Raw genomic sequence first — 71,511 nt, 5'->3', positions numbered from 1 at the left:
TAGAGGATGGCACACTGGAAGATAGCTCCTGTCCCCTAACTTCAGATCTGCAAATCCATATTCCTCAGTAAATGAAATGCAGCATTTAGCAATGGTTTTCAACCAGTGATCTGCAGCTCCCTGAGGGTCCACAGACTATGTTTAAGATTTCCAAAGGGGTTTGCACCTCCATTTGAAATTTTGTAGGGGTCCACAAATGTAAAAAGGTTGAAAACCATTGGTAGATGATATTAGGGTAGTATTTCTTCAAATACTTTGTAAGCCCTCTAGTGGGGTTCATCATGGTCTATGTTTTAGGAGCAGCCAGAAACCAGTCAGAGCAGTAGTCTGTATGTAACTAGCTCTGATATGTGTGTGTACATTAGTAAACAGAGTTACTTGGGATGCACTGTGTCTGTGATTTCTTCATATTGTTTTTATTGTGTAAAGAGCAAAAAAAGACAATACTAAGGCAGTGCATGCAAATGGAGAACAGAATAGAAATTACTTTTAGGTACTTGCTCACAAGCTTAGTAACCATGTGTAAAACTATAATAATTGTTTTGAAAATCCTCATTAGCATAAATAATTATTTTTCATTTTTTCCCCAGTGAAAATCACCTGAGTTTCAAGTTTTTCCAAAAATGAACTGTCAGAAAACTTTTTTTTTTTAAAGTGGCAGATTAAAAACTACCATCGATGAGGTCAGTTCTCTGTTCCTTCATCCTCCATGAAACGGAAGTTCATTTTCTGAAGGTAAAGCAAACAATTTTTAGAGCAGTGCTCTTTTAGTAAAAGCAAGTTACGGTAGCCCCATATTGGGTGAAATGTACATGTACATTGGCCAAACCGGACAGTCCCTCCGCAAAAGAATAAATGGACACAAATCGGACATCAGGAATGGTAACATACACAAGCCAGTAAGTGAACACTTCAATCTCCCTGGTCATTCTATTACAGATTTAAAAAAGTCACTGTCATTGAACAAAAAAACTTCAGAAACAGACTCCAAAGAGAAACAGCAGAACTAAAATTCATTTGCAAATTCAACACCATTAATCTGGGCTTGAATAGGGATTGGGAGTGGCTGGCTCACTACAGAAGCAGCTTTTCCTCTCCTGGAATTGACACCTCCTCATCTATTATTGGGAGTGGACTACATCCACCCTGATTGAATTGGCCCTGTCAACACTGGTTCTCCACTTGTGAAGTAACTCCCTGCTCTCCATGTGTCAGTATATAATGCCTGCATCTGTAGCTTTCACTCTATGCATCCGAAGAAGTGAGGTTTTTACTCACGAAAGCTTATGCCCAAATAAATCTGTTAGTCTTTAAGGTGCCACCAGACTCCTTGTTGTGTTTATATTGGGTGAAAGTGATCCATAATAAGTAGGGCTGTCAAGTATTAAAAAAAATTAACCGTGATTAATCATGCAATTAAAAAAAATCACAATTAATTGTAGTTATCCAAAAATATTTAATAAAGGGTATTCTATTAGCGTTGGTTTTCTATATTTTCAACTATATTGACTTCAGTTGCAGCAAAGAATGCAACTTTAAGAGTGCTCACTTTATATTTATTTTTGATTACAAGTATTTGCACTGTAAAAAACAAAAGAAATAATATTTTTCAATTCACCTAATACAAGTACTGTAGTGCAATTCCTTTATTATGAAGGTTGAACTTACAAATGTATAATTAGCTACCCAAAAACTGCATTAAAAAAATAAAACAATGTAAAATTTTGGAGCCTGCAAGCTTACTCAGTCCTATTTCTTGCTCAGCCAATCTTGTATATATTTTACAGGAGATAATGCTGCCTGCTTCTTGTTCACAATATCATCTGAAAGTGAGAACAGGCATTCTCATGACACTGTTGTAGCCAGCGTCACAAGATATTTATGTGCCAGATGCGCTAAAGATTCATATGTCCCTTCATGCTTCAACCACCATTCCAGAAGACATGCGTCCATGCTCATGACGGGTTCTGCTCGATAACAATCCAAAGCAGTGTGGCCCAACCCATGTTCATTTTCATTATCTGAGTCAGATGCCACCAGCAGAAGGTTGATTTTCTTTTTTGGTGGTTCGGGTGCTGTAGTTTCTGCATTGTAGTGTTGCTCTTTTAAGACTTCAGAAAGCATGCTCCACCCCTTCTCCGAGATTTTAAAAGGCACTTCAGATTCTTAAACCTTGGGTCTAGTGCTGTAGCTATCTTTAGAAATCTCAATTTGGTACCTTCTTTGCGTTTTGTCAAATCGGCAGTGAAAGTGTTCTTAAAATGAACAACATGCGCTCTCATCATCCAAGACTACTATAACATGAAATATATGGCAGAATGTGGGTAAAACAGAGCAGAGAACATACAATTCTCTCCCAAGAAGTTCACTCACAAATTTAATGAATGCATTTTTTTTAAATGAGCATCATCAGCATGGAAGCATGTCCTCTGGAATGATGGCCGAAGCATGAAGGGGCATACCAATGTTTAGCAGGTATGGCACCTAAATACCTTGCAATGCCAGCTACAAAACTGCCATGTAAATGCCTGTTCTCACTTTCTGGTGACTTTGTAAATAAGAGGGCAGCATTATCTCCTGGAAATGTAAACAAGTGTTTGTCTTAGTGATTGACTGAACAAGAAGTAGGACTGAGTAGACTTGCAGGCTCTAATTTTTTTTTATTTTGATTTTGAGTGCAGTTATGTAACAACAGCCAAAAAAAAAAAAAAAAAAAAAAAAACACACAACATTTGTAAATTGCACTTTCACAACAAGGTTTGCACTACAGTACTTGTAGGAGGTGAATTGAAAAATACTATTTCTTTTGTTTATCATTTTTATAGTGCAAATATTTGTAATAACAAATATACATTTTGTATTCTGTGTTGTAATTGAAATCAATATATATGAAAATGTAGAAACATCCAAAATATTTAATAAATTTCACTTGGTATTCTGTTGCTCAACAGTGCAATTAACTGAGATTAATTTTTTTCAGTTAATCACATGCATTAACTGTGATTAAGCGACAGCCCTAATAATAAGTAGTAGAGTATGCAGAAAAAACACAAACATGGCAAAACCACTCTTTGGGAAGGTTGGTGACCCTGGAGAAGATTGGAAGAGTGACTTCATGCCCCAGCCTGTGAGTTAGTGACCTTCCTAGTAGTTGTGCACAATCCAGTGTGGAAGAGAGGTTGTGGAGCCAGCCTGTGGAAGGAGCAGAGCACCCAAGTTCATAATTACATGTATTCAGTGGCTATAAACTTCTACACGGAGGCGCACAGTGTGTGGCTCTGATTCTTGCCTAGAGGCTGGAATACCAGCCATGGAGCAACCCTATGCCTTCCTGCAGGCGGAGCTGGGTTCCAATTCAAAACCTCCGCAATGTTCCTTGCGCAAGGCAAAATTTTCCCAGGAGCAGGTGTGAAGTTCACTTTACAGGAAAATCTGAGCTCATCAGGTGCTGTTGCTCTGCTACTCGTCCTTTAGCAAACCCCAGACCAACCTCACAGAGTTCAAGCCCATGACAGTTGAACCCAGCAGAAAGATTCACTAAACCGGAGAACTGCTACTGACACAGTTTGCACTGCTTTATTGATCATGCATCCTACACACACTATCATTCATTCTCTTACCTTGGCTTTTACTAGCTATTTGTCTCTCTTCACCCCACATCTCACAAAGGGAGAAAAGATTCTCTTTTTACTTGACAACAAAAATTGTCTATTTGTCAAAACGATCACAACATTAGTACAACGGATTTAATCTGGAAAAGCAATTGGGCAGGGGTGTGTCTCCTACGAGATGTTTCCCCTCAAGCCTCCTGTTCATCTCTAGGAGCTAAGTCAGTGTGTTCTGTGCCTGCATCCCAAGGCCATGGACTGTGAGCGGGCAGTCTGAAAACAATTCACAAACCTAGAGGCAAAGAGAGAGATGAGAATGTTGGGGGCAAGGGGCAAGAGTTAAAAAGAGATCTAGAGAATCGGAAAAGGTAAGAGATGACAGACCTCTTCTTTTGACCCAGATGGGGGAGGGGGAGGTAACTTAAAGAAATAGATTCTTTGCAGAGGTCCACAATAACAGATACAACTCACTTTTTGACAGGAGTTAAATAATCATTTCCTGTGATTTCTATCATGAACACAAGGTTTTGGGGTTTGACTTGAACTATCTTCTCACCTGAGGCTTACAAAATCAAACTCAATCTACGGCTTTAGATAGTAAATGATTATTTTTGTTCTGCAGCCAGGAAGTTTCAACTTTGTTACTCCGAACAATGAAATGGCCTCAGGAAGTCAGGTTCACCCTATCAGAAACAAGTAGGTTCAGCTAGTGACACCACCCTGCTTCAAACACTGAATTCATAGGTATAGAACTCCATACGAGATGTATGAGATATCGGACAGAAAATTCTTTGTTCTACTTGTGATGGATCATAAAGTTCTCACATGCAAACAGAAGCATCCTGTAGGAAGATTTAGATTTCAAAGGCTAATTTCTGAAGAAGGTGTTTGAGAAGGTAAGTTTTATAAACAGCAGAAGTGAAAATAACAAATGTGTTGTATGGTATTGAGTTAATTGCATGTTCAAAGTTCTTAATGTCAGAGCAAAGATGTGCTTTTCTGCGAAGTATCAGAGATAAATGTTAAACAAGACCATGCCAACAGGAGATAACGTATTAGTACAATTTTTATACAGCTCAGAAATCAGCATACAGAATTTATGCACAAAATTTCCTATATCTAGCAAAGCAGATGGAAATTCTGTGGTGCTGCTGTCCTCACCTCTGAACAGTTGACAGTGGGAAATAAACACAACCTAATTTTAATACATAGATAAACAGAACCACCTTTCCCAAGATGCAGTCAGTCTGCAAAAAGGAACGTTATAAACTCCTATATTGCTTCTGTTTTGTAGTGTATGGTTCTTTTCATTCAACGCCTGCATTTTCCTAATGTTCACTTCTCATATGAGATCCAACACCTAATTTAAATGCACATTTCAGCCTGCCTGTATTTATGTTTAGGTTAATAAAAAGGAAGCCTGTGTTTGGCTTTTATTACTAACTTGGGGATAAATTCTGCTTTATATTGAACGGAATCTTATTCCCCATTTATTTCCACCTGATTTGATCTCCCATTAATTTCAGTGGGTCTCCCCCATTGAATTCAATGGGAATTCTTGTGAAGTAAACTACTACTCAGTAAGAGTGCAGAACTTAATTTTTGATAGTTATGGCCCAGATTTTAATACCCTAACTCATGCCATACCTGAATCTTGCCTATATAACCACTGATAACATTTGTAGCTGTGCAAACTAAAATCATGACTTGGGCTGGCCAGTCTTTATGAAAGATGCGGACAAATTGGAGAGAGCCCAGAGGAGAGCAACAAGAACGATAAAAGAATTAGAAACTCTATAAGGAAAGGTTAAAAAAAACTGGGCATGGTTAGTCTTGAGAAAAGAAGATGGAGGGGGGAACCTGATAATCTTCAAATATGTTAAGGGCTATAAAGAGGATGGTGATCAATTGTTCTCCATGTCCACTGAAGGCAAGACATGAAGTAATGGGTTTAATCGATAGCAAGGGAAATTTAAGTTAGGAAAAACTTTTTAACTAATATCTATAAGAATAGTTAAACACTGGAATAGCTTCCCAAGGGAGGCTATGGAATCCCGATCACTGAAGCTTTTAAGAACAGATTAGAAAAAGACCTGTCAAGGATGGTCTAGGTATACTTGATCTTGCCTTAGGATACAAGGGCAGACTAAATGACATTTTGAGGTCAACTTCCAACCCTACATTTCTATGATTCTATTATTCCTTCTCAAGAAAACTGTTTCTCAGGAAGGCATAACTTATTTGGCTTGGATGATAAACAAAGGTTAGTCCAATTCAAATGCCCTACTAAATGCCTTTGGGCTGGCTATGTAAACCAAATGGAATATATATTCACACCCAAATGACAACCTATATTATGTGAAAGCTAAGATTTCTAATAGCCATATAACACTAACAACACAAACACTGAATATAACAGAAACAAAACCTCCAAGGAGAATGTCACACAAAATGAATGTTCCTCACAGGACACATCTTCAGTGCCATAAACATAGCTCAGCTATCCAACCCTAATTAGAAATTGCTACCTGAACTCCAACCAATGGCTACTTGTAAGTATATTTTGTAAACAATTCTTCTCTGTGTGCAAAATTTCCTCTATTTCTTTGCACATACAAAAGATCCTATTGATGTCAATAGGAGTCTCTTGGTTTCCGTAGAAGTTGTTTAGGGCCTCATTCTCCACTGGTGGAAAGGAGCTTATTTTTTTCCCCTTCTTTTAACTATTGATTAGAGTGTTGGTTGTCAAGCTGTGGGACACAGCCTCCAGGAAGGTCCTGGAGAAGTCCAGGTTGATCACAATCACCCTCTTATTTCTTTATGACTTGTTGGGAGAAGAGTCTCAAAACTTTTTTCTTTTGTAACATGGGGGCACAGCATAAAAGAAGTTGAGAACCACTGGCGTAGGGAATACCAAAGTGATTGTGCTGCTACAGTTTGTCTGAATATTTTGTCTTACTAGTGATACCTAAGATGATCGTTATTATTTTTATTATTTGTATTCCACTATTGCTTAGAAGCCCACCAGTGATTAGGGCCCTAGTGTGCTAAGCACACACACATAATGAAAAGACAATCCTTGCCCCAAAGAGTTTACACGACTAACTGAGACACTAGAGAAAACAAAAAAAAGTCATCTTATTCTGCACATTTGACACACTGTATGCCATCCACTGCACTGTTTCCCTTTTCTAGTTAATTTCCTGTTTGTGAGGGGCCAGAGCAATCAGGAAAGAAACATATTTGAAAATAGGAAAACATTGCAAAAAGAACAAGAACAGTAAGGGCAACTTTTGGCCAATTAAGACTAAAACTACTGACAACTCATTTTTCTGAGCTGATTAGATTTCAAGGTGATGGGGTGGTACTCAAGACTTTTTTTAAATTGCTGGTGTAAACATGCCATTAAAAGTAGTCATATTTATTTCTATAACAGCTAACTTTATTGTGAGATTTAATATTTGAAATGCTTCCTGGAAGTATGGGAAATGTTAAGAACACAGCATAATAAAATATACTTTTCATGTCACCCACTATATGCACTTCTAGCCAGGGGTGTCGCATGAGTAACTTAAGATAAAAGTTACTCATAATGTAAAAGATGATTGCTAGAATAAATGGTAAATTCATTCTAAAAGGGTTAAAACATCACTTGATGAATACAAAACCTTCACCTTGTAGGTCTGACTATTATTGGAATTAAACCCCAAATCAACAGCGTAGTATCTTTTGCAATGCAACGTATGAACTGCCTTACTTCATTGTGTTGCAATGTGCTTTATCTTTGATTTCTTGCTCACTGACAGGCAGGGATAAAAGCAGACTCTAGTTACTCTAGAGTCCTGCAGCTTTGATTATTTTTATTATTATTATATGGGAAGGCTCATCATTTTGGGCTTTAGGGCACTGAAGTCAGCCTTTTGAAGAAACTTTCAAAGATTTAACACCTCTTTGCTTGGCTGGGTTTCCAGTCACCTCTAGCCTATACATCCCCTCCCTAGTTAAAATTTAAAACCTAAATGAAAAGTTATGTTATTTAAGATCTTGTCTAACTGACTCACTTCATTGCATGTGGTTAAAATTAATCACAGGCTTGCTTTGTGTTGCCCGAAGTGAATTGCAACATAAATTGTCTGAAGTTAATTAATTTCAGTACCAACAGCTATGAAAAGGCAATTAAGGATGAAGAACAGTGTGCCTTTGCCATATCTGCATGGTTTCTCCTGGCTAGTTCGGTTCGTAACTTTAAGACAAGTTACTCGCTGGGAAGTCAGATACAAGAAACCCCAGATAAAGCAGGTATAAAAACATCCTTAAGTTCAATTTCTAGCAAGTCAGAAACATTGGATATTTTCCTGACAAACCTTGGGGAGAAACAAAATGAATATTTGAAAGACCAGACACCTGAGAGAATGAACCAAAAAAATAGAATTGTTGCCACAGAGGATGTTCTGGAAAAAACAGATGATGGTCAGAGACTGCAGCAGGGAGATAAAGACCTAAATGATTTCCTGAAAAATCTAACAGAGGAGATTAAAGACACGTTCAGTAAACATCCAACAGCTGGTAATCATGACAGACCTTTTTAGCTCTGTCTGCCACCCCATCCAAGTCGAAGGCCAGTCTTTACGGTTTGACTACCATTTCAAGCCCCAAAGTCAGCCTGCTCCTTCAGGATTTTGACATTTCATTCAACTGGTGGTCAGTAAGTAACACGTCTTGTTGCTTTAGGCATTGCATTATATAGCAACATGGACTAAAAATCTGGTCCCATTACAGTCTGGACTGATGCCACACATTACAAAATGTCCGGCCAAAATTCAGCACTTTTGTCCTGAAGGTGTTAAATTACAGAAAACTGAGCCCATTTTGATGGGCCATCTCAACCGCTAGGATCTTTTGGGTCCAAAACCCATTGTAGAGTGTCAATAAAAAGCTTACATAAAATACACTTAAATCTCCAAGGGAAGTTGTGTTGGATAAATGTTTGTAAGATGTACATTTTAAAAGGTTCCTCTCTGAAAGGTCTTAGAGATGCCACATCATATTTGATCAGTTTACAGATAAAGGCTGATGGGATCTAAAATTTAAGCTGTTTTTTTCCTCCTCCCTCAGAGCTCATCACCAGTCATAAGGTTCTGCAGGTCAGATTATAACCTCAAGTCACACCTGCACAAACCCATTGAAAACTAGCTTGGTTATGCATGTTCGGATAAGACACAACATGTCTGCTGCATCTCTGTAAAATGGGGATAATGATGTTTACCCGCCTTTGAAAAGTGCTGAAATGGATTCACCGACACTCAGTGGGCATTGCACCCTACAATGCCATTATCACACAGATACTTTTCAGAGTGGAACTGCTCTTTAATACAATAGACTAACCACTCACAAAGCAAATGAACCATTCATTTAAAATTATTTAAATAGGTACATACAAGGACATTTACTATAACATAATGTGGCAAGAGATGTTGGGATCCTGACTCTTTTAGGTCCCTTAGAAAATCCCAACTCAGAATACCTCTTGCTAGTTTAAAATAATCCAATAGATACATGAAACACAAACCCCATTGTCCATGCTTTATGTCTTGTTGCTCCCAGAGTATACAACATACATATGTGACTAACAGCTGCTCACCTTACTTTGAAATCCCTGTTCAAAGATATTCCCAGTGTGGGAGTCCTTTCATGAGAGAACATAAGGAAAAGTATCTGTTGTGCGTTGGTTAGAAATTAACAATATTAAAGAATCCATGTATGGAAAACTCATTGAGAGACACATTTAGGTTTTCAGATAACATTGAAAATATGAGACTAATGTTATTTAAAAGTCTCTGTGCACATGCCCTGGTAGTTTCTGCTTTCACTATGGTTTAGATTATGCCTTTAGTAACAGCCCTGAACAAAGGATGGTGTGTAAACTGTACCACCCTATTAGTTGGCCCTGGAGACTTCCTTCTGAGTCACAATTTCCTCTTTACTTCCCCCTTGCTCCAGGTGCAGGGGTAGTTATTTGTTACCCAGCAGTAAGCCACAATACCCATGCACCAGCTCAGATGTGCTGGCCAGTGAGCAGAAATGGGGTGTGGAACAAAGGTTCCACCATTACCCACGCCTCCATAACCACCTATGCCAGGAAGAGAGTATATGCAGTACCTGCTTATTCCTGTGTGTGCAGGCCCAAGGTCTGGGTAGCTTATTAAGGGTGTGTAAAGGGGATTCTTGCTGTGCAGGCATGTCATCCAACTGACACCTTAGTCCTGATTAGGAGAGCTCATTTCTATTACCTTAGCAGCTTTATCTTTAAAAAAAACTCTGCTCACCTAGGACAAATAAGGAAGTTGTTTTTATTTTAAAGGGAGCTCCTCCCCCTCCCCCTCCCCCCTTGGCCTGGGGAGATAAATCTGCTAATGTAGCTTGGAGGAGTTATGGAGATAACCATAGGGTCAAGTATCAAGGGGTAGCTGTGTTAGTCTGTACCCACAAAAACTTATGCCCAAATAAATGTTAGTCTTTAAGGTGCCACCAGACTCCTTGTTGTTTTTGGAGAAAAACATATTTGTTCATGTTTGAAATTTAACTTTTCAGATATCTTATATAAATATACTGCCTATAAATATACTGTTGTAAGAACAGAATTGTTTTTCTAGAATGTCTTTAATCCTCTATAGGATACTGAAATTCCTAGAAAAATGAACTGGACACTACCGGAACTGTACAGGTAAACACAACAGCTGTTATATACTCAGTAGCTCTCTCAATCTCTTGGATATTCTTCCCATTCTTACTAGGAAAGGTCAGGCTAGTAGTCAGAGATGCTCTGCGTGTGAAATTTGAGTGTGCCTTTGTGACATCTTAGTTACCCAAATGCACTTGCTTTCTCTACTAGGGCAGCAGATCTATTGCATCCTAAGAATTGTTATAAGTAGGTATGCTCTCTCTGCCCTATTACTATGCTACAATATGCCTTTCACTACAAATATATTAGATATGATTTTTTGCATAATGCTCCTGGGACTGATTTTGAATCAAATGTGGGATCTATCACCACCCCTCTGATACTTGATCACCACCCACTGTTTCCATTACCCAGAACGTGCTAATGAGTTGCCAGAAAACATCAGTCTTATTTTTATCCCCTACAAAACTTGTGATATTCAATGGCTTTGCGGTGCATTCACCCCTGGAGCCAACAGCAGGTAATTTTTCAATCATTCTTAACATGCTGAGTCTGTGCAATACAATACAATATAAGTCAGTCACAATCAAGTGCTATATTCTATAGGACTTACAAATCTGGGAGGGGGGGGGGAGTCAAACACTGATCAGAAGGTAAATCGTGGACACATACCTGGAACTTTCAATTGTCACTTTGCCCCCACTCAAGTTTCAGAGGAAGGATAGAGGAGTACCGGAGCAAATGGAATTCAGGAGACCTGGATTCTAATAGTGGCTCAGACACTGATCATTATTTGTAATCGTGGGCAAGTCAAATCCCTCTGAGGCTCTACTTTCCTGTCCTGTAAAATAGGGATAACTTGCCTACCTCTTAATTTGCAGGATGGGGGAAGAGGGCAGAGGAGGGGCAAAGGAGGAAAACAGTAACCTCTTGGTTAATATTGTAGTGATTTGAAAACAAATTACTTATGTATTAAGCATATCCTGCATCTTAAAAATAATAAGCCCACTTCATGGTTTCTGGGGCCTCTTTGTGCGGTCACAAATAGACTACAAAGAAGCTGCACGCCCCACGCTGGGATACCCATAGTGGAAGAAGGTCCTCTGTATCGCCCACACAAGAACCTCAGTTCAGAGGGTTTGCAGCAGGGTGGATTTAAACTCCCCCTCCCCATACACCACACAATGATTTTTTTTAAATAATTAAAACACACACTTTTTTAATTTAAATTGGATTTTTTTGATAAAATGCTTTTTGAGGAAAAAAAACCTTTATACAGTTTTAATTAAGAGGAAATATCTTTGAGCTATAATGTATCATGGAAGAGGGATTATAAACTCTATAGTATGAGACAATATATTCATGTAATGTTTAAAAAAAGTTTTGTAAATGAGTTCTAATAGTTCATGGATTAGGGACCCCATTTTATGGGGTTCTAGGGGCTTCTGTATAGATTAGGTTATTCTATCTATCCACTGGGACTCAGCGCTAAGTCTAGAAGTCAGGCTGTAAAAGACCCAGTTTAGGTCTCATCTATCTCTGAATTGTGAAGAATATGGATTAAGGTTACAACAACCAACAAGAAAGCACTTTTATATAGAAATCCGTGATTAAATTGAGTCTTCCTGCCTAGCGATTTAAATCAAATTCACCCTGGTTTTCTGGGATATGTCAAAGGTGGAAGTGGGTGTGGTTAAAGTAAACTCTTGAGGCCTGCATATCACCTGTAAAATGAAATAGAACATCCAAGGGGGGCTTGTTTACCCAGGTTATTAAGCTCTTCAGATACAAGAAATTATATAAGGTATTATTATGACATCATAATGCTAGTTGAACATGCACTAAACATCCATGACACAACTTCTTAGCCACCTATAGCAAAAGTATTACAACAATCTGTGATTCCACTGAAGAGGTTTTGCTTTTCTGCAGCTTCTAATTGTTAAAAAAAAAAAAAAAAAAAAAAAAGTATGCATTGAAACACCAGTTACAAAATTTAACTAGAACTCACACAAGCTAGATGGTTGGTATATTTTATTGTAGAGTCCATTGTTCCTGAAATAGGTCTCGGAAGTTTGAATAATATGTTATGACTACTATCCAGTGGCTTTGTTGTGACTATTTATCTTGCATTTATGTGATGAGGTCAGTTTCAACTGCTGATCCCCACTTTTCCTTAAGTTAGGAGGAAATACTAAGAAGTTTTAGAACTGGAAAAATGGACTAGATACAGGCTGATAACTCAAAAAAAAATAGATTTGGAGGTCACCCCTATTTCTACTATGTATGGCAATGGCAGGATTGAGAGTTTGATACAGTACCCCATGAGGAATTATTGGTTAAAATGAAAAACATGGGGATCGATATGAAAATCCAGAGGTGGATAAGGAATTGGTTAATGGGGAGAATGCAGCGGGTCGTATTAAAGGGTGAATTGTCGGGTTGGAGGGAGGTTACTAGTGGAGTGCCTCAAGGTTCGGTTTTGGGACCCATTTTATTTAATCTATTTATAACTGACCTCGGGACCGATTGCAAGAGTGGGCTGATAAAGTTTGCGGATGATACGAAGGTGGGAGGAGTTGCAAACTCGGAGGAGGATAGGGATATTCTGCAGGGAGACTTGAATGAGCTTGTGAATTGGAGTATCAGAAATAGGATGAAATTTAATAGTGAAAAGTGTAAGGTGATGCACTTGGGGATGAATAACAACAATTTTAGTTACAAGATGGGGACGCATTGGTTAGAAGTAACGGAAGAGGAGAAGGACCTAGGGGTCCTTGTGGACCGCAGGATGACTATGAATCGACAATGTGACGTGGCGGTGAAAAAAGCCAATGCGGTCTTGGGATGTATTAGGCGAGGTATATCTAGTAGGGATAGGGAGGTCCTGCTTCCGTTGTATAAGGCGCTGGTGAGACCTCATTTGGAGTACTGTGTGCAGTTCTGGTCTCCAATGTTTAAAAAAGATGAACTCAAACTGGAACGGGTGCAGAGAAGGGCGACTAAGATGATCAGAGGAATGGAAAACCTGTCGTATGAAAAGAGATTAGAGGAGCTTGGGTTGTTTAGTCTGACAAAGCGAAGGCTGAGGGGGGATATGATTGCTATCTTCAAATATATCAGAGGGGTTAATACAAGGGAGGGAGAGGAATTATTCCAGTTTAGTACTAATGTGGACACGAGAACAAATGGATACAAACTGGCCGGGGGGAAGTTCAGGCTTGAAATTAGACGAAGGTTTCTGACCGTCAGAGGGGTGAAATATTGGAACGGCCTTCCGAGGGAAATGGTGGGGGCGACGGACCTGTCTGGTTTTAAGATTAAGTTGGATAAGTTTATGGAGGGAATGGTTTAATGGTAAAACATAGTAGCCAAGGAAAACCAAGCAATGGTACATGAATAGCATAATGGCCAACAAGGGTCAGGCTAGAGACTCTTGCCTATATGCTCGGGGTATTACTGATCGCCATATTTGGGGTCGGGAAGGAATTTTCCTCCAGGGTAGATTGGCTGAGCCTCTGGAGGTTTTTCGCCTTCCTCCGCAGCATGGGGCAGGGATCACTAGCAGGAGAGTCTCAGCCGATTGAAGTCACTAAAACACAGGATTGGGGACTTCAACGGCAGAGTCCAGGGAAGGGTCTTGCGGCCTGCAGCATGCAGGGGGTCAGACCAGATGATCATAATGGTCCCTTCTGACCTTAAAGTCTATGAAAATCCTAAATATACACTGTCATTTCTGGTATTCCCAACACTGCCAGCACCTGATCCATTGTTGTCGATGCAAGTGAACATTCTGGGATGTGGTCAAAGTAAAGACGCTTCTTGGTCACTACTGGGAGACCAAACCAAATGGGAATGTCTGGAGAGAGACTGGTACATGATGGTTATTATGAAGCTCTGATTCTGGACAAGCTAAAGAAGGAAAGTCACATCTACAGAGGTCAGGCAGCATCCTGGCACCTTTAAATTTTTCTCCCACTGATGGATCTTATATTTTCCTAAAACTAGTCACAGGTTCTTTGGTTTGCTTTTAAGGAAATCTGCTGCACCACTGGACCTGTTACCAGCATGCTGCAAAGAATGACTGGAGCAAACCACAATATTCGTTATTACACAGAACCTGTGTCCTTAACATCCTAAGAAGTGCTGAACCCACTATTTCAATCCACAGGCTGTGTCAGCATCTCTGCTACAGCTCTATTCCCAGGCAGCAGCTGCAGTTGGTAGGGGAGGGAGAAGTAATGTTCATCTTGGGCTTTGTGTGGTTTAAATTCTGATAATAGTTACATAACCTAAAGATTTTTCCCTTTACAAATTAAAAATCACTGTCTCCCAGAATTGCCTAAATCCTTTTTAATCACTAAAAAACAACCCAGGCTAAATTATAATAAAGTTGTCTGTCTTAGGGACATATGCAGAATAGTCACATTTAACTCTTGGAGGTTTGGACTGTAATACTGATTTAAGGTCAAGTATACGGGGCTGTTAAAGCTTTTGACTGAGCAACTGCTATCAGAAGGGGACCCACTACTTCAGAGGCTAGGCACACTTGAATTGTGTAAGCATTTACTCCACATAAGGCAATAAGGCTTGTAACGTGGATTTTAAAGCCCTGTGCTTGTTTGCAGAACAGGGGCCTCAAATGCTGTGATCTATATGTGCATGGAGCCTGAGGAAAACCCATAATCTGAACTGATAATGCAACTCATACTCTGCATCACAACTGAAAGTGCTTCTCCCCTCTCACTGGTACCCGTGCCAATCCTCCCTTCCACTCAGGCCTGTAACCTGGGGTTCATTTTTGACTGCTCCCTCTCTTAAGCAGCACATCCAGGCTGCATTTAAATCTCATTTCTTCACCCATAAGATTTCCAAGAGTATGACTATCCACTCAGCTAAGACTAGTTGAAGGCTTTATCGCCATACGTCCTCCTCCTTTCCAGCTTCAGTAACACAAGTACCACCCCATCCAATCCATTCAAAGTGTACATGATGGGCCACTGACTATCTTATATCAGACCACATTGGCTCAGCTTCGAAAACCTGCACTAGCTACCACCATTTCACCACATCAAGTTTAAGATGTAAAAAGCCTTAAAAGCAAAGACTAGTCACACCATACATGCCCATCCCATCTCCTTCATTTCGCCAACCAGAGAGAATGGAGTCAATGGAAGTTAGAGCTAAAGGCATTAAGCACTCAGCTCACCTGGGCTACTTTCTGAAAATTCCACCCTTAATTTGTAAGGCCACTGATCTTCACATCTCTCCTCAACACCCACTTCTGTCCCAACACTTGTTTGGGAGACTCAAGTAAACAAGGGTGCAGGTTGTGTGTGTCAGTCAGCAATAGCAAAATTCAAAGAAAAATACAATTGCAAAAATGACTGTTCTTGATGGTTACAATTGCTACCTATTAAATATATTATTTTGGTTTGTTTCCTCTTGCTCCCTCCTCCCATTGTTGGGCATTCACTCAAAATTGAGTGAAATAAGCTAGTCATGCAGCACAGGGACTATGGTTTATCATTTGTATACAGAGTACAATGGGGCACTGATCTGGTTTGTATTGTAATAGCACCTGAAGGCCTTGTTCTATCCCTATGGAGAATGTTGGCTCTTTGCTTCATAAGAGATTGCAGGACTCCCTTACCACTGATTTATGAAATTAGTTGTTAGGATGGGTTCACACATACTTGGAGGCAGCTCAAACTCACATTTGCCAGATATTATCTAGTTAGTCCATAGAAATTACAGCCTATTTAGAATTTTTTTTTTTTTTTTTTTAAACTTAAAATTGGGAATAGGCAAAAGCAGCAAGGCAAGGTAGTTTAGTTTTAACACTACAGTAGCCAGAGGATGTTTTACAATAACTTGAGGTTGTTTTTGTTCTGCATTGAAACAAAACCTTTCCAGCATTTTTGTGAAATGAACCTGTGGCGCACTGTCTGTTTTCTGATCAAAAGTCAGGTTTTTGATTCGAGTCTTTAATTGAAGAGCCTGGGATTTCAGAAAAAAAAGCTTCCCATCTAACTCAGTAAGTCTCTGCAAAAACATTCTGCTTTGATGAAACATGGTCAAAAAATTTGACCAAATGCATTGTCAACCAGCTCCAGTTAATGCACTACAGGGTAATGGGCAAGCTACACTAGACAACAAATGAATAAATTGAACTCCAGAGTAACATTCATCCTGAAGTTACCCTATAGAGCCAATGAGGGTAGGTAAAGAGATAGAATATAAAACTGGCTTAGTTATTTGACCAATATGCTGGGAAAAGCTATTACACCTCTAAAAATTCCTCTGTTGCGGAAGATTCCACTGAACTAAGGGTTATGCAAGCAGTGAGTTACTGAACAAAGTCATATCAATGGCAAAAGGTTGTTTTATTGTCAAAATGCTACAACTTCTGAAAAGGTAGCTTTACAGCGCCATCGTGAAGGCTACTACATTTGTTCAGCTGTGGGAACCACTCCTGATTTGAATGAACTTGACAGGATAGGAAAGAATGAGCAATAAAACTGAAGTTTATTAGCTCACTGCTACATGGTCCCTTATTTTAGTGTAATTGTGTAGCATCAGTTAGGATTTCTGAAACAGTGTGCCTCTTTCCCACTAAGCATTTACTTAATTGATGGATCGCTCTCTCCAAAGGGGAAAAAATAAAAATGACAGTTTGTATGTATATTTTGTGTTACAGGAGATCCTAGCAGACAAGGACTAATAACCCTGTTTAGGGGTTGAACAAACTGTAGGGAAGGATGACCACTAATTTTAGATTGAAAGTGTAGCTCCTTCACTAGTAACAGTAGAGCAAGCTCACTTTAGATAAGTTTAAGAAATTATATGACAAGCTACCATGAAAAGCAAAAACATTTACTCGGCTTAGCAGGAATTAGTGAATTTCATTGTATAAATTGCTTATATAACAATGTCTTAGCCCGTTTGATTGTTTTCTGTCCTTGCATCATGAACTATTTTCACATGAAGAAATCAAAATCTGATCAATCACGTACTCACTTTACATCAACTTGAAACCTCTGGCCTATTTCAGCTGGGATAGGGCCTTGTATCTCCAGGTCATTTGCTCTTCTTTTAATCAGAGTGTGGTAGTTCTACAGTCATTACCCTACTGCTGAATGCAGGTCATTTCCATTTCAGTTAAGGGACACACACAACTTTTCTCCAGCTATTAAGCTGGCATTTACTGACAATTAACAAAAGAGTTAAAGTAACAAATTAGACTTACCACTTAACATGGGAACCTATACCAAGACCTCCAAAAAGCAAGCACCAGGAGGAGCACCTCAGACAAGTAAGCAGTCTTGTTTGATTCAAGTCAGCTTTCTGCAGCCCTCCTCTGTAAGACTGTTCCTCCTAGAAAAAATGTGGGTGGGCAACCAGCCCACTCCTTTTATGATTCCTCATGCTCTGAAGAGGAGAGTGTCAATCATGATCATACAATTTTACTTTTAAACCAAACCAGTTAGTAGCAAGATGGAGTTTGGTTTCAATTGTCGCTATCCTTTGATATTGCACTAATTGCTGAAGTCTCCCTCATGCCAATTAGTCAGAGGGTTAACTTAAATGGTTATTTTCTCAATAACCATGTTGTAAGTCACCTCATTGTTTACACTGGCTAGTGTAGCCTGTACACATTGGTGTCACTTACAGCCTTTGCCTGAAGTTCAGCTCAGCAGAGTACCTCCTTCACCATCATTTGGATTTATATTATTGATTTACAAATATAAGGGTTTAAAAAAGGGGGAGTATAAATTGCTTAATATTTTCTGCATAACAAGGTTATGGTCTCAGCTGGAATAGTACTGGCCACTGCATCTCACAAAAAGGGACCACAGAATCAGGAGGCTCAAAGAAGGGTAATAATGATGGGGCACAAACAAGAGTATATTAAAAGGCAGATGAGACTGTGCAGGTGAGACACTCCTTAAAGCAACAGCAGGGGGTTGGGGGTGAAATAGACTTAAGTGACAAATTCAGGATAGTAGGAAATGGTTTATGTAATGCAGAGGCCAAGAACTCATCTGGACTTGGTAAGTGACTGGACATTTGTAGCCTTATGAGAAGTTAAGCCTCTTGGAAACAATGTGAGAATTGCTTACTAACTTTAGCTGATCACCAAGCCTGAGGCTGGAACAAGCTATCCAGCATCTGTTAACTGCAGGGTTGCTCGTACGTTCATCTAGGTGGTCTGGTGCTGGCCACTATTCAGGCAGGCTATCAAACTAGATGGATCATGGCCAGTACTGGAATTCATATGCAGGGCAGTTGCTCTAATACCTAGCTCTCATTTAGTGCTTTATGAAGCTCAAGATCACCATCAGTGAGTAAATAGAGGAACCAGAGAAGTGAAAGGACATCTTCAAAGTTACCCAGGAGGCCCATGGCAGAGAGCCAGGAGTAGAACTCAGGTATCCTGATTCCCAATCCACTAAGTTGGATATTCACTGCAGGGAGGAGAGTTTTATTCAATTTAAGTGAAGGACAGGGAGAAAAAGGGTAAAATATGTATTTATACTATTGTACCTAGCTCATCCAGTTGCTTTTGGCTGCTATTTCTACAGAGAACAAGAAACTGGATGCTTCATGCATGGAGTAGCATCAAATGCAGCAATTACCAAGCACAGTTTCTTGGTTGTCAGATAGCAAACTGCCTACCCCAAGTCACCTGTGCTAGAGACCTGAGAGTTATAATGAAGGCAGTAGGAGCTCCATCTCCACCACAACCCAGGAATAAAGCCACTTCAATTAAGCACTCGAGTAGAGCTTTTGGCTACTATTTTCCTTTGCCAAGACAAAAGCCTAGCTTTGGTTAGATTTCAGGTGTTGCTCAATTGAAAAGCAAGACTCTAGTTTTGCTGCAATCCTTTGTCAAACAAATATTCTGTCACTGTGTAGTTTCTGGTAACCCCCTTCTGCAGTAGGCAAGATGGGTCTGATCTATGTCAAAACAAAGTCTTAAGTTATGCAAGTTAACCTAGTTCTTTATTATTAAGGGATACAAAAAAGATTCAAAGCTGTTCAGTGCTCAATAAAAAAGGCTTCCAAATTCACTTTAAAAGTCATGACAAAGGTGGCAAGTCAATGATTTCATCCAAGGTAGAGAGAAAGTTGGCAGTTGATTGTAGCAATTCTGGAAGATTTAAAAAGGGAGCAAGTCAATGTCTCATGAAACCCCACATTCTATTAATTAGGTTAGACTCCCAGTAACTGTTAAGGGTCGTTACTCATACATTCCCTCCCTCCTATCCACCCACCACCACCCCATCAACCAACAAAACAAGTCACTGAAATCCAGCCAAGGTCTTACTTACCACATTCCCATGAAATGTGGGACAGCTTCACAGGTGAAGGGACCATGTTTATACATCTGTCAGGTATATTTTTGTCAAGTATCAATAGAGGAACTCCAGTCAGTGACATGTGGCTTAGTCGGTGTTCTTCAGGAACTTCAAAACTCTCAAAGTCTGTTCAGAGAGATTAGTTTATTTCAAGTTTGATAGAGTTGCATGACTTTCTACCAGACTGCTGTTCATGTGAAGCTTGTCCCCTTAGACTTGACCACCTGTTAAAGGCTGACAGTTCACAGGCAGCTAGATGCTACAAGTATGTTTAACTCAGTTCAAGATAGCAGGTACTAAGAACTTGACAGCTTATGGAATCATGTAGGTAAAGGCTGTGCAATCCATTTGCCTGCACCTTCATTGGTGTTTACACTACATCCCTGTGGGATGTCTCATTATGCTTATTTAAGTGGAATTTAGCATAAGGCATGACCTGACACTTGTTGCACTAAAATCTCTAGCAGGCTGGGCACTAAGTGCTCACCCCCCCAGTGAATAAATGAAATATTTATTCAGAGCTGACATGAAATCTCAAGGGTGCCTACCGTCGCATCTTGTGTGACAAGACATGGAACAACTTCAGCAAGTTTAACATGAGATCATTCTCTTGTGATACTTCTGAAGTAGTTTGAAGGGTATTGCCAATATCTACTAAGGTTCCCTTATGTGTTTCAATAAGCCTTAATAGAGGTACCATCAGCCAAGATGGTACTAGTTCTCAGGAAAGAAGAATCAGGAAGGCAAATGCTGCATTTGGAAGACTCAAACATCTCCCTCAAGATGAAACTGAATGTGTCCAAAACAATTGTTATCATCATAATATATATCAGTGAGACATGGCAACTTACCCCAAGAAAGATACACAAAAGCTGGATGCATTTCATCACAAGTGTCTGAGAAGAATATTGGGAAGTACATAGAGATAGGAAGACTAATGAAGTAGTCAGAAAAATTGCTTGACAAGGCACCCTCTCACAAATAATCTACAAAAGACATCAGTGGCTGGGACATGTGCTAAGAATGGGAAAAAAAACACTTACCAAAAACCGCCCTTGAATGGAAGCCAGAAAATGCAAGAAGAAAGAGGAAGACTGCGAATAACATGGAAACGAACAGTTCTGAATGAAATCAAGCACCTCAACATGAAATAGGAAGATTTGGAGAGAAGAGCAGTTGACAGGCAAGGATGGCAAATGTGGGTAGCCCAATGTGCAGCAAAGCATGAGATGGATTAAGGTCTAAGATAATAGCCAAGGGGTTTCAAGAGTTGCATCATAAACTAGCACTACAACAATCTAGCTAAAACCCTCCTTTGGAAAGCAAGGTTAGCCTGAAAGTCAAGGCCTATCTTTAGGTCTACTTAAGAGGCTAAGAAAAGACAAATATTAGTCTTATATTTACATCAGTTCTCACCGAGAGGATTGTAGGGAAAGAAGTTTTCAATTTCTGGATAGGCTTCTTCAGTGGCCACACTGCAGCTTTCCACTGGAGTTGTCTTTCCAGTAATCTAAGAAAGATTTTATGATTAGTCATCCTCCAGTAGTCTAACTTAAAGTGTTCATCCTCTATATTGCAGAGTCATTTTTGCTAGCAAGATCAAAAGCAAATTCTTTTCCAGGAACGCCTCCCAAAAATTGTGCACATAAGCAAGACTCCTTAAGCTAGTTTTGCTTTTAATAAGATATTAATGTTCCAGTTTGATTGTTGGGAGTTCCTATAAAACCACAGGTGATGCAAAGGACTCTATCTACCAGATGACATGTAGTGCACTAGATACGGAGCAAGACCAGCTCATTTTACACAGGGCAGACAGATTTGGATAGTTGGGGGGCAGGGTCTACCTGATCAGATAGACAACATATGTTTGGGATTTGGGTTAGGGTCACTCCCTTCCCTAACTGCTTTTCTACAGAAAAGCTAGTATTCCATATAGAAGGCAACTGCTGCTCCCTCCAATCTGGGGGAAGATTTTTGGATTATTAGCAATAGGTTCTTTAATTTCCATGAAAATGGAGTCTTCCTGCACTCAGACACCATTTCCCTGTACAGAAATACCAGTATCCAGCCTCTGCTCTTATTTCCAGGAACTGAGTAGGTAGAAAGCTATAGTGCATGTTCAGTTCCTGATGAAGCCTTTATGTACGTACTTTTTTGGTAGGCAAAGCCTGTTTTTTCTGTTTCTGAGTTTCCTTCTTGTTTGTGGTTCCCAGAGTCCTGTTTACATTTCCCAGAGCCTTTCTGACAGACTGAGACCTGGCTGGAGTTGCATTAACTGTTCTTCCAACAAGTGGAGTCTGGGTCTGTGATCTTTCAGATAAGACTTTTGCTGCAGGGAGAAATTTAGAGTTTTACTTAGAGCGAGTCAGTACATAGCTGTGCAAGTGCTTGAGACAGACTACTTTTAGCTATTTCAAGTTTTCTGCCTAGTAAGAGGATTACATGACTTAAGTGCAGTCAAATGCTTCCAGACAGAGTTAAGAATCAAAAGGTGTGGTCTACATTTAAAACTTCTATTGGCATAGCTACGCTGGTCGGGGAGTGAAAAACCCCATACCCAGACTAACAACAATGCTGACAAACAACCAGAGTGTTTATACAGCTACGCTGACATGAGAGAACATCTGTTCATATAGATAACTGTTTGGGGAGGTATGGTTCCTATACCACCAGAAAGGCTCCTTCTGTTAGTGTAACCTGTGTCTGCACTAGAGCCATGCCAATGTAGTCATCTTAAATGCTTAATTCTCTATAGTCACGTCCACTCCAGTGGACACAGAGGGAGTTAGTTCTGAACACTCCATTACAGGTTCTCAATATACCCCTTAAAAGGGAGAATGGGACAGGTAAAAGTAGCTCAAATGGGTTCTGAGGATAAGTGTTTACAACACTGAATCTTTGACAACTTTCTTCACATCTGAAAAAATAGCATGAAACAGTGAACCAAGCATGTTCCTGGTTTATTTCACTAGGCATCTTGTTTTGGTGCACAGATTCAAAGTTTAATTTCTATAGCAACATATACTCACAAGATACTGAGGACAACCTTAGCCGATCCTTAGAAGCAGCAACATCTCCTTCATTCTCTTTGTCTATGAATATAAGGGTTGTCATCTTCAGTGTGACAGGATCACTGCAAGAAAAATCACACTTATTTGTTGAATTACTGCCAAGTCCTTAGGGAACACAAGCATTGAGGACGGTCATGCCTTTGGTGCCTCTCCTAATACAAGCATGCATTGGGGATTCTGTCTTTAAGAGAGAGCATTTATGACTATGCTGTCCATTTGTTTCCTAGATGAGAGTTGGTTTAAGTGAGACCACACACACACACTTTTGCCGAGCTTTAAGCCTGACATCTTATTGTAGGAAGTCCCACTGCCCAATCTCAATTGCTTTTACAGAACACATTGGTAAATTAAAGTAAACCTGTCAACATTAACCAAGTTGCTTAAGTACATCTTAATATGTTTTGTTTATTCTCTTAAGAAGACTACTTGCAAGTGCAAATTAATGTTGCCACTATAATGCTAAAGTGGACAAACTGTCAAGTTTGGAAAGCCAATCACATGATTTCCCAGCCTGCTTTAGTAGTCTGCAGTCAGCTCCCGACTAAGTTAAAGGATCAGAAAGAGGCAGTTTTCAATAGAGGACTTTAAAGTAGGCATCAACTTGAAAATTTCCCACATGAGCATCATTTGTGCCTATGGTTAGCACACCTAATCATACTATAATTTAAGGAGCGAAGACAAGTCTGTTTCCTCAACCTTGGGTTAGTCAGTAGATTGTGGAAGTCTGATGAAGGGGAAACATTTCTGGAAGATAGTTAAACTCAGATTAGTGTTACTGCACCAGAACAGCTCATGCAATGAGGTGGCAGTAACCAGACCACCACTAGTGTTAGCACTTTGCATCTTGTTAAGTGGAAATAGAGACAGAGGCAGAAGCTCCGAATGGCAAGCCAAGGTAGTGCTTGTACCATTTACCTCAAGAGATGACAGGATGAAGATTGTGCCCTCAGGGATGTGACAAAGGAAACATTGCCAAGAACAATGTAAATTGCAAGGGATTACAGTGAAGTAGATCGTAGTTTGATGATATCAGACACTTTGATCAGTTCCCCTCCCACCCCACACCCCCCCATGCACACCCACACCATCAAAGGAGCCTGCATTTACCTGGCCAGAGTCCCCAGCAGGCACTAGAAATAGCCAGAACTATGCAATTCTTAAGGGAGACAGCAACACTCCAACCTGCAGAGAGCAAAAGAGTATAGGCAGCAAGTTATATGGGCCCATGCACCACCAATATTAAGGAACATGGGCTCAGCGCCACCAATGTTTGGACTTATGATTTCAGAACCGTCCCAGCCACAGGACAGATTAGGGCAATTGCCCTGAGTCCCACACTTTGGGGACCCCCCACACTTCAGGGGGATATGGGGTCCAAGAAGACATAGGACATTAGCAGGGGGCCTGGCTCCAGCAAGCCACCTGGCCCCAGGCCACTCCACCCCCTCCCCCCAAACCCCCACCCTGCTTCATTCCAGCCCCTCCCCCAAGAAACACCAGGAGCCATCAGGTTAGAGTTGGAGCCAGGTCACTCACTGCTGCCAGCACCACACACACACACCCCCCAATAACCTCCCCAGGCCACCCTGGACCCCACACCCCCCTGAAGTATAGGGTCCCCCAAAGCACAGGGCAGTTTCCCCAGTCCATCCTATGGACTAAATAGCTCTGCTTGGATCCATTTGGGGCACTACCAAAAAAAAAAAAAAAAAAAAAAAAAAAGCCACCACACACACACAACCAACCACATACAAACCTAGCACCCATACAACAGAGCTTAGCCACAGCTTCATCCCAGAAGCTGGGGAAGCCTCCATTCCATACCCAAGAAAAGCCAGAAGTAATAGAGATTAACAAGACAGGAAGAGAAAACCAACCCAAGCCCTGCTCTCCCCCCTGCAGGGGGCAGCTCAGCAGCTCACTGGAGCAGGCAGCCGCCCGTAGAGAGAAGGAAAAGCACTGATACCTCCACAACCCAGAGCCCCTACAGCAAACCAGCCCAGAGCAGCCTCTATACACCCCCTACCCAGCGCACTCACCAGCTGTATAATACAGACACCACCCGACCCTCAAGCTATAACACACACCCTACTCGCGGGGCCGTTTTTAAACATCAACCGCTTCTCCCATTGGCTGCTTGACACGGGGACTAACGTTCCGGCTGCCCATATTGGTGAACCGGGAAGTGGGCGGGCTGTGTCTGGGCCGCTCGCCACCAATAGGCAAAGGAAGAGCCGTTGTCAATCGGGGGGTCTCAGGCCTAGGCTACTGAGGGTCAACCTTGCACGTACTGTAATTCCCAGCCTGTGCTGCTCGCCCCGCTCGAAGTCACTGTGCCTGAGAGAGCTTTAAATCCTGTCTCCCCTGAACGCTGTTTATTGTTTTGCATGTCACTGAGGCTGGGCAGTGAAAGTGGTTCGGCTTTCTGGTTCTCTCTAATAATCTAGATCGCTATTAACTGTGGTACTATTTTATATGTAGTGCTTATTTGTTAAGCACAGACAATCTGCCTGCTGGAGCTGTCCTGGCCACGGACTACAAACAACCCCGCCCCCAGAAGTTTACAATCTAAGGCCTGGAGGCCCAATCCGGCCCAGTGCTGAGCAATTCCTGGGAGGCGCTGGATGTGCTGCTCTCCGGGAGGCTAGCGAGTTCAACCCCTCCCAGATGCTCAGCCCTGGGCCCTAAAATCAGGGCTACATTGGCCACACTGACATCTATGTATAACACTCTCATGCAAACGCTACCCCCGGCACAGCACTACAGCCCTTACTCCATAAACGCGGCAGGGAAGTCCGGCCCCGTTTGGGTTGGGATTTACACAAAGAGCGTGCGGACGCATTTAATTCGGTGCCATTCAGAAGTATTTTATTGCCGGGAGAAGTTGCGTAAGTGCCGCCGAAGAGCAGGCGAAGGGGCGGCCGGGTGCCTGGCGGAGGAGGCTAGCGCAGAGCTAGCGCCGGCTGCCGCGGGCAGAGCTCCGCAGCGTCCCGCGGCGATCTCAGGGCGTGTGACTGTCAGAGCCCCTACCCCCCGCACACGCAGCCCAGTCACACGCGGGTGTTGGGCGCGGGGCCCGCCGCCCTCCGGGGCACGGCTGCGTTCGGAGCCGCCCGGGCAAGTCACGTCTCGTGGGGGACAGGGGAGGCTCCGCCCGGCGTTGACAGGGGCAGCCGCCCATACCAACGGGTTCCTTTAAGAGGCGGAGCCAGAGCCGGCGGCGCGGTGCATTATGGGATAGTGGGGGGGGGGGGATGACTTGAGGCCTAGTTGGTAAACACGGAGTCGGGGCCTGTCTTGCGTCGTCTGCGCTCTCCGGGTAAGTCCGGCTGCGTCCCGCCTGCTGGCCTGGCCAGGTCCTATTCTCGAGCCTCGGGCGCTGCGGTCGCGTGGGGGGATAGCGTAGAGGCCGCGCCGCCTGGACATGGGGAGCGGAGCCAGGCCGAGGCACCGGGGTGGCAGCTGCCCTGCCGGGCTAGACACAGCGTAACCCCCCCCCTCGGAGTTTCCCTGACTAGGGACCCACCCGCCGGGGATGGGGATCCATGGATGCGTGTCCCCCTGCCTCGGTGCTGGGAGCCCCTAGATCTCCGCCTACGCGCGATTCCCCGGGTCCTCCTGAATCACGGGTCCCCAATAACAGCGCAGGCTGGGCCGTGTGAACAAGAACCGGCGTCGGGTCCCTGCCCCCAGCGGTTAGTCCCGGGAGAGTAGCAGACTGGGGGGAGCGGCTGAGGCAGGTGTCAAGGGCTGCAGCTTGGGCTCTCTGAAAGGTTCGTGAGCCTGGTTAGTCCAAGGGCCAGCGACTAGCTGGTAACGAAACCAGGTGACTATCTCGTGATTTTCTCATAGAAGGCTTGTGTGATTTGAGACAGGATTCCTGAGTTTTATAGCCAGCTTTACCCTGACTTGTCCTCTTGGGTAAAGTATCTGACCTTGCTGTTTTTCTGTCTGTAAGATTGGGATAACCCTTATCAACTTTACCTGACTTTTGTGCAACTTTACCTTTTTTATGCATGTTCATAAAAGGCCCTGAAGTCTTTGCAAAAGTACTGCATAAGGGCATGGTGTCTGCTCGCATCCCAGAACAGAAGTTGGTCTAGTAAAAGATATTACCTCACCTAACTTATCTCTAAAGTATATCTTGTTCTTTACAAGAACTGTATTTTGTTACTAAGATCTATGATCTACTTGGCCACATTGACATGTTATTGATAGCCCTGAAAATGCTTGCGCTGATTTTTAAAAACCTATTTTGTACAATTTTCTGCTTCATTTGCAAGAGATAAGAAAGCATAGCGTATTGCAGGGGTCGGCAACGTTTGGCACTTGGCTCGCCAGGGTAAGCACCCTAGCAGGGCCAGGCCAGTTTATTTACCTGCTGACGCGGCAGGTTGGGCCGATCGCGGCCCCCACTCGCCGCGGTTCGCCGTCCCGGGCCAATGGGTGCGGCGGGAAGCGGCGCGGGCCAGGGATGTGCTGGCCGCGGCTTCCCGCCACCCCCATTGGCCCGGGACGGCGAACTGCGGCCAGTGGGGGCCGCGATCGGCCGAACCTGCCGCGTCAGCAGGTAAATAAACTGGCCCGGCCTGCTAGGGTGCTTACCCTGGTGAGCCGCGTGCCAAACGTTGCCGACCCCTGGTGTATTAACTGTGCATTTTTCAGTACTAGTTTCTATACTTACTTAACTGCTTAACATGGTTATAAATCATAAATGCCAGTGATTTTTGTCAAGCATATTGGCTTAACTGGAAAACTGGAAGGAACTAAATGATGTGAAAAAATATAAAAGATTGTGATGTAAAATAAAAATAACTAATATATTAGAGATTAATTTTCCTTTAATTTTTAATAATTCTATATAGTGTTAAATCTATTGCCCTTTTCAATACATACCCATATGTGTTCATGTCAGAAGGAAAAAGACAATGGCATCTGGGACTGTTGAAATAATTAACTCTACCCCTGCGGGAGGGTCGAATGATGTAAGCTTGGAGGAACCAAAGAAGATGACAAGAGAAGACTGGAGGAAAAAGAAGGAACTAGAGGAACAGCGAAAGTTGGGTAATGCTCCAGCTGAAGTGGATGAGGAAGGAAAGTAAGTTTCATCTAAGACTATGCTTGATATTCTGTTACGATAAAACACACTTTCCCTTCTTATTACTAAAGAAAATGTTGAGGAAAATGGCTAAATTTCAGTAACGCTGGGGAGACTTTTTGTGAAAGCTGAACATCTTTAAAAGAAATTATACTGTTTTTCACTTACGCCACACTGTTTACATCATTTGCATGTAAATATTTTTAATATCTTTTTGCAGAGATATCAACCCTCATATTCCTCAGTACATCTCTTCAGTGCCATGGTACATAGATCCTTCAAAAAGACCTACGTTAAAGCACCAGAGACCTCAGCCAGAGAAGCAGAAAGAATTTACCTCATCTGTTGAATGGTACAAACGAGGGGTTCAAGAGGTAAAATATCTTTATGGTGTAGCAAAGATGAGACTTATGGAACATTGTTTTGGGAAGGGAAGAATTGTGACAAATATATGAGAATCTTCTTTGAATGAAATTGATTTATCCTTCTGATGATTTTATTATGAAAAGTGTTTCACTATAACTAATCTAAGTTTTGGTAACTCTAGTGTTCAGTTTTGTCCCCACTTAGCCCACATAGAAATATTTGTTTCTTCTTTTTCACTTGCTAGAAGAGCTGCACCCCTACACACAAAGACTGAAGAGCAATAACAGTATATCTAGTCTTTTTTTTCTGTTGTGATCTTATCTGACTACTGAAAAAAAATTTGAAGCAGAATATTAGTTTCTCTCTTCATAGAGGAAAAATTGGGGATGTGCACTGTATTTTAGTGTAAGAATTGCCAAGAACGGTTCCCAACCAGTTTGATCATCATTCTCCTTTGATATCCAGTGGTTTCCTTAACTGTATTAAAGAAATGTAAAATTTCCTGTAATCTCTCAGTAACCCTAAAATGGTGTTGGATTATAATCCAGAGATTTAATTTAGTAGTTTATTTAGACACAGTGCTCCACTAATAGGCTTCAGATCTTTTCTAAAGGGACTGTTTCTGTGAGAATAGTTCAGTCTTTATTACTGTTTTGATTCTCTGCATCTGTACAAAGATCCAACAAGGGTGGAATTGCTTTCACTTTTCTTGGTAATGTAGAATAACTGAATGCTACTAATAACTGAATAACTAATAACTGAAATGAGACCACTGTTTTAAAATAGGTCATTAAATAGCAATCAAATTAAATTACTTTAATTTACATGCAAAACTGAATGTATTTAATTGAATAATCTAGTCTAGAAGAAAAAAATCTGAGAGCTCAATCCAGCACTATTGAAATCAGTGGGAGTTTATAGATTTCTATTATCGATTCTTCTAAAATACCTATTCCCTCTGGTTCTGTACTGATTGGGCAGAGTGGGGGAGTGAAAGGGGAAACCTTTGCCATAGGCTTTCCAGAGCATTTGGGAAACAACTGAAACTGTGTGTTTTGGCTTTGTAGAGCTGATTTTGTGTACACAGATTCACCTTCACTTAATCAGGCTAATTAAAAATGCAAATCAGCCAAAGCTACTTGTTGGGAATGTGTGTGTCAGTCATGCTATTTATATCACAGTGTTTGTTCCCTTATGTTTAGAATGCTGTTACAACTAGGTACCGCAAAGGAGCCTGTGAGAACTGTGGTGCAATGACACATACAAAGAAAGACTGCTTGGAGGTAAACCTGACTATTTTTGGTGTCTAACTGTTTCTTGGAAAATATTGCTGTGAATTTGCATTGGTGGAAAATATGTAGTTTGGCACATCTAAACTGGCTCTTCAGAGTGATTTTAATCAATCTCTCAAATACAGTTTGAGATGTTTGAAGGCTGTTGAATGAAACCAGTTTTATGAAGGAGTAATATGTAGGGAAAAAACTCAGTTACCATATTAAAAGACTTATCTTTTCAAGGTATTATGGGTCAACCCATATATATATAGGGGGGTGTGTGTGTGTGTGTCTATATATATATATATAAAATCATTTGACAATATAGTTAAGAAAACATACTTCCGTCTACAACATCTCACCCACGCTTTTCATTGTACACCTCTACCCCGATATAATGCTGTCTTTGGGAGCCAAAAAATCTTACTGCGTTACAGGTGAAACCGCGTTATATCGAACTTATTTTGATCCGCCGGAGTGCGCAGCCCCACCCCCCTGGAGCGCTGCTTTACCGCATTATATCCGAATTTATGTTATATCAGGTCACGTTATATCGGGGTAGATGTGTATAATTTATTGAAGTAATTGTCTTACACTGCTTTGGTCAAGCACAGCCCAGGATACCTTTTTCAGCTCCAAATCTGTTAAAATGGGATTTCTTGAAAGTACTCTTAAATGTCTGATGATGGGACACCAATTTCAATCTGTTCAGTTTAAAAAGTAACTTTATGTACGGCATTTGCCTCTGAATCTTCATGCCATCTTTTTTTTGGGTGGTTTTTACAATCACACTTTATTTAAAAAAAAAAACAAACTTTTTTTCCTCTCTCCTATGACCCACAAAAACAGGGGAAACTGACACAGGCTTTGCTCACATGTATGACTTTGCAGAAATCCTCTCATCTTTGTTCTAGCACTGGACTGGTACAGCTCCACCAGCTCTAGTGTAGACCAGCATTGTTCTACACTACTTGTGTTCTCCAGATCTCCTCTGATTTGCATTAGTAGTCAAAAACACCATTGTTAATCTATACTAGCCTTCTTGCCATTTCTAGAAGTGATCCAATAGTGGGAGAATTCCGAAAAACTACCTCTGTTGATGCAGCCTAACAGTCTAAGCAGGGAAATTCACAGTGTAGGAACTGAAAACTAATCTTCCAGTTAGAGTTCTTTTAGGTGTTATTGGCAGCAGTAGATAAAATAAAAGCAGCTACACTTTTGTCAGTTGTTTTAAGTCAATACCTTTTTAAGCCGACTTCAGTATATAAAATCTAGAAGTAATAATGGACATACATTTAGAACTGTAGGTTGCAAATAGTGTATTGTCAAGGTATCTAAGAAGAATTAAGGTTTTTTTTAAAGAGATGTATATAGGTGAGTAATGTGGCTGTCCTTTAGACTAAAATAATTCAAAGGTAATGGTGGTTTCCCTTTTTCAGAGACCTAGGAAAGTTGGAGCAAAATTCACAGGCCTTAATATTGCACCAGATGAACATGTGCAGCCTACACTAATGTTTGATTATGATGGGAAGAGAGATCGTTGGAATGGTTATAACCCAGAAGAGCACATGAAGATTGTAGAAGAATATTCCAAAGTTGACTTGGTATGTAGGTATTTAGGTGAATAGACTTACTAAACATTCTTCAGTATGTGCTGCATTCATAATCCAAAAGATATGTGGATTCTCTCTTTGGTTGCTTAGATTTCTTTTCTTGTTGAACTAAAAACTCAAAAAATAAAAATGGAATTGCAGGGGGATTTACCCTGTAAATGAACTGCAGATCAGAGTTGCATACACACTATTGCAAGCACTTCTTACATTGACTTAATTTTTCTCTATGTATAATCACCCACAGTAAATACTTGATATGGGGTAGTTAATATTGATAATGATTTACCTCAGAATTAAAATATTTGAGCTTAGCTGGACTTTTAACGTTTTCAGTAGCAGATATGAATGCCAATGGTGAAAGCAGACACTTTTTTAATTTTAACTCAGTGAAACTGACATGTCTTACTGTGTCAGCCCAATGAGCCAGAGTATTTTAAAGAGTATGGATCTGTCAACTTGCTTATGTTAAGTAAACTGGTTGTGACAGTAAGATAGCCTTTAGATAGTCTTCCCTCCCTCGAGTGATGCAGCCAGTAGCTAGAGATTTAGAAGAGCAGTATAAAGACAAACTTTGGGGCACTGGATCCTTTGGATAAGTCTACGCTGCAATAAAACACTTGAGGCTGGCCCAAGTCAGTTGACTCAGGCTTGCGGGGCTATAAACTTGCAGTGGAGATGTTTGGACTCCGGCTGGAGCTTGAGCTCTGAGACCTTTTTCCAGGTCTCAGAGCCCCGGCCCCAGCCCCAGCCCAAACTGAAACATCTACATTGCAATTTTTTTAGCCCCACAAGCCAACCCCTGCAAGCCTGAGTCAGCTTGTGTTTCATTGCAGTGTAGACATAGACTCATAGAAAGTCAAGGTTGGAAGGGACCTCAGGAGGTCATCAACTCCAACCTACTACTCAAAGCAGGACCCAGCCCCAATTTTTGCCCCAGATCCCTAAACGGCCATCTCTAGGATTGAACTCACAACCCTAGGAGTAGCAGGCCAATGCTCAAACCACTGAGCTATCCCCCCTCCCCCACTTTGAGTGGCTATCAAAGCTGGAGTTGGTTGGTAGCAACAAATTCAGGTCCTAACTAGTGCATTTAAAGTTCTAAATGCACCCAGAGGTGCTTATGATGAGTGTTTTTGATAAATCACTTTTATTTAACAAAATAAAATAAAAACACTCTTTCCATATTTAGGCTAAACGTACTCTGAAAGCCCAGAAGTTGCAGGAAGAGTTGGCTTCAGGAAAACTGATGGAGCAGGTGGTAAGTAAGCTTAAAACCTGGCACATTTTTCTTAAAACTGAAACAAAAAAAGTGCCTTTTTTTCCTTTTCTGAATAAAACAGGTCATCTCTGCCTTCAGATGCTGGTAGCCCAAACAACTAGTAGAGGGCATTACAACATAAATATTTGCTTCATTTGCTGTCTTGTATCTTTTTGTGTGTGTGCAGATCTGAAGCTTCTGTTTTGCATCAGCTTGCTTTTCAGCATATGCCATTGATAGGAGTAGCACCTAGCACTGGGGAAGGGATAGAGCAGTGATTTTTTTTTTTTTTTTTTTTTTGTTGGGCATTTTTATGAAGTCTGTTTATCCTATATTGTCCAATACTCTAATCCTTTTTATAAAATAAGTACACTAACTAACAAGAAAAATATACCTGTATCAAGAAGTACTTTAAAATACTCTGAATTAAGTGAAAAAGGGTTAATCTTTGCTTCCTAGTAAGGCTCCCATGTCCTGACAATTGATGGCCTTGCCAAGCCATGCAAAACAGAGCTTAGAGAATCTTGCTGTCTGTTAGTAACTTTTATTCAGGGAAATACTAGACTTAAGAGGTTTTATATTATTTTACTAACTTTCTAATTCTGAAATCTTCCCGTGGATTGATTTGTCAATGGTTAGTATAAACATGTATGAACTCGGTTCACTATCTGAAATCCACACTTTACATCTTGTTGAGTTTTTTGTGCCAGTATTTGCAGGTTCTTGGTTAAGCTTTATTTTGAGGTTGGGGAATATCAACACACATTCCTCTTGGCTTGCAGATCTCTTTGCCATGGCTTTAGTTTTCATTTTCCTTCTCACTAGTGGCTCTTGGATTATAATTGGGGCCTTAGTAATTAAATTAACTGAATATTCTTGTAAGAGGATTTAAAGGTAACTTTGCATGTCTTAAAAAAAATTAAAAATAAAGAGATGGCTATAAGTGAGGGTAGTTCTTGGAATATAATATACTGTGTTTACTCTATTACTGATCAACAACAAACCAAAGAATTTATGCCATTCGCCTTCCATTTTCTAGGGAATGTAACAACAAATTTTGTGCCTAGATGGCAGAGTAAACTTGGTCTCTAATCCTGACACAGGTTATACTCTTCTTCCTAAGGACTAAACAAAACAATCAGAGCTAATTAAAGATAGCTCCCATCTCTTTCCTTCTCCCTTCCCCAGCAGGAATCTCCATCTCCCTTTCAGAGCCAAAAGGAAGGCCTTGTCACTCCCTAAAACAAGCCATTCTCTGAGGGTGAAGAACTTCATGCTCTTTGTTTCCCTTCTCTGAGTGGTCAGACACACTCTCCATAGTTTCATCCCAATGCCAGATCATCTTCAGCCTCCCCCAGTGACTCCTGGCACGAGGGAGGTGGCAGAAGTGGAGCATGTTAAGAATGTAGGGAAAGATTTCTGGGTGAGGGAATATGGAGTAAGACTAGATGGGTTTTTCCCAGGACTCCTGGGCCTTCCTCCAGTGTCCATGGATCTTCCCTCCTCCTCCACTCCAGAGGTCACCTCAATCTGGAAATTAATTGGTCCCTGTTAAAACACTTTAGCTGGCTTCCTCTGGGTTAAACTATGGGTTCTGGTCTCTAAACAAAAATGACCAAGGTACTTTGCAACCCTGTTAAATCATCAATTCCAAAATACTTTTTTTTTTTTTTTTTTTAACTAACTTGAAATGTTAAGGTCTCGTGAGAACTTAATTTGGAACTATCAGTGTTGATAGACAGTAGAACTGACCTTATGCAACACTCTCACAGTTCAGGGACTCATCACTCTTGTGAGATATATAGTGGCTTGATGTGAAAATAATTAAAATATTTCTCAAAAAGGTTTCTGTGCTGTAAGAAGCTTGTAAACTTTCAAGCAAAAAATGTGTATCACCGTGATCTGTTCTGCAGTTTGTTCCATGGTTATCACATTTGTCTTCCACTGCCTTTGGGATAAGCCCTGCTTTGATTGTTTGTCCAACAATTTCCTCTACTTCCCCCTCCCAAATCTCTTCCCACCCTAAAGTTTTGTATTTTCTGCTCATGTGCTTTTTTTTTTTTCCCTGCAGAACTCCCCAAGACACCACTGGGAAGAGGAGGAATCAAATTCACAGACAGTAAGACACTTATCAAATGCATCACTCAAGGGAAGGAAAACCAGATGCTGGAAGGGGTTGGAATAGGACCTGCTGTGGTGGCTTCATGCCATCTATGGATTCCTTGAGCAATGGGAGCTCAGCAGGGGCCTGGAGTTACTGGCTTTGCAGCTGCTTTGTGCTCCCAGAGTGGTGCAGAGCAGCTGGAGTTGGGTTCCAGGATCTGGCTCTTTGTCTTTGAATCTTATTGTGGTATTACTTCTTAGAAACAAGTTGTCAGGCAGGAGAATAACTGACTTGTAAAGAAAATCCAGGCCATATCAAGAATAGTCGCCATATTTTTTATTGCAGTTTTATATTAATTGTATTTTAACTCTTAGGTCTCATAAATAGAAATGGAAATCCTGTAAGAGATTTTTTTCTAAATTTTTCAATGTAACTGTAGAATAGATTCTAACACTTAACCCAGAATTTACATTGCAAATGCCTAACTAGAGAAACTGTGGGATGAGATGAGGGGTTCTTGAATTTTTTTTTTTTTTAACTAATCAATTTAAACTAATAATCAGGTTGTTGTATTTATTTCTAGATTGAACACCCATCATTTTACTCAGTAGTTTTCTGACTCTGTTTTCAGGAAAGAGATCATAACAGTGAAGATGAGGATGAAGATAAATATGCAGATGATATTGACATGCCTGGACAGAACTTTGACTCCAAAAGACGTATTACAGTCCGAAACTTGCGTATTCGGGAAGACATTGCTAAAGTAAGCCACAGCAAATGAACTGGGTTATATTATTATGACTTTTCTTTTCTTTTTTTTTTTTTAAATGTATTTATATAACCTATTGTTTCTAAGGTTGTGTTCTCTTAACTAGTAGTTACTACTAGTGGACTCAGTGTGGGGCTTGGAGCCTGTGGACTTAGTTTCTGTTCCCAGCTTTGCCATTGATCTTTCTATGTCACCTTGGGTAACTCAAGACCTCCCTTTACCCATTTCCCCTTCTGTCAACATATAAAAATTCTGACTTTTAGATAGTGCTTTTGCATCAGGTGCTTTACAAAGGTAGGCGACCTATCATGGTTATCCCAACTTAAAGGAAGCTGCTCTAATAGCAGTTGGAGGCATGTCATCTAACACTTTAAAGTATCTATGAAGGGATTACAGTAATATTTTCAGTTCTGTTAGAATCCCAAATTTCTAAGTAAACATTTTGTATGTCTCCTTATTTTAGTACTTGAGGAATCTAGATCCAAATTCTGCCTATTATGATCCCAAAACAAGAGCAATGAGGGAGAATCCATATGCCAATGCAGGCAAGAATCCAGACGAGTAAGTTTGAAACTGGGATTTTGCTACACATCTTTAACGAAATGAGATAAAGTTTAAATTGTCTTAATATTAAGCTTGTTTGTCTTTGCTGTCCTGTGTATCTTGCTATCAATGAGCGACTAGTCAGTTATGGGGGAGGGAACCTTTTAATACTTTTTTGGTTATGTTCTTCTGCTTATTTTGTTTTTTTCTTCTAACTTACAAGTTGACACACACAATGCCGATGAGGATCATTTTGTTGAGTATTGATACTTAAAGTGATCTTGTCAATTTAATTACCCCTGGGATTGATACTAATTTTTTTAGTACAAATTGTAATGTGGGCAGAACAGCAAGTTGCAGGTTACAGCAGAACCCCTCTATAGTAGAAGTGGTATCTCTGGACCACAGTGATGTATATGTAAATGTATTTTGATAGTTGGATGTTTGCAGCTATTCTCCTCTTGACCTGCAATTATCACAGCAAAAATACTCCCAAATTCAGATATCCCACTGTCCAGAAATTGAACTTCATGCTTCCCTGTCAAAGACTTGTTAGAATCCATAGGTTGGCCTCTTGCTCCCCAGACCAGTATGCATTCAGAATGTTGCAGAGCTAATGTGTTAACACTCAGGGAGAAAGCAGAGGAGTAGTGATGTGAATGACATTTATGTGTTCTTCTGTGGCCCAGGTAGGGAATAGAAACAATGTTGCAGGAGGGTCTTACCATTTGGGGAGTGTTGGTGACATGCCCTTTTCAAGAAAGAGAGATTCAAAGTTACAACAGTAACAAGATGCCAAAAATGGATGAAAGAATTTAATAGGAGTAAGGGTGTTGCACATTACTTAAATAATTGGGGTTTTTTTGTTTGTTTTTTTGTAGAGTCGGTTATGCAGGTGATAATTTTGTTCGTTACACTGGAGATACCATTTCAATGGCACAAACTCAGTGTAAGTATTTCATTAAGTCAGAAAACTCATACCTTAAAAATTGAAGTGCCATATTTCTGTGCCAAGGAAGAAATGTATCTTGTTACAGATAAACTTGATTGCATGATGACTCTTAGACAAAGAACAGATTAAAGGTGTTATTTGAAAAGCGTGTATAGGATTCAGAATGATCATTTAATTAAGTGATGGCTCTTTGTTTTATATATAGTGTTTGCTTGGGAGGCTTATGACAAAGGCTCTGAAGTTCATCTTCAAGCAGACCCTACAAAACTGGAGCTCCTGTACAAATCCTTCAAGGTGAAAAAAGAAGATTTTAAGGAACAGCAGAAAGAAAGCATCCTAGAAAAGGTAACAAAGACAAATGCCCAACAAACAAGAATACTGTAAAGAGGGGGTCCAGCTTGGGTTTTTGCTTTTTTCATTAAAAAAAAAAAAAAAAAAAAGCACACAATAATGCTGGTTAAACCACCTGTTAACCTGATCAAACTCTAAAATTATGTAGCCTTTATACCTGTTGTGTCTGGTAAGTTATTTAATATAGACACATCAGTATAGTTGAAGGTCAGTTAGCATTTCTTTCTCTATGGTCACGGGCCTCAGCTGTGAGAATTTACCTCTGGTGAAAACTTGACAGTGTAAGATGTGGGGGTCCAGATTTATGTTTTAAAATACATACAAGTGGTGGAAAATAGTCTCTGTATTGTTAAAATTGATCTTTTAGGAAGAAGGTAACTTGGGATAGTTTAGACTAAGTATTTGCAAATATTTCACAACTCATACAAAATAAATGCTTTTCAAAATCTTATTTTTCAGACTTTGGTATCGCCACAATGAGTGCTGTGTCCTTTTATATAAACATTTTTCTATTTTGCTGTATTATTATCAATTTTACTTAGCATTTTCATGATTTTTACCACGTTGTCTAACATTTGTTAAGCACAAGTTGACAACAAACAACATATTGTCTAATTGTTCTATACTTGGATTGTTTTTCTAACTTTGTTTTGCTTTGAAAACTTCTAGTCATTTAAACAAGATTTTCTATACTTAAATTGAGATATATCACTGGAGCGGGCAATATTTCTCCAAACAAAAAAAATCTGAAGAGTTACCACTGTAGCAGAAAATAGGATCTTTAGCTAGCAAGTCAGAAGCACAAAAAATTGATCACATTTTCCGTTTTAATGTTCTGAGTGCTTGTATAGCACCCAAAGCACAGGGAAGGCAGTGAGGTGATAAGTTTCAAATGCAGATAGATACAGTTGCAAGTCTAAATGACTTTTTTTGCTATAGATCTTCAAAAATGTTGCTTGTATTGTTGTAGTATGGAGGACAAGAACATCTAGACGCTCCACCGGCTGAACTGCTGTTAGCCCAGACAGAAGACTATGTGGAATATTCTAGACACGGAACAGTCATCAAAGGACAAGAGAAAGCTATTGTCCGTTCTAAGTATGAAGAGGATGTAACTATCAACAACCACACAGTAAGCACCTAGACTGAGAAACAATAGCAAGAGCTAAATTTCCTGGTAAAGCAGAGGAAGTATGACCAAGTGCCATGGGAACTGTTGCACTGTCACTAAAGTAGTGAACTTATCTTTTTGGATAAGTTGCTTGCTTATGTCTCTCCCTCCAAGCAGGAACATTTAATTACCTTTAATAGGAGCTGTGAGTGAATCAAGTGGAGAGTATGTGGGGAACTTTCATAGGCACAAATGGCAGTCATGCTTCCAACTCCCCTTGAGTTGTTCTGGGAGTTGGGCACCTAGCTGTCCTTTGCCTTTGAAAATCTCCCCCACATGCTAGTTCTTGTAGATCTTCAACGTTCATCAGTTTTCCCTCCTAAGATTTTTGAATGATCTACTACTTTTCTGAAAAGAGTTAAACAAAAATCTTGTATGATTTGCAATGTTCCTGTTACATGATTGCTTCAGTACTGTCTCTGTCTTACAGTGTATATGGGGTTCATATTGGAAGGAAGGCAGATGGGGATATAAATGCTGCCACTCGTTTGTCAAGTATTCCTATTGTACAGGAGAAGCTGGGAAAGAAATCGCTGTAAGTAACATTTCATTTTTAGACATTAGAACAATGGGATGCTGCTATAAAAATATCTAAAATAAGGCTAGTAATTCAACTTGTCTTTCCATTTTGGTATACGCATAGTGAGTTTTCATGCCCTTTCTTTTATCTTCATTATGCAGAATACTGCATCAGACTTACCAGAGGAAAAACCTACGGAGGAAGAGTATATGGCAAAATCCAAAACGTTGATGGAGGTAGGTTACCTCCCCTTCCACATGTCTTCCCTTTATAAAAGGAAAACTACTTTAAAAGATTGTGGGAAGGAGGACTTTTACATTCTGTTTATCTGGAGTTTTAAAAGGTGGAGTGGTGTAGTGACTGTACTACAAAGTTGCATGGGCCACCTCTTCTGAGCTTGACTAGGAGATTTATAAAGTATTGGATCATTAATGTCTCATCTCTCAATGTTCCCAACTAAACTCCTGAGATATAGAGTTGATAGACCCTAGAGATAAGTTCCTTGGACATGCATGTGCATAACCCTTGGCATTTCAGTCTAAAACTCCTGCTTTTCTACCTCCAGATACATCAAGAAAAACAGAAAGATGAGAAAAAGAAGAAAAAGAAGAAGCAAAAGAAGAGTCCAAATTCAGATAGTGAGGGTGAAGAGAAAAAGAAACATGAAAAACTGAAAAAGGTGCACTGTGTTTTTTCAGACAGTGTTCTTGTTCTTATTAAGAAATATTTGGTCAGTAGTATGAGGGTCCCAAAATCATGGTTCTTGTGGCATTGTATATAGGCCCTATCCTGAAATTGATGGTGTGCATGAGTAGATTTCGGCAACTGTACAAAGTCCCAATGAAGTCACTGAATGGGGCTCCACAGAAATACAGTAGTCTGCCCGTGTACTATCAGTTACAGCATGGGAGTCTTACACTGATATACTATATACTTCAGCCATCTTTTGGATAAACCACAGCTTCTGATGAATAGCAAACAGTAGCACTACTGTAGGGAAGGAATATTTAATGTTTTTAAAAAACAAAAGGGGAAAAAGCTATCCTTGTTCAGTCTGGATGAAATTTTCAAGCTCTTAAGTCACTAAAATGCTTTAGAGAATTTCACCCTATACATAAACTTAGCTGAAAATTCAGGAATCCGTAAAATTACTACACCCTAACATCCTACATTTACACAAAATTTTAAAATAGCTAAATTAAATAATACTGTGAACAGAGAAAACTGACAGCAAAATTAAATCATTAAGTGTGACAAATGCTAATTTGGCACTGTATTGGAGGTTAAACACTTAAGGCTTGTAGGTGTAAAATGAGAACTAGCATTAGCTGTTTTTGTGTGGATTATAGTTCCCCACTGTTCTGTCTGCTACTGGTGTTTTAGTTAAAGTACTAGAATCTGTCATGATTGTTACCTCGTTTCTGCTTTTCTTCAGGCATTAAATGCAGAAGAGGCTCGTCTCCTCCAGGTTAAAGAAATCATGCAGTTAGATGAGAGGAAGAGGCCATATAACAGCATGTATGAAACACGGGAGCCTACAGAAGAGGAAATGGAGGCTTATAGAATGAAACGCCAAAGACCTGATGATCCCATGGCCCCCTTTCTTGGACAGTAATTATGTGAAAGACATTCCAGCACACAGTTCTTGGCTATTGTATATGATACTTGGTAAACCAGTAACTGGAACTTTTCTGCCCACGTTTCTGTAAAAAAACTGCACAAGTCTGCTTTGCAGAAATGGCCTGATTTTTGCCAGGGAAAAGAAGTCTATGAATGAAGTTAACAGCTGGTGCTATAAGCATACTAGTGCTTTCTTTTTTTTTTAAAAAAAAAAAGTATACTTGGTACAGACTTGTACTATTGAAAGGGTAAGTTGATACCTTCTAAAATTCATCGTAACAAGTAACGGGAGAGAGGAACCTATCAATTCAGGAAAACAAACTGCATCTAAACCAGTTGGCCAGCAGGTGTCACTGTTAGGTAAAAATTGTTGAATGTAACACACAGACTATGTCTACACTAGGGACCTTACCGCAGAACAGCTGTATTGCTGCAGCTGCGCCACTGTAACATCTCCTGTGTAGCCACTCTATGCCAGCAGGAGAGAGCTCTACAGCTGGCATAACTAAACCACCCCCAACAAGCAGCGGTAGCTATTTCGGCGGGAGCCACTTTTGTCGGTGAAACTTTTGTTGGTTGGGGGAAAGGGGGTATTTTTTTCACACTCCTGACCGACAAAAGCTTTGCTGACAAAAATGCTTATATAGACAAAGCCTTAAAAGTGGTAGACTGTAACATCTCTTAAGACTTTTCTTACGTGTGGCTCAGTAAGGGGGGAAAGTAATTCTTTATCATTTTGATAATTTTAGGAATGCAAAAATGTGTAAAAAACTGATGTGATTGGCTGTACAGACTTGGTTGAATGTAATATAAAAGTTAATGCTGTCTGTTAATTGGGAATATTTGACTCTTTTTTGTCCTGAAGGGTTACAAGAAGCTGATATTCTACACAGCTTTGAAACTCTTACTGTGTTTTAGCTAATAATGTAGCCTTATATGCATACACCCCATATGCAGTGCTGAGATCCTGTGAGATAAATTGCATTTATCATGAAACTTTGCTTCACCTTCTCTGTCACTACTCATGCATATCCAACAAAATTCAGTCTCACGTTCCAAACATTTGAGCAGTTCAACCAGCCAACATTATTATTGTATTTTAAAAATAAAAAATGACCACATTTCTTTAACCCTTTGCTCCTACCAAAACTCCATTTTGCAATGTGCAATATTCAGTGATGGGTTTAAGGTCCAACATCTTATGGTATCTCAGTTAAAAATATGCTATCTACACAGTTGGAAAGTTATGATTTCCAAAGAGGCAGAGATGCAGCTTTTGGTTCTGTCCGTGGATGGCTGAGATATTGGATATGACACTTTCAGTGTAAACTTTTAAACATTTATAAGAAATATATAATCTCTCTCTCCCTCAAAAGTCTGTATGGGTAAATTAATATTAATATAACCTGACTTTACAGCTAGAAGGATTAAGAAAGTAGTCCCAACAGCATTTTTAAAACATGTAATATCTTTTTTTCTCTTAAATATATGGATATATTGATTTCTAGCGGTGTGATATAGAAATCTTTATTAGCATTCTTTGAGTTATGCAGGTCATCCCTGAATAGCAAAGTCATTCACTTGGGAGTCCTACTCACATGCTAATAAAATCTTTTCTACCATAACCCTATTTTTCTTTTTTTAATCTTTTATAAATAGAAGCCCAATTACAATGTAGAAAAAAATACTTTATGCCATAATACTATTTCAAATAACTAGGAAAGTTATGGTATCATCATCAGTTAAAATCCAGTGTGGTACAGTATACAGTTGGGTTGATTTCTTGTCACTCCATTTTGTATTGCATTTGTCTTGTCCCTGTTTTTAACACTCCTATCAGTTCTGGAGCATCTTTTACTGTCAGACCATTCTGACTCGTACAAAAACTTCAATAAAAAATAAAATAAGCTACATCTATCTAACATGTAATGCAAGCAAGAGAAAAGAAAAGCTTTAACGATTAAGAGTGCTGGTTCTGTGGGTGGTTTAATTTAAAAAACACAACACAGGCCAGGTCTACACTACCCCCCTAATTCGAACTAAGGTACGCAACTTCAGCTACGTGAATAACGTAGCTGAAGTTCGAAGTACCTTAGTTCGAATTAGTTCGAACTTACCTTGGTCCACACGCGGCAGGCAGGCTCCCCCGTCGACTCCGCGGTACTCCTCTCGGCGAGCTGGAGTACCGCAGTCGACGGCGAGCACTTCCGGGTTCGACTTATCGCGTCCAGACTAGACGCGATAAGTCGAACCCAGAAGTTCGATTTCCAGCTGTCGAACTAGCGGGTAAGTGTAGCCAAGGCCACAGATTTAGCAAGTCAGCTAGAGTTTAGAGTAAGATGCATCCCTCAGGATAGAATCTGGCTCTAGACAAAACTCTTACAACTAGCAGCATAATTTCTCAATTCCCTTTTCACCAGCTCCCTCAATTTCCTATGATACTGTCACACTGTGTGGTGTGGGTCTAGGAGTGGCTCAGGATTGTGAGAGCCTACCTCCGGGTAGACTGTCAAAAACAGTGCATATACCCAAACTGGTGGTATGTTCTACAATTAGATTTCACCAAGCCTGTAACAAATGTGAACTCCTGGCTCACTGTAACAGTCTCACCATGGAGTCACAGACAGTCCCCTTAGGGGCTCCAGTCTATCTTGCCACCCAGGCAGCCTGGACATGGTGATAAATAGTCACACCAAAAATCACACTATATTCTGGTCCCAAGACACCAGTCACTTACCCCAGATCAATTAATACCCTAGATCAGTGGTGGGCAGCCCATCGGCCACACGTAACCTGGCAGGGGAATCCCGCTGGTGGGCCGAGAGACAGTTTGTTTACATTGACATGGCTGCCTGCAGCTGCCAGGCGTTTCGGTTCGCTGTTCCGGGACAATGAGAACTGTGGGAAGCAGTGGCCAGCACGTCCCTGCAGCCTGCACCGCTTCCCGCAGCTCCCATTGGCCGGGAATGGTGAACCATGGCCACTAGAAGCTGTGGGCAGCCGTGCCTGTGACGGTCAGTGTAAACAAACTGTCTTGCGGCCCACCAGGGGATTACCCTGGCGGGCCGCAAGTTGCCCACCACTGCCCTAGATCTTATACCAAAGACTATGCCTGTAGCCAATCTTGTAATAAACTATCTAAAGATTTATTAAGTAGGAAAGAGAAATGAGTTATTTACAGGTTAAAGCAAGCAACCACACACACAAATGAGTTACCATCTAAATCCAAAGAGTGACAGTTGTGATCTGTCAATTCAGGGTAGACCCCAGGGGTAACCCCTGGAGACCTCTGGCTTCAGCATGGCTTCTCTGGCCATGTTAGAGTTCAAACAGCAAAGAGATGAACAATCTTCACATCAACTATTTTTATTTTCCTCTGCCATCATTAAGAATGATAGAATGAGTTCTTCTGCACTTCTCCATGGGTGCAATAGGGCCATTAACCAATCCTTTGTATTGCAATGTTCCTTGAGGCCCATCTCATTTTGATAGTTATTGGTGGGTGAGAGAGACGAGCAACACGCTTCCCATCTAGGTTCACAAATTTAGAGCAAACATTTTTAAAGTTATAAAGCAAAACTTACATATTTCCTTATAGCCTGGAATACAGACATTACAAGTAATGGATGCAGCAATTTACAAGCATTTCATAGAGTCTAAACGCTAAATACATTCTTATAAGACTAATACCTACTGGTCTGGTCTCGAGCTATGAGTTTGTCAGTTCTTAGCTAGTGCCTTCAATCTTGGCAAGAGCTGGCACCTGGTCTGCCAGTGTCACAGATACATTCTGTCAATTTGCCTCCACTTAGTTCACCAAATTTAATGCTGGAAATAGGAAGCTTGCTGGTTCGTTTAAAAGGGAATACATAACACCCAGGCAAAAATGTTGCTGGATTAATTTTTTGCTGAAGCCAAAACAAAACAGCAGAATCTAATACAATGTGGTACCTCTTCAAAGCCATCAGTGAGGCTCACCAGATAGCAGTGTCCCATATTGCTTTGAAATTGAAGTATGAGGTGTGGTGATCTTTGTGCGATATCTAATAAGTCAGAGCTGGATGGGTGAAACCCAGTTCTAGGTAAGCCATGAGAGCCTTGGTACCAGGAAAGGCAGTAGTAGGATAATTAATGATGCAATGGGGTTAGCCCTCTGAGGGTATGTCTACACTACGAAATTAGTTCGAATTTATAGAAGCCGGTTTTATTGAAATCGGTTGTATACAGCCGATTGTGTATGTCCACACAATAAAATGCTCTAGGTGCTCTAGTCGGCAGACCGCGTCCACAGTACGAGGCTAGCGTCGACTTCCGGAGCATTGCACTATGGGTAGCTATCCCACAGCTATCCCACAGTTCCCGCAGTCTCTGCCGCCCCTTGGAATTCTGGGTTGAGATCCCAATGCCCGGATGATGCAAAACAGTGTCGCGGGCGGTTCTGGGTACATGTCGTCAGGCCCCTCCCTCCCCCGTCACAGCAACGGCAGACAATAGATTCGCGCCTTTTTATCTGGGTTACCTGGGTTACCTGTGCAGACAACATGGAGCCCGCTCAGCACAGCTGAGCTCACCATCACCATATGTCCTCTGGGTGCCGGCAGACGTGGGACTGCATTGCTACACAGCAGCAGCTGCTAACTGCCTTTTGGCGGTAGACGGTGCAGTAGACTGGTAGCCTTCATCGGCGATCTGGGTGCTGGCAGCCGTGGGGCTTGCCTTTTGGCAGTAAATGGTGTATTATGACTGTTAGCCGGCCTATTACAAGTCGGGTCATCGCACGTTAGCAGAGTCTTCCCTGAGCAGCAGCTCGTACAATAGGCCTGAAGACCATCGTCATACACCGCCCAGTATTTGCTGCCAAGCACCCAGAAAGATGCCGAGGGCTATCAGTCACGCTGCACCGTCGTCTTAAGATGTAAAAAATAGATTTTCTCTGTATTCATTTGCTTCCCCCTCCCTCCGTCAACAGGGTTTTCAGTTTAATCTTTGGGGGGGACCAGTCTGTGACAGTTGTTTGTGTCTCTCCCTGATGCACAGCCACCGTTCTTTATTTTAATTCCCTGTGCCTGTACGCCATGTCGTCACTCGGCCCCCCTCCCTCCTTCCCCTAGGCCGTCAGATACTACGTTTGCGCCACAGCTCGAGCCGAGAAGCGGTTCGCGCCTTTTCTTTGAATTCTGGGTTGAGATCCCAATGCCCGGATGATGCAAAACAGTGTCGCGGGCGGTTCTGGGTACATGTCGTCAGGCCCCTCCCCCCTCGTCACAGCAACGGCAGACAATAGATTCGCGCCTTTTTACCTGGGTTACCTGTGCAGACAACATACCACGGCAAGCATGGAGCCCGCTCAGCTCAGCTGAGCTCACCGTCACCATATGTCCTCTGGGTGCCGGCAGACGTGGGACTGCATTGCTACACAGCAGCAGCTGCTAACTGCCTTTTGGCGGTAGACGGTGTAGCATGAGTGATAGCCGTGGGGCTGGCAGCCGTAGTGCTGCATTGCACCAGCCCCTTGCAGGCGATGGTATATTATGACTGGTACCCGTCGTCGTCGTACTGGTATGGCTGTCAATCATGGCCACCTGGGCAGACATGCTACTGTTTCGATGATGACGGTTACCAGTCATAATATACTATTTTCTGCCAATTGCCCAATATTGTCTGCTAAGCACCCAGAAGAGGCCGAGGGCGATGCTGGGTGCTGGCGGACGTGGGGCTGGCAGACGTGGGGCTGCATTGCTACACAGCAGCAGCCCCTTGCCTTTTGGCAGATGATGGCATATTATGATTGGTACCCGTCATCGTCATACTGGTATGGCTGTCACTCATGCTGCAGCGTCGGCTGCCACCTTAAGATGTAAAAAATAGATTTGTTCTGTGTTCATTTGCTTCCCCTTCCTCCGTGAAATCAACGGCCTGCTAAGCCCAGGGTTTCCAGTTTAATCTTTGGGGGGACCATTCTGTGTGACAGTTGTTTGTGTTTCTCCCTGTTCCTGTACCTGTATGCCATGTCGTCACTCGGCCCTCCCTCCCTCCCGCCCTCCTTCTCCTGGTCCATCAGATACTACTTTCGCGCCTTTTTTCTGACCAGGCGCCATAGCTAGCACTGGGATCATGGAGCCCGCTCAGATCACCGCGGCAATTATGAGCACTATGAACACCACGCGCATTGTCCTGGAGTACATGCAGAGCCAGAACATGCCAAGGCGAAACCCGGACCAGGCGAGGAGGCGATTGCAGCGCGGCGACGAGAGTGATGAGGAAATTGACATGGCCATAGACCTCTCACAAGGCACAGGCCCCAGCAATGTGGAAATCATGGTGTTACTGGGGCAGGTTGATACCGTGGAACGCCGATTCTGGGCCCGGGAAACAAGCACAGACTGGTGGGACCGCATCGTGCTGCAGGTATGGGACGATTCCCAGTGGCTGCGAAACTTTCGCATGCGTAAGGGCACTTTCATGGAACTTTGTGACTTGCTTTCCCCTGCCCTGAAACGCCAGGATACCAAGATGAGAGCAGCCCTCACAGTTGAGAAGCGAGTGGCAATAGCCCTGTGGAAGCTTGCAACGCCAGACAGCTACCGGTCAGTCGGGAATCAATTTGGAGTGGGCAAATCTACTGTGGGGGCTGCTGTGATCCAATTTGCCAGGGCAATGAAAGACCTGGTGATAGCAAGGGTAGTGACTCTGGGCAACGTGCAGTCAATAGTGGATGGTTTTGCTGAAATGGGATTCCCAAACTGTGGCGGGGCCATAGACGGAACCCATATCCCTATCTTGTCACCGGAGCACCAAGCCACCGACTACATAAACCGCAAGGGGTACTTTTCAATGCTGCTGCAAGCCCTGGTGGATCACAAGGGACGTTTCACCAACATCAACGTGGGATGGCCGGGAAAGGTACATGATGCTCGCGTCTTCAGGAACTCTGCTCTGTTTCGAAAGCTGGAGGAAGGGACTTTCTTCCCGGACCAGAAAGTGACCATTGGGGATGTTGAAATGCCTATCGTGATCCTTGGGGACCCAGCCTACCCCTTAATGCCATGGCTCATGAAGCCATACACAGGCAGCCTGGACAGGAGTCAGGACCTGTTCAACTACAGGCTGAGCAAGTGCCGAATGGTGGTGGAATGTGCATTTGGACGTTTAAAAGCGCGCTGGCGCAGCTTACTGACTCGCTCAGACCTCAGCGAAAAGAATATCCCCATTGTTATTGCTGCTTGCTGTGCGCTCCACAATATCTGTGAGAGTAAGGGGGAGACATTTATGGCGGGGTGGGAGGTTGAGGCAACTCGCCTGGCCGCTGATTACGCGCAGCCAGACACCAGGGCGGTTAGAGGAGCACAGCAGGGCGCGGTGCGCATCAGAGAAGCTTTGAAAACGAGTTTTGTGACTGGCCAGGCTACTGTGTGAAACTTCTGTTTGTTTCTCCTTGATGAACCCTCCAACCCCCCCACCGACCCGGTTCACTCTACTTCCCTGTAAACCAACCACCCCACCCCACCCTCCCCTCCCCTCCCGCTTGCAGAGGCAATAAAGTCATTGTTTTTTCACATTCATGCATTCTTTATTAGTTCCTTACAGAGGTAGGGGGATAATTGCCAAGGTAGCAGGGATGGGTGGGGGAGGAGGGATGGAAAAGGACACACTGCATTTTAAAACTTTAACTCTTATTGAAGCCCAGCCTTCTGATGCTTGGGCGATCATCTGGGGTGGAGTGACTGGGTGGACAGAGGCCCCCCCACCGTGTTCTTGGGCGTCTGGGTGACGAGGCTATGGAACTTGGGGAGGAGGGCTGTTGGTTACACAGGGGCTGTAGCGGCGGTCTCTGCTCCTGCTGCCTTTCCTGCAACTCAACCATACGCTCGAGCATATCACTTTGATGCTCCAGCAGACGGAGCATTGCCTCTTGCCGTCTGTCTGCAAGCTGACGCCACCTATCGTCTTCAGCCCGCCACCTCTCCTCTCGTTCATGTTGGACTTTTCTCATCTCCGACATTGACTGCCTCCACGCATTCTGCTGTGCTCTATCAGCGTGGGAGGACATCTGCAGCTCCGTGAACATCTCGTCCCTCGTCTTACGTTTTCTCTTTCTAATGTTCACGAGCCTCTGCGAAGGAGAAACATTTGCAGCTGGTGGAGGAGAAGGGAGAGGTGGTTAAAAAAGACACATTTTAGGGAACAATGGGTACACTCTTTCATTACAAGGTCGCATATTTCGGCTTGCAGGCAGCCATCGTAGGCCACAGTGTTTTGGCTTATTTAACCTTCTTAACATGCGGGAAAGGTTGCAAACAGCAGCGCATTTCCCATCTCAAGGATGAATTGGGTTGTCCATTTAAAATGGGGTTTCAATGTAAAAGGAGGGGGCTGCGGTTTCCCGGTTAACATGCGGCACAAACACAAGTAAACCACACCCCCCCCACACACACACACACGATTCTCTGGGATGATCACTTCACCCCTCCCCCCCACCGCGTGGTTAACAGCGGGGAACATTTCTGGTCCGAATAGCAGGAACGGGCGCCTCTGAATGTCCCCCTTAATAAAATCACCCCATTTCAACCAGGAGAGCTTTCTGGAGATGTCCCTGGAGGATTTCCGCTCCATCCCCATACACGTTAACAGACTTGCTTGCTTTTTTTTGTAATGTTTACAAATATTTACAAAGTTACACTCACCAGAGGTCTCCTGTGTGCCCTGAGGGTCTTGGGTGAGTTCGGGGGTTACTGGTTCCAGGTCCAGTGTCACAAACATATCCTGGCTGTTGGGGAAACCGGTTTCTCCGCTTCCTTGCTGCTGTGAGCTACCTACAGTACCTCCATCGTCATCTTCCTCGTGCCCCGAACCGTCTTCCCTGTGTGTTTCTCCAGTGAGAGAGTCATAGCACACGGTTGGGGTAGTGGTGGCTGCACCCCCTAGGATCGCATGCAGCTCCGCGTAGTAGCGGCAAGTTTGCGGCTCTGCCCCGGACCTTCCGTTTGCTTCTCTGGCTTTGTGGTAGGCTTGCCTTAGCTCCTTAATTTTCACGCGGCACTGCTGTGTGTCCCTGTTATGGCCTCGGTCCTTCATGGCCTTGGAGATCTTTTCTAATACTTTTCCATTTCTTTTACTGCTACGGAGTTCAGCTATCACTGCTTCATCTCCCCATATGGCGAGCAGATCTCGTACCTCCCGTTCGGTCCATGCTGGAGCTCTTTTGCGATCCTGGGAGGACTCCATGACGGTTACCTGTGCTGATGAGCTCTGCGTGGTCACCTGTGCTCTCCACGCTGGGCAAACAGGAAATGAAATTCAAACCTTCGCGGGTCTTTTCCTGTCTACCTGGTCAGTGCATCTGAGTTGAGAGCGCTGTCCAGAGCGGTCACAATGAAGCACTGTGGGATAGCTCCCGGAGGCCAATAACATCGAATTCCGTCCACACTACCCCAATTCCGACCCGCAAAGGCCGGTTTTATCGCTAATCCCCTCGTCGGAGGTGGTGTAAAGAAACCGGTTTAAAGGGCCCTTTAAGTCGAAAGAAAGGGCCTCGTTGTGTGGACGTGTCCAGGCTTAATTCGGTTTAACGCTGCTAAAGTCGACCTAAACCCGTAGTGTAGACCAGGCGTGAGAAAGAGAAAAACAAAGGTACACAAATCCTGCAAAACAATTCCTTTCTCTGCCTTGTAAAACAAGAGATTTCTCTAGCCTGACTCAATTGCTCCAATTCTCTGTACTCCTCTTGCTACTGATTTAATTATCTGCATTATTAGGTTAGGGGCAAGCCACAACATCTTGGGCTGGGCTTTGAAGCAAGAATTGCCATTTTGCTGCATTAGTACTTCTGTTTGGATTAATTTTGCTAGACATAATGTACAGAAATAGGGGAAAACAGTTGTACTCTATTTTTTATTTTTACACTTCCCTTACATGGTCTAACCAGAAATCCCATTAGAAATATTAGGCACAGATGTTTTCTTGGTTGTGCCAAATATTACCACAGTTTAAACCTCTGTGGAACTGTAAAAATCTCACTCTGCCTAATGATAGCTGACTAAAGTCTATGTGGGCGGATTAATGAGACCAAACACATCCAGCCACTAGGCACGAAGTGGAATCGCTGGTAGCTCACAACAGCCCTCAGAAACAACCACCCAGATTCTTATTTATACTGTGCTTTTAAGATCTGAACATAATCATTGGCTTACAGCTCTGTAACCACACACAGCCTTACTCCTAATTAGGCTATTTTCAGACTTGTCTGTGTCAGTATTACATGTATGAAAGTTTATATTTAACAAATACAAAACTAGCCAATTTCAAATGAATACAGAGATTCGACTCCACAAACAATTGGAGGCAGAGATGTAACCCACAATCACTCCTTAGTCAAAAGCCATTACACTGTCTGCGGAGGTCTGTCAGACCAAGAAAAATGAGTGCCAGAGTCAAAGGCCTTTGACTGAAAATCCCCCCTGCAATGCATATGCAAACTGAGGCCCTGTGAAGGAGAGCATGTCAGCTGTCATAGCAAGGCAGGAAGAGGAGTCGTCTCCTAGGCTTTATCTACACCCTACCGTGGTCATAGTGTTAGCTTAGTCTGGACAGGGTTCTGGCCTTTTAGCCTCTGTGGCAGGACAAACAGCTGAGTGCCCCTAAATGAAATCAGGGATGTGATGAACTTGAGGGGAGTGTGGAGTCCCACAGAGAGAGCAGCAACTGGAGAAAAGACCTTCCACTTGTGACTCTCTATTATTTGTCAGGCCTTCCTTTGTTTAACTGGGACTTTTCAAATGTCTTCTTGAAATCTGGAGACTCCACTCTTGCCTGAAGAGCAGAGAGATTCTACCATAACATTGGACTAGTGACACGAGTTAATTGGGTTTATTGGCCTGTGCGAATGCTACCATTGTAACTGGATTCACCCACATGGTGTATTGAGGAATTCTCCATCTTTCTACAACTGACTGTTTTCACCAGTCATGTCAAATGCTCTAGTTAATATATTTATAAGTTTCTTAACTTTGGCTTCACTTCACTATAAGACATCTGTTTTCCCACTGGAATGTGGAACTCTAATAATAGTGGGAGCTGTTTATAAAACTCCTTGAGTACTACAAGGAAAAACTGACCCTTTTCCATTTACGTCAGCATTTGATGATTAAATTTGCATTAGCAGCCAGTCTAAGGTCATCCCAACGCCTGACGTTTAGGGGATGGTATGGGATATGGTACAAAAATTATCTTTAAAAAATAATATTGTGCCTCTGCTCAGCAGCAACTATTTAGCTGAAGTGTGGAACCTATAGAACTAATTTCCCTATTGAGTTCTGCAACTGGCTTTATTTGTACCATCAGCATCTCTCCATAAACACCGTGATGGTGACACGACAAGGACAAACATTCCTAATTCACTCCAAACAAATATCATCTTCATAGATTTTAAGGCCAGAAGGGACCATTATGATCATTCTAATCTGACCTCCTGCATACCACAAGCCATAGCACCTCACCCAGTAATTTCTGCATCAACTCCATAACTTGTTTGAGCTATAGAATATCTTTTAGAAGGACATCCAATCTTGATTTAAGGATGTTGGGAGATGGAGAATCTACCACATCCTTAACTAAATTTATTCCTCTTGCCAATTTTCCTCACTATTAAAAACTTGCACCTTATTTCTAGTCTGAATTTGTCTAGCTTCAGTTTCCTTCTGTTGCATCCCGTTATGCCTTTTTCTGTTAGATTAAAGAGGTAGCAGACATATTCCCATGTAGGTACTTCTAGATTATCATCAAGTCATAATTTAACCTTTTCTTGGTTAAACTAAATAGACTGAGCGTCTTTAGTCTCTCACTATAAAGCAGATTTTCCAGACCTTGAATCAGTCTTGTAGCAATTTTTCAACAACCTTTTTGAAGCGAGGGCGGGGAATGTGGGGATTTTCTTAAGGCTTTGTCTTTAGTTGTTTGATTAGATATCTAATATGTGCCTCACCTTGGCAGGTGGCAATAAATCATTTTATTCACCTTGAAGTATAGAGAAAAGGCATAGAGAAAAGAGGACACTTTAAAAAATACACACCTAACACTCATTTTCTTCTGCATTCCCTGCTTGCCTGGTCTCACTCATTTGTTGGTCTGGTTTTCACTACCATTTCTCCCCCACTATCATTTCTCCACTGATGCAGCTGCACTGCTGTAGCGCATCTGGAGAAGATGCTGTCTGCCGACGGGAGAGAGCTCTCCCGTCAGCATAATAAAACCACCTCTCCAAGAGGCGGTAGCTATGTTGGTGGGAAATGCTCTGTGCACACACCAGCGCTTAGGTCAGCATAACTTACGTCACTTGGGGTGGCTTATTCACACCCCTGAGTGACACAACTTATACGAACGTAGCCTAAGTGCTTGTCTACACTACAGAGTATGTCTACCCTATGAGCAAGAGGTGTGATTCTCATTTGTGTAGACATACTTGCACTAGCTGTCATCGAGCAAGCACCCTAAAAGTAGTAGTGTAGTCACAATAGCACAGGCAGTGGCAGCGCAGACTAGCCACCCCTGAGTACGAACCCACTTCAACTTTGTTGGTATGTACTTGGGGTGGCAAGCCTGTGCGGCCACTGCTGCTGTCCATGCTACCACGGCTACACTGCTATTTTCATCATGCTCGCTCATGGAGAGCTAGCGCAAGTATGTTTGCTTGAGCTGGGAACCCCACACCCCTACCTCGTGGTGTAGACATAGCCTGTGTGTGTTAAGATTGCAGTGCTTAAATAGTAGAGCTGATATTGTCAGTAGCATCTTTTAAGTTAAAGCAGAGATTCAACGGACTTTGTCGGGGGTTTTGGACAGAGACAGTCATTCACTAAAGACGGCTCAGGGACCTCTAAACTCCTTTTAGCTAGGGCAATAAAAGTGACTCAACGGTGAGTCCTGCAGACAGAAAATGTCTTTGCCACATCAACATCTGCAGATAAAAAGTCAATCTCCCACATCCCACCTTTATCTCTGAAAACATATACACTTCCCCACATCCTTTTCTGTTTCCCATTCTATGCCATGCATCTATATTTTAGGCTAGCTGCAATCCATCTGTAAGCTAGTGAAATGATTCAGTAGAAGAAAAAGAACAGCAGTCAACACAGTCTTTTCTACAAGGCCGGTGTTTCTAAGAAGACAGTAAAATATATTAACAATCATAGAGTAAATAGGGGAAAAAAACAAAACAAAAAACACCCCAACTCAGTCCAATCCTATTATCTCTGGGTAGGGAACCCAGAATTCTCTCACCTCTGTCTCCCAAGCAGCGACTTCTAGCCCTTCCCCTGAGTATGTTTAAAAGGGGAGAGGTAGCTTTTAAAAAAAAAAAAATTAAAAGTGTTGAAAACTGTGTTAGCAGCCAAAGCCCCACCAACTGAACCAGTATTAGCAGTGGTGGGATTTTTTTCTAAAATGTCCCTAGCGTAGACAAAGCCTTGATCTCCCCATGTAACTCTTAAGCAGTGACTTTGGCTAAAAATTCATAAAACTAACTCTCATGTTTATTCTGTTTCATATTATGAAAGGCTAGTTTATTTATTTAATACAAGGACATTGCCAAATATGTTCTCCAGCAGAACTTTCTGAAATCCTGTAAGTCAAAACGCGGTAATCCCAGGCTCAGCATTACAGTACAGACATATTTTCCATCTACAGATAAAAGCACTAGAGAAAGGCATGACTACTCAAAACTGTTTCCTTTCTATGCACATAGTCTAAGTAAGGCACAATTCAACTCTCTCTGCATCTGATGTACAGCATATCTGAACATGAACTAATCAACTATTGATAGTTAACAATATCCTGGATCAAATATTGCAGCACCCATCTCCACACTGTACTTTACTTTTTCCTCCAGTGCTGTTGAGCATTTTGAATTATCCAGAATTACTTTTATAGCCTTTGTGTGTGTGTTTTTACCTCCCTTGTACACTGTGCCCTTGGCCTGCTTCATGCTTGGAACAAAGTGGAAGGCTTTAGCTATAATAATTATCCAGTCTGAACAGCCGAATATACGCTGTCTCGATCTTTAGCTCACATCTGGTCTGAGCTCACAATTGCTGGGGGGGAAGGGTGTGGGTTAAGGCATGTTTTAGCAATAAATAGTTTACAACATTTTGACACCCTCTGCATCGACGCAATATTTGGAGGAAGGTCAAGAAGAATAAGGACTTTCAAAGTAGTTTACAGTGGGGACGTCTTTTAATTTGGGTTTTAGGAGAAAAAATGATCCCCACAAAAAAGTGTATCATTTTAATGGCTTTTTAATACCTTAGCATTTTATTATGATTTATTTGTATTGTGGTGGCACCTAATAGCTTCAGTCATGCTGCAGTGGCCCATTATACTAGGTGCTATACAAACACAGAATAGAAAAATGGTTGGTTGGTCCCTGCCCCTAAGAGCTTACAAACTAAGTGTTGTTAGTACAATCTAGGCACCATCTTAGTATATAGAATTTTTTTCAAAGTCCTTTCTGAGAAGGAACCCTGAGCTACAGTGGTCAAAGAAAAGTGAGAAGTGAGTAGTTGGAATCCATCTCAGGTGTGCACAGAAACCCAGTGTTTTAGTCCTAGACAACGACAAGGCAGATTGAAATTCTCTGTCTGATCTGGCTCTGTGAAGACGTCTTTAGCTTTATCTCTTTACCCTCTCGGCTCTATTTCACTGCCTTGATCTCTTCAGGAGGTGCTATCTATGCAGAAATCTATTCCACATACACTGCTGTGGTATTTTAGTGCCTGACTCAAGTCTAAGTGACTTCAAAGCAGGTTATAAATGTGCAGTCTCACCTTAATTGACACAAGGGATCACTTTTCTTATTCCAAAGATGACTTTCTAGTTCATAAGGCAGTCACATTCGTGCTCCTGAGCCACATGTACAAATCCCAGTGACAAAGCAAGAGCTTGCCATGGGTCTTCTGAGCCTTGAGGTAACGATATCAGAAGGACAGAACAGGTCACGCTGGTGAGGGAGTGGCACTATATGTGAAACTGCATGAAAACTTTTAAAAGAGACCATAATAGAGGCTCAACTTAAATGTATACCCCAAATTAAAATACATAGAGAACCAAAAAAGTGCCACTGTGGCTAAACAGCAAAGAAAAAGAAGCAGTGAGAGGCAAAAAGGCATCCTTTAAAAAGTGGAAGTTAAATCCTAGTGAGGAAAATAGAAAGGAGCATCATCATCATCATGTTCCCATTACGCCTCTGACGTTTAGGGCAGTGACAAAGCTCCTCCACTCCTGTCTGTTTCTGCCAAGTCTTTCAATGGTTCCCCAGCTGTGTCCCAAGTTTTTCAGCTCGGCTTCCACAGCTCTTCACCATGTTGTTTTCGGGTGGCCTCATTTTCGCTTGCCTTCAGGTGTCCATCTTATTGCTACTCTGGTGATAGAATCAGTTTCCATCCGAAGCACATGGCCAATCCATCTCCAACGCCTCCTTTGGATTGATGGTGCTCATATCCTCTTGGCTGAACTGTGTCAATAGATCTTGGTTTGAGATTGTTCTGGGCCAAAAGATATGGAGGATTTTTCGGAGGCAGGTTGTATAGAATGAAGGTAGTTTGGACATGTCAGACTTTCTCATTCCCTAGCATTCTGCGCTATAAAGTAATGTTGAAAGTATGCAGTTCTGAAAAATCTTGAGTTTGGTTTTGGTTTTGTATGTTGATGATTTCCAGACTGTATTTAACCTCCTGAAGGTGTTCTTGGCTTTATTGATTTTGTTCCGGGTGTCCTGGCTTGTTCCATGGTCCTGGTTGATGGTGCTGCCCAAATATGTGAATGTTTCTACATTGGTGAGAACATAATCCTCTATCCATACTGGTGATGGTGAGGCAATATTAAAGGTCATGATATCTGTCTTATTACAGTTGATTTGCAATCCAATTTGCTGGCTGAATGCGTTGAGTCGAGTTGTTTTTTCTTGTATATGGCATTGGGTACGTAATAGGAGAGCAAGATCATCTGTTAAGTCCAAGTCTTCAAGGGATGAGAAGGGTGTCCATTTAATGTCTTTTGGCATATCTTCTGTTGTATGCTGCATTACCCAGTCGATGGCAATGTTGAAGAGGACTGCAGACATGACGCACCCCTGACGTACTCCTGTTTTGACTTCAAAACTGAGTTCACTGTGATCAACACTGCATGTAAAGTTGATATAAAAGCTTTTGATGATGTTGATTATACGGAGAGGGATTCCATATGCCTGCAGAATGCGCCATAGGCTGGTCCTGTGAATGCTATCAAAAGCCTTCTCAAAGTCTATGAAATTCATGTAGAGTTGCCATTGCCATTCTAAGTATTGTTCTATTATGTTTCATAGAGTGAAGATCTGGTCTGTGCATCCATGCCCTTTCAGAAAACCAGCTTGCTCTTTTCTGAGAATGCTATCAAATGCCTCTGATATATGCTGAACTATGATCTTACACAATACTTTGCTTGGCACAGATAAAGATGTGATATGACACCAGTTATTACAATCACGGAGATTCCTTTTCTTGGTATCTTCACTATAACTCCATTAGTCCACTCATCCAGCACTTTTTCCCTTCCCAGACTGATGTTAATAGAGGGGCCAGGACAGATGCTGCTAACTCTGGATTTACCTTGAACAATTCTGCATTCAAGTTATACTTGCAAGGAGCTTTCCCATTTTTTGAGGATTTGATGGCTTCAATTATCTCTTCCTTAGCTGGGGTGTCTGTGTTGATATCAACATCTTCTTCTGCCTCCTGGATGTTTGCTTCCTCTTTAGGTGGCTCCCTGTTCAGCAATTCTTTGAAATGCTCCGTCCAACGCATTTCTTGTTCTTTTTCTATTGTTAATAGGTGGCCTTGTTTGCCCCTGATGAGAGTGTTTCTTGGTGTCTGCTGTTTGCCACTGATAAGCTGTGTCATTTTGTAGATGGTTCCTTGTTTACCACGAGTAGCTGCATCCTCTGCTTGTGTTGCCAGATTATCAATATAATGTCATTTATCCGCTCTCACAAGGCATTTGACCTCCTGGTGCGCTTTGCTATACTGCTCGTGGTATTTGTTCTTTAACTTCTGGGATTTTCTGTCTTAAAATTTTTTCTTCAGGGCTCTTCTGGTTTCTATGGCATTCCATGTGCTGGGTGTAATCCACTCCTTCTTTCTCTTCTGCCTGTAGCCTAGACAGGCTTCACTGCTCTGTTTATAAATTGCTGTTACTTTGTCACACTTCTTACTGATCTCATCTGCATTCCCCTCCTCTTCATCAAGATCTGCAAGTGCTTGAAACCTATTCTTTAACTGCAGAATGAAGGCTTTCTGTATTTCAGGGGACTTTAGTTTGTCAATGTCAAGGCTGGCTTTAGGCCGATTCAGCCGAATCAGCTGAATTGGGCCCCACGCCAAGAGGGCCCCGTGCTACAGCTCTCTACCCCGCCCCCAGCTCACTTCACCCTCCTCCCCTCCTCTGAACGCTCCGTCCCCTGCTCCTCCCCTGCCCCTGCTTCCCGTGAATCAGAGGTTCGCAGGAAGTCTGAAAAGAAGCAAGGGTGGGCAGGCAGCACCTGGTAAGCTGAGTCAGGAGTGTGGGAGGGGGACGTGAGAAGCACTCCGGGGAGGCACAGTGCGGCCCAGTCCGGCTCCAGCCGAGCACCTCCAGCCCCAGCAGCGTCGGCCCCAGTTCTGGCCGAGCGCGCCGGCCCGGCCCACTTGGCTCGGCTCCGTCCCGGCCCCCGCGGCTTGGCTCGGGTCCAGCCCAGGCCCCGCAGCTTGGCTCGGCTCCGGCCCGGCTCCCTTGACTCGGGCCGGGCCCGGCCCCTGCAACTCAGCTCGGGCCCGGCCTGGCCTGGCCCCCGCGGCTCAGCTCAGGCCCAGCCCCTGCGGCTTGGCTCGGCTCGGGCCCGGCCACCCGGCTCGGCTCGGCTTGGCCCCAGCCCAGCCTCCCGNCCCCCCCCGGCTCGGGTCCAGTCCAGCTCAGGTTCGGCTCGGGCCCGGCCCCCCGGCTCAGCTCCAGCCCGGCCCCGGCTGAGCGGCTCTGGGCTAGACCCATGACCCCAGCTGGAGGTCCGGCCGGAGCGCAGCCCGATTCCTGGGGGCGGGGCTTGCGGCAAGCCACGCCCCCAGGAATCGGGCCCCGCTCTTGCTAAAGCTGGCCCTGGTCAATGTCATAACATCTATGCCCTTGTTTGGTGGACCCACACTTCTCAGTTTTAGCTTGATGGAGGCTGTCACAAAGTGGTGGTTGCTGCGTACATCTGCACCCCTTCTCACTTTCACCTGTCAGTGAGTGTCACCATTTGCCATTGATCATAATATGGTCAATCTGGTTCTTATCTCTACCATTTGGAGAACACCATGTCAGCTTGTGAATTTCACAGTGTTGAAATAGGGATCCTCCAATGACTAGGTCATTCATATTACAGAAATCAACAAGCCTTTCTCTGTTTTCATTCATGGTGCCATACCCATGTCTTCCCATTGCTCTGTCATTGTTTGTGTTGTCCTTACCAACCTTGGCATTCAGGTCTCCCATGACGATAGTTAGGTCGCACCATGGTACTCTCACTAACTCCGCCTGTAATGTAAGGTAGAATTTGTCCTTTACTTCTTCATCACTGTCATTTGTCGGAGCATAGCACTGAATCGGGGTGACATTATTGTGTTTCCCTTTCAGTCTGTCTCTCACAAGTTTGCTGGCATGAAGACTGAAGTGCTCAACATCGAGACAAAAACCAAACTTGGTTTTTGAAACATACGGACGAGGTATGAAACAGGGAAGCTAGCTCAGGTCACAGCAGAGATGAGACACTACAGCTTAAACATGCTGGGGGTCAGCAAGAGCAGATGGACGGGATCATGAAAATTAACAACTACCTCGGGAGAAACTCTGCTGTATTCTGGATGGGATGATGTACAACACCATAAGGGTGTTGCCATCCTTTTGAAGAAGGGAGTGGAGCATTCCCTGCTTGAATGGAAGTCCATTAGAAAGGAGCATGAACTCTGGCAAATGAAGTATAAAAATATAATTAGGAAGGCCAAAAAGGAATTTTAAGAACAGTTAGCCAAAGACTCAAAAAGTAACAGCAAAAAATTTTTTAAGTACAACAGAAGCAGGAAGCCTGCTAAATAATCAGTGGGGCCACTGGACAATCGAAATGCTAAAGGAACACTCAAGGACGATAAGGCCACTGCAGAGAAACTAAATGAATTCTTTGCATCAGTCTTCACGGCTGAGGATGTGAGGGAGATTCCCAAACCTGAGCCATTCTTTTTAGGTGATAAATCTGAGGAACTGTCCCAGATTGAGGTGTCATTAGAGGAGGTTTTGGAACAAATTTATAAACTAAACAGTAATAAGTCACCAGGACCAGATGATATTCACCCAAGAGTTCTGAAGGAACTCAAATGTGAAATTGAAGGACTACTAACTGTAGTCTGTAACCTATCATTTAAATCAACTTCTGTACCGAATGACTGGAGGATAGCTAATGTGATGCCAATTTTTAAAAAAGGGCTCCAGAGATGATCCTTGCAATTACAGGCCAGTAAGTCTAACTTCAGTTTTGGGAAAAACTGGTTGAAACTATAGTAAAGGACAAAATTGTCAGACACATAGATGAACATAATTTGTTGGGGAAGAGTAAACATGGTTTTTGTAAAGGGAAATCATACCTCACCAATCTACTAGAATTCTTTGAGGGGGTCAACAAGCATGTGGACAAGGAGGATCCAGTGGATATAATGTAATTAGATTTTCAGAAAGCCTTTGACAAGGTCCCTTACCAAAGGCTTTTAAGCAAAGTAAGCTGTCATGGGATAAGCGGGAAGGTCCTCTAATGGATTAGTAACTGATTAAAAGATAGGAAACAAAGGGTAGGAATAAATGGTCAGTTTTCAGAATGGAGAATGTTGTCTCCCAGGGGTCTGTACTGGGACCAGTCCTATTCAACATATTCATAAATGATCTGGGAAAGGGGGTAAACAGTGAGGTGGCAAAATCTGCACATGATACAAAACTACTCATGATAGTGAAGTCCCAGCCAGGCTGCGAAGAGCTACAAAAGGATCTCTCAAAACTGTGTGACTGGGCAACAAAATGACAGATGAAACTCAATGTTGATAAATGCAAAGTAATGCACATTGGAAAACATAATCCCAACTATACATATAAAATGATCGGGTCTAAATTAGCTGTTACCACTTAAGAAAGAGATCTTGGAGTCCGTTGTGGATAGTTCTCTGAAAACATCCGCTCAATGTGCAGCGGCAGTCAAAAAAGTGAACAGAATTTTGGGAATCATTAAGAGGGATAGATAATAAGATAGAAAATATCATATTGCCTCTATATAAATCCAATGTATGCCCACATCTTGAATACTGCCTGCAGATGTGGTAGCCCCATCTCAAAAAAGACATATTGGAACTGGGAAAGATTCAGAAAAGGGCAACAAAAATGATTAGGGGTATGGAATGGCTTCCGTATGAGGAGAGATTAATAAGACTGGGACTTTTGGGCTTGGAAAAGAGATGACAAAGGGGGGATATGATAGAGGTCTATAAAATCATGACCGGTGTGGAGAAAATAAATAAAGAAGTGTTATTTACTCCTCATAACACGAGAACTAGGAGTCACCAAATGAAATTAATAGGCAGCAGGCTTAAAACAAACAAAAGGAAGTATTTCTTAACACAACACACAGTCAACCTGTGGAACTCTTTGCCAGAGGATGTTGTGAAGGCCAAGACTATAACAGGGTTCAAAAAAGAACTAGATAAATACATGGAGGATAGATCCATCAATGGCTACTAGCCAGGATGCACAGGGATGGTGTCCGTAGCCTCTGTTTGCCAGAAGCTGGGAATGAGCGACAGGGGATGGATCACTTGATGATTACCTGTTCTGTTCATTCCCTCTCGGGCATCTGGCACTGGCCACTGTCGGAAGACAGGATACTGGGCTAGATGGACCTTTGGTCTGACCCAGTCTGGCCATTCTTATGATGTTATGTGAGCATTTTCAATTCGAGGAAAACAAAGCTGAGCAATTATGGCAGCTAAATGGGGCTAGTGGGAGTCCTTTTATTTGACAAGATGTGATCCACCATCTGTATGAATTGATTCTGATTCATATGGGGCAGGGTGATGTGTTACCTTATAGTTTTCATTTAATGGGAAACACACATGATAACCCCTCTAATAAGTATTCAAGAATCCCATGAGTGTTCCATGCCCATACACTACCTTTTTCTGCAATCAAATGCCTTTTTTTAAAAGTAAGGATTTTTTTTTAAATGGGAAGGGATCATTGTCTAGCATCTAGAGAACAGGGAGCCAGGACTCTTGGGTTATAGTCCTAGTTTCCCTTGTGTGACCTTCTCCTGTGGACATTTCTGTGCCTCTTCTGTAAAATACTTGCATACCCAGGGATGTCCTGAGGCTTAGTTAATTAAGAAAATAAACACAGCTGGACCCAATCTCAGCATGTTCCAAGAGCAGTAGGAGGTGAAAGTTATGAAAATCAGAGCGCTTTGGGAAAAATGATTCTAGCTGAGTGCTCACAACTCACTGATAATCTCCACTGGAGAGAAAATATCTCAAGGTTAATCATACAAACACAGAAGTGCAGCAGTTTTACCCCTGTGTTTTGACTGAGGTGATTACAAGTAAATGAGACACATTTGTCTGAAGTAAACAGATTCCTCCACCATTTTGAGGAGTGTGAGGAAATAGTTAATGTAGCGCTCAAGGAAAGGGCTATGACTCAGAACCTGGAGGCCTCTATTTATCCTAAGTCCAGAGATAACATGGGCAGCTGCAGGTAGACTTGACCTCTACTACCCCACTTCTGATGTGGAGGAGACCATGAAGGACACAGGGTAGTTAGTTCTGCATCCATTTCATTGCTTGGGCTCTGTGTAGTACATGTAGTCAGTAGTATGTGCAATTCAAGTTTGCATCTCTAGGTCTCCTTTAGTTTGTACTCTGACCTTTATACAGGATATAGCAGTGTAGCTTTTAAGTAAATGGATGGAGTATGTATTGCAACAGCTCTGGTGTCATCTCCAGCATGGGTGGCAGGTACCATAGGCTGGGGGAGGCTGTGCCTCCCCAAACAGCCATGCGTGGTCCCGCTCACACTCCACCCCCAAGTTACCCCCACCCTCCGCTTCCAGCTCTGAGTCTGTGTGCAGCTCCTGTCCCCCAGTGCTGGCCCCGGCTGGGGCAGGGCTGTCCGCCCACCCTTCCAGTGCTCCAGGGTTGGGAGGGCTGCGGCCACACACCACCCGTCCTCCTGGCGCTCCAGGCCGGGGTGGGAGGAGTTAGCCTGGGGAGAGGGCCAATGGCCACGGTGGGCGGGTTCTGGGCTACGGCGGGGGGGGGGCACGGAAAGGGCATGGCCTTGGGTGGAAGGGGTGGGGCTGGGGGCTGGCACTACTATAATATAAATAAATAATAATAAAACTTCCATTGACTTCAGTGTGAGAAAGATCAGTTCCTGTATAAGATCAAAAGGCTATATATTCTCCTTATCATGAAAAAAAAATAAAATAATTAGTCAAGCTATCTACGTGGCTATATGAATTTCCCTCATTGTCCCTAGCAAACCTAGGCCCTCATCACAAACAGTATTTGATGGACTCAAACCAAAATTTAATAGTATTATTGCACACCATATGTCCACCAGATGATTAACTCTGAGCAATGGGGTCAAAGGGAGAAAGAGAGGCTGAGAGCAAAGAACAGATTGTGTTTGTGGATTTCCTTTTTCACTCTTATCTTCATCAGGAACAGCAGTTTCACATTATCACCCCGGAAGAAGGGCCCCAGTTGCCTGCAAAATGTAAACAGTTCAATTCTCCTGATTTATTAAATCAACACTGGGAAGCAGTGAAACAAGTCTGATGCTGGTGGGCACACATGCTGCCAACTGTCACTATGAGTGTCATTCTATTTACATCAGCATGGTGGACACCAGCAGAAGACTCAGAAAGTCCTGTATTAGGCGAAACATGGAATTCCAGCTGCTTGGGGAGAGGAGTTTCTTGACACATGTGAAGTACTAGGAAGCTGCATTGGGCTTACAGCCCAGTGGCTAGGGTGTCAGCCTAATACTCTAGGAGACCTGGATTCCCTACTCTGTAACACACTTCCTTGGGGAAGTCACTTAGTCTCTCTGTGCCTCAGTTCCCCATCTGTAAAATAGGGCCTCTTGCACTGCCCTACCTCACAGGAGTGTTATGTCAATCTATACATCAAATATTGTGAGGTGCTCGGTTTCTCTGGTAATGTGTGCCATACAAGTACCTAGGATACATAGATGAGCAAAAGGTCTGCATATAGCTTTCCCTTAAAGCCACCCTTCTGTCTCCATGTTAAAGATGAACAAGCCTGAAAACAATTCATATCCAGATGCCTGTTTAAAGGTTGAGTGTCAGATCCTGCCATCAAATGCATGAGATTGGGGAGCAACTTCTTACTCACCCTGATTTTAGAAAAAAAGCTTTTCAAACATCGTTGTGTTAGTCCATCTCTCTGAGAGGCAGTCACTAGGTCAACAGAAAAATCCTTCTGTCAACCTAGCTGTGTCTACACCAAGGGTGAGGTTGACCTAACCTAATTACAGTGCTCAAGGTGCAAAATTTTTCACAACCCTGAGCAACATAGCTAGGTTGACTTAAGTTTTATGTGTAGACCAGCCCTAGTCATTCCAGACACTGGCCATTGGCAGATACTTGAGGTCCAACTATTCTATTCTTGCCTGTCATTGACCTGTTCTGTGACCATAAGTAAGTCACTTTACCTCTCTTTAGTGAAGCAAATGGATGATGAAAATACTCACCTCTGTAATACATTTTGAGATCTATAAATGAAGGTTGCTACACTGCTGTTAGTATTTTCTTTCTTATCCACCATATAGTTTCTGTGTTTGCTTTTCCTTGTGAATACTTTCAAACGTTTATTTTTGCTTTATAATTTTCAAAGCACGAGAGAGAATTGCCAAGAAAATTCCAATCTTATAATAACTGTATCAACTTCAAAATATTAATACACCATACAGTAATAAATAAAAAAGTAAAGAGTTAGTGTCATTGTTCTTGTATATGCAGCAGAGGTGAATAAGAGAAAATGAGGATGCCCAACTAAAGTAAGGTTTGTAGAGCTGTTGAGTTGCACTGTCTGGTTAACGATGATGTCAGTGATTAATTCCATTGCCATCATTACTTATTTCATTTCCAGGCTTGGGACTAATCTCCTGCCACCAATTTGCCTAAGTCGTTTTAGAATTGATAACAGAGTTTCAGTCCCCAGGATAAGATCTTCCTCTCCTGCCAATGTGCTAAGGATCAAGTGTGAATTTTTTATCCTGGGTCAAGCTAACCTAATCTATCTCCCTACAAACACTCCTTGCACAGACACACAGACTGCATCAGACAAACTCTCAACCATGAATCATTCACGGTCTGAACCTTTTAGACTAGTCTGTAAAGGAGAAACAGAGGAGAGAGAGGAAAGGGAGGGGTGGGGGCAATCCCAAGCATCAAGAGCTTTTCAGCCATATGTGTGTAAAAATTCTCTTCCCATATCATGTGACACAAGGAAGAGGCTCAAACCCATTACACAATAATAAAAATATGCCTTTGGCAAAGTTGAGCCAAAACCTGAAGCGGCTGCAGGAAGCTGGGAATAGAAACGACCGGAATAAACTTTTTAAAACGCAGTTTGAGGACTTGAATTTTCAAGCTACCCTCAGAAAGGAAGTTGTCTGCAGCAATAACTGGGATTCATGCTAAAATGTGTCACAACAATTTGCAATGAAACATCTGCTTAAGATTCAGTAGATTTTCCAGTGCAGGTCAAGATCTTACTGACGAGATTAGTGCTGGTAAGTAGAATTCCCCCCCCCCCCCCTTTTTTTTTTTTTTTTTTAATCCTTAACTTTGAAACACTGGCTAAATAAGGTCTAGATTACTGAGCAGCCAGATTTCCAAGTTATGCAAAGGAATCCTTAATGGCAACAGTCTTGAATTAAAAGAAATATTACAGTGGGAAAATGCTTGTCATAGAGTTTTCGGGGCTCAGCCAGCCCAGGGAAGTTTTTTCTCTGTTCTTTAACTGGTGACTTGTATAATAAGGTTTTCTACACAAAGCTACTGAGGGATTGGCACAGGCATCAGCTGCTTGCTTAATGGCAGGGACAGTAATGCAACCCAAAGCGTAAGGATATTGTTCTCCTTTTTTTGAAGTGTAACGTTATCAGCATTTTGCCTAACAACAGACGATGGGCCAAATTCAGACCCGATGTAAATCTATTGACTTTCACTGAGCTACACAAGCGATTAAATGGATCCATTTTAAACATGCCACCCTAGTTATTAATCGCACACCTTGTTTAAATCAAATAATTGTTTTCTTTTGTGTGGACGAGTGCTTTGCTGCTATCATTAGGGTGATACTTTATTATAATGACCAGTAATGAGAATTATAATAAAAGGGAAATCAGTCATTTAAAGAACATTAGGACCTTTTGAATTATACCGCAAGAATCTGGGGTGAGGAGGTTGTTGTTTTATTTAACAGATGTCCAAATATTTATGGGAAACACTGGAATGCAAGGATTTAGCTAATCTTTTAACTTACAAATCGGTGTTAGAAGACACTGTAAGGTCATAAGGCAGCAGGGAGGAAATATAATTCAGGCAACACCAGTTAATAGCCTGCATGGTCAAAGCTTACAGTCCCTATTCAGGCAATACAGAACACCATATATTTTTAGCCTCGTTTGTCAATTACTGTGTAGTGAAGCTCCCTCCCACTCATCCCCTTCAAACACCCCCCACCTCCAACTTGTACTTTTTAGCTTCCTTGAAGGAAATTTACCATTGAGTCAGGTCATCGGTCACCACACAACCACTTTCCTACTTGGATAAACCGCTCTAGGATTTTTACTCTGACTTTACATTTCCAAGGCAGCTGAAATGCAATAAAGAATGTATACTATAGCAGTGTTTTCAAGCTATCTGATGTGGGGGACCGGCAATTTTTTTCCCCCAATGTGACAGGGACCGGTGCCATATTATTATCCTATTCAACGCTCTTATGAGGAAACTCGCCGCAGATCGGCAGCCGATGGCTCGCGGACCAGCACCGGTCTACGGACCACCACTTTGAGAAGCACTGTTAACTATGGTACATGACAATAAAAAGGATGTTCTTCCAACCATTCATCCATGGCTCATTCATGGTGTCTGGCCAAAACTTTTTCTTGCCTGGATTCTCTTTTCACTTCCTAATTTTTATTTTTATTTATAGTTGCCGTATCGTATTCCCTAAAAGCAGGAATACCTGAGTTCTGACACTGACCCATTCCATAGTCTTAGGCAAGTCACTTCTCATTTCCCCCCAGAAAAATCAGTGTATTAAAATGACATTACTAAACTGAAGGGGTAATGAGAGGATTATTATTATTTACTACCAGTATTGTGGGAGCAGCTGGGAACCACAGTTACAGACCAGGACCCATTTGTGCTAGGTGCTGTGTAAACACAGAACAAAGACAGTCCCTGCCCTGAAGAGCTTCCAATAATTAGCTGATGTTTGTCAGACACTTTACAAGTGCTGTGTATTATTACACAAGGGATATATTTTTGACCAAACATTCAACAACACCCTGAATATAGAAAACATTCTCATTGAATGTTGTTCAACCTGTAATATCTCAACTGAAATCTTGCAATATGCCAAACTTTTTCTTTCTGACCTTTGCTACTGGGACCATTGTCTGAAGTTTGGAGAGTCCAGGGTCATATGTTAATCTGGTTCCAATATGCTTTTTGAAGCTGAGTGAGAGAGAGAGAGAGAGAGAATTGGAATCCCTCAGTGGGCATCTATCCTGCCCCCAGGGAGGCTTTCTTCCTAAACTTAACAAGATTGTGATTGGCTTATGTCCTGAAGCACGAGGCATTATATCCTTTCCAAAAGTCCTGTTTTTCTTTTCTAATTACTACTATAAAGGATACCTTGTTGCAATGAATTCCACAGGATAATTAAGCATTTATCGGTTTTAAATTGGCTGCCCTTCATCATCCACTGTGCCCTTATTCTAGGATTATGACAAAGTAAACCAAAGTGTTCAATTTAGTTTCTCTATGCCATTTGTTACTTTGTACAACTCCATATTGTTCCCTTTTATTCATCTCTTCTCTACACTAAACAGCCCTCCTCTTTTCAGTCACTCTTCATAAGGAATTTTATCCATGCCTCTATTTCTGTTGCCGGTCTCAGAATTATGGCGGGTTGGGAATTTTTCAACAAAACTGAAACTTTTCACAAAAAGTTCTTGGGTCTAGGATCCACTGAGCAAGATACCTGCCCCATATGTGCAAAAGCCTGGTGGTTAGGGCATTCATCTGGGGTGTGAAAGACACAGGTTCTGCATCAGGCAGAGCAGAGACTTAATTTGACTCTCCCACAGCCCTCTTGAGTTCCCTAATTACTCAGCTGTTTGGGAGGGTTTCTCTCTCTCAAAAGGTTTTGGGTTTGCCCCAAAATAGGATGGGAACATTTTTGAAATCTCAGAGACTTTTGCGGGACAGGAAAACTATTTCCCTCCCCAGCTCTGCTCAGAATGCCCTCTATTTCCATTAGGCCCTATTTGTGATGGGTGAACAGAACTGAACAGAATTCCAGGGCTGACCAGTAGTATCAGAATATTTTCAGTGTCATTCTCCATTGCATTCCTTAGGTATCCTACCATTCTATTTGCTTTTTATTATTATTATTGTTGTTGTTGTTGTTGCTGGACATTGAGCAAAGGTCTTTATTCATCTGCCCACGGTGATACCTGTTCTGTGGTTTCAATCTCCAACGCTATTAATCTGACACCTTTCACCAGCCGTAAATTGACTTAAATATGTATTAAGCAAGAAAGAACACAGAAATGAGATGATCAAAATAGCTCAGGAACTGAACCCTTTCCAGAGATCTGTTTTATGTCTCTCACTCCTCTGCATGTTCTTAATTATATACATTGAAAAAGTGTGGGGCACTCAATACAATGTTAATTTGTAGCATAGTTTCCCAATGGATTTGCAATAAGAAGTTACGTGGCTCTTGGAGGACACAATACTACATATTCCCTCCCCTTCAGAGAGCGTGAGCAGGGAAGGATGTTAGATGTGTGTTCTGCACAATACTTTTAATAATAATCTCAGTTTCTAATGTCTGGGCTAATTAGAGCATCAGTAACCTGATTCAAAGCTCCTTTAAGTCAATGGGAATCTTTCTCTTGACTTCAATAGGGTTTGGATGTAGCCCCAGGAGACTGCAGTGTTCCTATTGACAATGAAGGAGTCAGTCCTACATGGCGCTCAATGCCCTCATTCCGCACCTCACAGAATCAGGCCCCTAATTCACATATTGTCATAATTGTCTCTAAATTATATCATTAGGTCCCTCTTCTGTCACCCTCACTCACAGTTTGTTGCTCCTCACTCCATGAGTGGTATCACTGAATAGGTGTAAAGGGTATCAGAATCTGGAATACTCTGAAACCAGATTAAGTACTGTATATCAGTGAGTAGACGCCTCTGCTATTACATTTAAATCAGTTTATTTTACATGCTAATGGGCTAACTTCCATGAAACACCATGAAAGTGAATGGGATTACAGAGATGTAACTAAGAGCAGAATTTGCCTCAATGTAACAGGAAGAGGGGAGGAACTACAAGAGGAAACAGACACAACCAGATTTGGATTTTAGTTAATGGTACCCATTTCCAGTGAGGCTTGAGCTAGAATTCTTAACCAAACAACACGGAGGCACAAAAAACAGAGGGAGGGAAAATGAGCCGACTTGGTGTGAGGTTAGGAAAACATCGGGGGATGAGAATACAGTATAAAGAAGGCAAAGCAAGATGGGGGAGCCTGGAAGGGGAAGTGAAGAGGCAGAGAATAAAGTACTGAAGAATGTCAGTGATCTCCTGCCAGTTCTGACAGCTGTGAGGAGATAACAGCTGCAGCCTATATTCAGAGTTAGAGAGACTCTGATATGTGATATTAGGCTGTAGAGTGTGCTGCTTGCTGTGTGGACTGGAATTGATGGAGACATGATAAGGAATCAGAAGGGTAGATAGACATCTTTGCTCAGCAAGTCTAAGAGTGAGGAGAGGTGGATGTTGGATTTGTAGCCCTTGGGCAAAACCAAGTTAAAAAAAAAATCTTAGCCGAGATTTTGGCAGACTGGGAAATAAATGGATCTGAAAAAACAGCTTTCTAGTGAAAATAGGTAGAGTTCTCAACTTCTCAACCACACTTGACAAGTGCTGCTGACAGTTCAGGAATCCTTTGGAGTATTCAGGAGTTACCTCTCTAGATTCCTGAGTAATGAGAAACATGAGAGTCCAGCAGTAAGGATTCTAGCTCTGTTCAAAGGCAGCAAATCACTCCCTTCACCCCACGCCATTACTGCTACTCTGCATTTCACAGCTTTCAGGGATCAAGCATAAAAAAGAGAAATAGCAAAGAAAGAAGAAGATATAATGATAAGGGTTGGGGAAAGAGGTGACAGCAGGAGATGAAAGAAAGAGGGGTCTGAGGAAACAAAGGCCCTTTTTGTTATCCTCAAACCTGCTTTCCCATCCCTTTGCTTGTCCCCCCGTCATTTCTGGTAAACAGACTGGCAAACCCCAATTTGGGGGTGATCTTGGAGTAGATAAGGTTCAGCTGTCCAGTCCATTTCAATGCAGAGGTCATAAGAGAACAAAGGAGAGGGGTTAAGCCAGGGGCATTCTCATTAGGGGAAGAGGAAAGTGGATGTGTAGGTAAGGGTAACAATGTGACTGTCCAAGAGAGAGGATCCCAGATTCAAATGGGGTGGTTCACTTCACTCCTCCAGCCACCAAAACAATACAACTAGCCCCAATTGAGAGGAGAAACACTCCTTCTCCTCCCCACACACCCTGGCAAGGTGGGTAGGGATACTTTTGTATGTATACTGGACTGCCATGGTACATGTCAGTAAACCCCTCTGTTTCATTATGACAGGTTTCACCATGATCACTGTGGTTCTGCTCATCTGGACCGTGCCCTGCGTAGCTAATCAGCTTCTCAGTGGCTTTGTTAAAGGAGAATTTCAGAAAGGTTCCCACCAGCTCATATGCAGCATGCCAGGGCCACAGGGCCCTCCTGGCCCTCCAGGAGCACCAGGGTCTCCAGGAATAATTGGGCGAATGGGGTTTCCAGGGAAGGATGGAAAAGATGGCGAGGATGGGGAGAAAGGAGAGCATGGAGAGGAAGGTAAGAGGGAACTGCCTCTTAGAGCTTTGTTAACACTTCAGGCTATCCTGGTGAAGAGTAGAGGTTCAGAAAACTCAGGGAGATTTGAAAAAAACAGCTGCTCCCAGACATAGGTGCTGAGCATATAGTAGGGGTGCTGAGAGCCATTGAACCAAACTGTAAACCTTCTATATGATGGAAACCACTTCAAGCAAGCAGCCCTAGTTCCAGCACCTATGCTCCCAAACCCATACTTGGGCCATTGTCCCAGTTCTGAGTTTCACCTGACGTTTCTCACCTGTCATGCAACTGTCTTGTCTAGCAGTTCCAGCCCTGCTCTTAGCTCAGTCTCACATCTAGCAGCTCCCAGAAAGGGGCCCAGGTCTGACTCGAATTCGGTACTATCTTTCTGTACTCAGAGACAGGGTAATTCAAGCATTCCTGCCTAAAGCATTCAAAGCTGATCAAAATGAAGGTGGAAGTAATTCTATTTTACATACAGATGATCTGATTCCGCAGGTTCTGAGCAAATAAAATGGAGGCTCAGATAAAACAGTGACTGAATTAAGTAAGGCACCCTGTTCCAAACAGGTCATGTTAAACCACTGGGGGAATTTTATTTCACACTAATTAATTCTCAGTAATTGAGATCCATGATTCTTTTCTTTCATGCCTGCCTAGAAAGTCCTAGGTGACATCTCTTATTGCTGACCCTTCCCAAAGTGAGATTTTGCTATGTTATCTCATAGCTCATTATTACTCCAACATAGCCAAGTGGCTGTAGGAGCATTTCATTTTGCAAAGTCTTCTCTTTGTGAGACAGCATGTTTAGTGGCTGGAGAGGAAGGATTGGCCAGTGTTTAAGAGGCTCGT

General features: G+C 42.3%; 3 protein-coding genes across 4 annotated transcripts in view; 2 read left to right on the top strand and 1 right to left on the bottom strand.

Moving 5' to 3' along the window:
• Window positions 1-19,274: 19,274 nt before the first annotated feature.
• On the bottom strand, window positions 19,275-25,761 carry PTTG1 (PTTG1 regulator of sister chromatid separation, securin). The gene is made up of 7 exons (XM_034779305.1): window positions 25,497-25,761; window positions 23,831-23,905; window positions 22,682-22,785; window positions 21,803-21,981; window positions 21,069-21,162; window positions 19,626-19,778; window positions 19,275-19,444 (listed from the first exon to the last, which is right to left on the bottom strand). The coding sequence occupies exons 3-7, from the start codon at window positions 22,764-22,766 to the stop codon at window positions 19,374-19,376; spliced, it is 582 nt and encodes a 193-aa protein (XP_034635196.1). The 5' UTR covers window positions 22,767-22,785; window positions 23,831-23,905; window positions 25,497-25,761; the 3' UTR covers window positions 19,275-19,373.
• A 156-nt stretch (window positions 25,762-25,917) lies between these two features.
• On the top strand, window positions 25,918-41,195 carry SLU7 (SLU7 homolog, splicing factor). Of its 2 annotated transcripts, none has more exons than XM_034779303.1 (16): window positions 25,918-26,042; window positions 27,639-27,821; window positions 28,042-28,195; window positions 29,390-29,470; window positions 30,901-31,065; window positions 32,264-32,332; window positions 34,404-34,451; window positions 35,068-35,199; window positions 35,669-35,766; window positions 36,630-36,697; window positions 36,906-37,045; window positions 38,022-38,183; window positions 38,653-38,757; window positions 38,904-38,978; window positions 39,308-39,421; window positions 40,178-41,133. In XM_034779303.1, the coding sequence occupies exons 2-16, from the start codon at window positions 27,652-27,654 to the stop codon at window positions 40,355-40,357; spliced, it is 1,761 nt and encodes a 586-aa protein (XP_034635194.1). In that variant the 5' UTR covers window positions 25,918-26,042; window positions 27,639-27,651; the 3' UTR covers window positions 40,358-41,133. The 2 variants fall into 2 exon arrangements, with proteins under 2 accessions (XP_034635194.1, XP_034635195.1); XM_034779304.1 differs by having other exon boundaries at window positions 25,950-26,042; window positions 27,642-27,821; window positions 40,178-41,195.
• A 23,768-nt stretch (window positions 41,196-64,963) lies between these two features.
• Window positions 64,964-71,511, top strand: part of C1QTNF2 (C1q and TNF related 2) — a 10,098-nt gene continuing 3,550 nt past the window's right edge. Inside the window, exons 1-2 of the mRNA XM_034780200.1 lie at window positions 64,964-65,247; window positions 70,408-70,659. Of these exons, the coding sequence (XP_034636091.1) occupies window positions 70,416-70,659 (244 nt within the window). The 5' untranslated portion in view covers window positions 64,964-65,247; window positions 70,408-70,415. The remainder of the gene's footprint in view (window positions 65,248-70,407; window positions 70,660-71,511) is intronic.

The sequence above is a fragment of the Trachemys scripta genome, chromosome 8, assembly GCF_013100865.1.
Source record: "Trachemys scripta elegans isolate TJP31775 chromosome 8, CAS_Tse_1.0, whole genome shotgun sequence".
NCBI lineage: Eukaryota > Metazoa > Chordata > Testudines > Emydidae > Trachemys > Trachemys scripta.
The sequence above is the reverse complement of the archived record's forward strand: the minus strand, read 5'-3'. Positions and strand labels throughout refer to the sequence as shown.

What these genes read in the sequence shown, in the direction of transcription:
- SLU7 (XM_034779304.1), top strand. Translation starts at nt 27,652, where the DNA reads ATGGCATCTGGGACTGTTGAAATAATTAACTCTACCCCTGCGGGAGGG. An exon ending in TTCGGGAAGACATTGCTAAA is followed by an intron (nt 35,200 to 35,668) that starts GTAAGCCACAGC and finishes TCCTTATTTTAG; the next exon opens with TACTTGAGGAATCTAGATCC. An exon ending in TTCAATGGCACAAACTCAGT is followed by an intron (nt 36,698 to 36,905) that starts GTAAGTATTTCA and finishes TTTTATATATAG; the next exon opens with TGTTTGCTTGGGAGGCTTAT.
- PTTG1 (XM_034779305.1), bottom strand. Translation starts at nt 22,766, where the DNA reads ATGACAACCCTTATATTCATAGACAAAGAGAATGAAGGAGATGTTGCT. An exon ending in CTTTCCCTACAATCCTCTCG is followed by an intron (nt 19,779 to 21,068) that starts GTGAGAACTGAT and finishes CTCTCTGAACAG; the next exon opens with ACTTTGAGAGTTTTGAAGTT. An exon ending in CCACATTTCATGGGAATGTG is followed by an intron (nt 19,445 to 19,625) that starts GTAAGTAAGACC and finishes TAAATCTTCCAG; the next exon opens with AATTGCTACAATCAACTGCC.